Here is a 72089-nt window from a genome sequence, read left to right as displayed (position 1 = left end):
GATGGTGTTAGTTTAATTGGATCAGGGTTCATTTTGTGAAGCTCCAATGGAGCGTTCAGTTCACTTTGTGAACTCCACGTTCACTTTGCTTGCATGCTTCCTCACGTGCCAATTGCCTCCTAGTAGCGTTCACTTAGTGAACGTTAAGTTCACTTGTTGAGCGCTCTCTTTGTTGTGCGCCTTGGTTCCTTGGCCCATTTTCCCAAAAATATTCACTTAGTGAACGGCACGTTCACTTGTTGAACGTTGCTTGGTGCATGGCCTCTTAGTGCGTTGCATTAGTGAACTCCAAGTTCACTCTTTGAACGTTGCTTAGCGCTTCCTTGGTTGAGCGCTACGTTCATTATTTGAACTCTAGCCAAGTGTGTTTTTTAGGCTTTAAATATGCTTATCACTTGTGCTTCAATTTCATGCCAAATATAGACTGTTATATATTGTTGGAAAGCTCTGAATGTCAGATTTCCAACACAACTGGAAGCGCATTAATTGGACATCTGTAGCCCAAGTTATGGTCCTTTAAAGAAGGCATGGTCATGCTGTTTTGGAGGCCGAAAACGTTCAATTAGTGAACGTGGCGTTCACTTAGTGAACGTTGTTTGGAGGCCAAAGTTATCACCAGCTTCTGAGGCCTAAACTTAATGTTCACCCATACTATTATATATCGTTGGAAAGCTCTGGATGTCTACTTTCCAATGCATTTGAGAGCGCATCATTTAAAGCTCTACATCTCAAGTTATCCCCCTTGGAAGGTGAAGAGGTCAGCTGGCCTTACTGCATGTTCATACTATATTCATCTTTGTACTTTCGGGGTAAGTTTTCTCCCTCAGATTTAGTGTCTACCATGTAGTGCCATATATTCTTGGAAAGCTCTAGATCCCTACTTTTCAATTCCACTAAAATCACCTCATTTGGAGTTTTGTAGCTCGAGTTATTCTTGTTGGAGCGTGAAGAGGTCAGGGTTGCAAATCCTATTTGCTCCTTTTGAGCTTAATTGAGCTTAATTTGTGCTTCTTTGCTTCTTTTTCTACTTATTTCCTACAAAGTTTATCAAATCAAAGATCAAAGAAATATACCATTTAAGTACAAAAGCATTCAATATTTAAGCACTAATCATCAATTTCTTGTATGAAAAAGCATAGAAAAACATGACATGATGACATGTCATCAGTACCTACTCATGTGAGAGTAGGAAAAAAATGTTAAAAATCCATGTGCATTGATATGTTATGTTTGCTCTCAAAAAAAATAAAAATAAAAATAATAAAAATAATAAAAATAATAAATTACAATATAAGTGAATAGATAAATAAGGGGACAAAATTACCCCAATGCTAAGTTTAATAAAAGATCAATGCATATGTGGTGAAATTAAGGAAAATTTGGTATATGAGTATGTGAAATATATAAAAGTGGAAATTATGGGTAGCTAGGCATGATCTTAGAATTACATAGAGTGTGTGTGTGTGTTAGGTGAGAGCTTAGGTTAGTCAAAGATTCATATTATAGCTCACTTGTCCATACATATATCCTCACCTTTACCTTAGCCCCATTACCACCTTGAAAAGACCTCATGATGTTTGCATTGGTATACTAAATATTTGTTGATTTGTTAGATGAAGAACAAAGTTTTAGAAAGCATGACTAGAGAAGAGTAGAGTGAATTAACCCTAGACACCTGAGTGATTAGAGTACATATACACTACTAGTGTGGGTTCAATACTTGATTCTATGTTCCCTGCTTTCATGAGCTGTCTTCTCACAAGTTTACTTGCCTTTTATTGTGTGATTTGAATTAGTAGAATCTGATTTATGTTTGTCTTGAAGAACTTATTTACTTTTGACCAAGTAGACAGAAACATCTTAGCATATAGTTGCATACATAGGTTGCATCTCATGAGTCTTACTTTCTCCCATTCATTCCTTTTGTCTCCTTGAACTTAGCATGAGGACATGCTAATGTTTAAGTGTGGGGAGATTGATAAACCACTATTTTATGGTTTATCTTGTGCTAATTTGAGTGGTTTTTATCAACTCTCTGCTCACTTATTCATATAATTTGCATGATTTTACAAATCCTTCCTAATTCTGTGATATAGTTGAAAACATATTTCCTGGGCCTTTAAACTGTCAAATTTTATTATTCTTTATTACCATTCGATGCCGTGATCTATGCGTTAAGTGTTTTCAGGCTTTATAGGGCATGAATGGCTTAGAGGATGGAAAGGAAATATGCAAAAATGGAAGGAGCACAAGAAACAAAAGGAGATAACTAGCGAAAAGCGACACGTACGCCAGGCTCATGCGTGCACGTGAATTGGAGTTTGCCCGGCAACGCGTACGCGTACGCGTACCTGACACGTACGCGTGACACGCGAAGATGATCAGCGACGTGCACGCGTGACTGACATGTACGTGTGACATGCGCAACCTGCAGAAATCGCAGAAAACGCTGGAGGCGGTTTATGGGCTGTTTTTGGCCCAGTTTCAAGCCCGAAAATTACAGATTAGAGGCTGCAGAGTGGGGGAATCAAAAAAATTTATTCAGACAACATTCATTCACATAATTTTAGGTTTATATGTAGTTTTCTAGAGAGAGGCTCTCTCCTCTCTCTAGGTTTTAGGATTTTTTAGGTTTAGTTTTTCTCAAATTCTGAATTTTACCTTATTACAAATTGGTTTCTCTTCTACTTTTATTTGTTCTAGTACTTTAGTTTATCTATTTCTCTTGTTGATCTCTTTATGTTGCTATTTTAGTTTATGAATTCTCATGTTAGATTTGATTTTCTATTTCATGTAATTTGAGGTATTTCATGTTTATTGCTTCTTCCTTTATTTGTCATCATTAATGTTTGCAATTGGTAGTTTGGATTTAATATTCCTTGCTAGTTTTCTATGCTTTTATGTTATGCCTTCCAAGTGTTTGATAAAATGCTTGGGAGGATTTTAAGTTAGATTTTTATGTTCTTGGCTTTGGTTGAGTAATTGGAGACTCTTGAGTTATTAAACTCCTTTGTTGGTTGATACTTGAGAAGTTGCTAGTTGATTTGGATCCCTCTAAGGCTAGTCTTTCCTAAGGAGTTGACTAGGACTTGAGAAATCAAATTGATTCATCCACTTGACTTTCCTTCTTAGTTAGAGGTTAACTAAGTGGGAGCAATGGACAATTCTCATCACAATTGATAAGGATAACTAGGATAGGACTTCTAGTTCTCATACCTTGCCAAGAGTTTTCTTATTTATTAGTTTATTTTCTTATCATTTACATTCCTTGTTCAACCTTTCAAAACCCAAAAAAGATACAATCTCATAACCAATTATAAGTAACACACCTCCCTGTAATTCCTTGAGAGACGACCTGAGGTTTAAATACTTCGGTTTAATTTTATTGGGTTTGTTTTAGTGACAACCAATTTTTTGTATGAAAGGATTATTGTTGGTTTAGAAACTATACTTGCAACGGAAATTTATTGTGAATTTTTTACTAGCAAAAATCCTCTCATCAGAGAGGTTCCGGAGATTATAGAGATTTCTAATGACAATTATGAGGATTCAGAGGAGGATATGGAGGTGATAGAGATTTTGTCTTCTGATAGTGATGATTGACCATGGATAGTTATGATGGGCAGCATGTTTTGGATGATGCCTCCAACTTAGCATAGACTTTTATGTTTAGTCTCTCACTTTTGGTTAGATCCGTCGAGAGATTAGGGATTGTATAGCTTTGCTAGGCTTCTTCGGGTACTGGTTTAGGGGTTTCCTAAATGGACCAGGGCCTAGAGTTTTATATATGTATATATATAAGTAAACCTAAGCTGTATAAGATGGTACGCTGAATGGTTTCCTTTTGTATGACTTTTCTGTATATAATGTATATTATTATGTTTATTCTACTTGTTATGCATTTACTGACATATTGTTGTTGGTATAGGCTGAATCAGTGATATGCACTTTTTGTTTATATATATGCACTAACTCGGTTACAGGTTAATATTAAGTAATAGTTATTTATGGAGCAATTCGGTTTTCGGTATGATCTTGACGTGTTAGGAATTGGATCGTTACAATTGGAGACGTTCGATTGACGTGTACTGGTGCTTAATTTTCAGACTTGCTACTAAGCTTCTGAAGGCTGAGTTGGTGAACTGCGTGCCATTGTCAGTGGTGATTGAGAATGGTACTCCAAATCTCATCACAATATTCATGTAGAGAAACTTCTGACTTCTTTGTGATGTGATGGATGCTAGGGGTTTAGTAAAGGTGTAAATACCCCCTTTTATAGAGGAAATTATGAACTATTGTCTGGTGCTAAGCTTTCCTGATTAGCCTCCTTGCCATCTTTTCTTTCTTTGGGAATATATCGAATTTGAGGTATTCGATGATTGGGGTCATCCATCCCAAGTTCATGCAAGAGACCGTCAAAGTATCCAACTTGTCAACTTCCTTTGCTATCGATGGTGATTGTTGGGTTAGCTAGATTAGGATTTTATCATTGCATCCTGGTTTAGTGCTGGCCAATTTGGAGAGGGCATCAGCTCGACCATTTAATTCCCAAGCTATGTGTTTGAGCTCGGCTTCCTGGAATTTCACGAGTTGGGCTTGCGTCTTCTCCAAGAACCTCTTCATGTTGGGGTCTTTGGCCTGGTAATCACCATTAACCTTGAGGTTATTACTTATGAGTCACCGTAGGTGACGACCTTTAAATCTCCAACCTTTTTGGCCATCCGGAGTTCAGCGAGCACGGCTTTGTCCTTGGCCTGATTATTGGAGGCCGAGAAGTCAAATTTTAATGAGAGCTCTACCCAAATTCCTTCTTCATTCTCAAGGATGACTCCAATCCGCTTTTAGTTTTGTTTGATGATTCATCCACGTATAAGTTACAAGTTGTGGGGCTTCCTTGTTCCTTTCTAGTGTATTCGGCTAGGAAGTCGGCCATGTATTGTAACTTAATTGTTTTCCAAGCCTCATACCTTAGGTCGAACTCTGGTAATTTCATAGCCAACTGTAGCATTTGTCCTGTAATATCTATTTTTTGCAGGATATATTTCATGGCTTGATTAGTTCGATGGTGTGGCCTTGAAAGTAGGGCCGCAATCTTCAGGAGGCCAAGAACAAGGCGTCGAAGAATTTTTTTATCCTTTGATAGTTCAATTCTGCCCTTGCAGTGCCTTACTTGTAAAGTAGATGGATTTTCGTCCTTCCTTGTCTAAGAAGACAAGGCCTGAAGCTACGGCTTTGTTAGTAGTAGCTAAGTACAACACTAGCTCTTCCCTTATTTCAGGTCAGGTCAACACAGGAGGTCGGCTGATAAACCCTAATTTTAGGGTTTATCTTGTGTTAATTTTGGTGGGTTTTATCAATTCTTTTCACATTTATTCATGTAAATTGCATGTTTTTATTATTCCTTCCTAATTATGCTTCATAGTTCAAAACATGCTTCTTAGACCTTAAAAATGCTAAATTTTAATCCTCTCCTATTATCATTCGATACCGTGATATGTTTGTTAAGTGATTTCAAGATCTATAGGGAAAGAATGGCTTAGAGGATGGAAAAGAAGCATACAAAAGTTGAAAGAACATGAAGAATAGAAGTTGTGAGAGGCTGGTTCCCACGCGCACGCGTGACATTCCGCATACGTGTGACTTGTGAAGAGTTCAGCCAACGCGCACGCATGACCTATGCATACGCGTGACGTTCAGGACGTGACTCATTTATGAAAAACGTTGCTGGCGATTTCTGAGCTGCTCCAGGCCCAATCCAACCCATTTTTGATGCTATTGAACCCAAGGATTGGAGGGGAATGAGACAAGTAGTCATAGAATAGGTTTTTATCATGTTTTAGGAGAGAATTCTAGAGGGAGAAGCTCTCTCTTCTCTTTAGAATTTAGGATTTCTTACTTCAATTTCCCTTTAGATTTAGGTTTTAATCTTGTTTTAATTTAGTTTTCTTTACTTTTTATTGTTCTAGTACCTTAGTTTATCTAACTTTTTTGGTTAATTCCTTTATGTTGCCAATTTAGTTTATGAACTATCTTGTTAATTTCAATTCCCTTTTAATGCGATTTTATGTTTTCATGTCTTTTGATGTTTGCTTTAGTTGCTATTATTGATCCCTTGTTTGGGTTTGTTATGGTTTTTATTAATTCTTACAGTGTATGATGTTTGCTTTTATTGCCTACCAAGTGTTTGAAAAAATATTTTCACTGGTAATGTAGTAGTTTTCTACACTCTTGGCCTAGGCTAAGGAAATCGAGTGACCTTGAGTCATTGGGTCTAATTGGATTGGTGATTTGGGAACCCTTGTTGGTCAATTTGATACCCATTAACACTAACCCACTACTAAGTTAATTAGTAGATAGGTTGGGACTTATGGGTTGATGTTGATCAAGCCTATTTAACATACTTCAAGCATAGAAGTAGACTTAATGGGATTGGTCCCTCATAATTGTCAATACATGGTTTGTAGACAAGGATGGAGATCTCAATTCCTATACCTTAGCTAAGAGTTCTTTTGCAATTCATATTTGAAAATCCAAATTCTACTTACTTGCTTCTCGCTTTAGTTAATTTTAGTTGTTTAGTTAGTTCTAGAATAGAATTAGATTCATATATTGTCTTGTTAGGTTGTTATTCACTTTCTTGTTATTTACATTTCTTGTCAATTGCTACCTGACCCCCGATTTCCTTTATTGCCAACAATTGAGCACCTGATTGCAATTCCTAGGGAGAACGACCCGGGATTAATACTCCCAGTTATTTTGATTTGTATTGTGACAACCTTTTAAACTTTCATTGATGGTTAATTGTTGGTTTAGACTATGCTTGCAATGAAATTCCTTTGAGAAATTCTAAACCGACAATTCCCTTCTCATAAGGTTTTTGGCGTCGTTGCTGGGAAATTGCAATGGTGTTATATTATTGGCTATTGTGAATATGTGAATATTGTGAATAACTTTTTTTTTTGTTATTTCTTGGTTTTTCTAGTAGTTAAGAGTTTGCTTTTTCTCTGCTTTTTGATATTCTTTGTTTTGATTTTCTCTTCCCCATATGAATTCTCATCTTTGTGGTTTTGGATATGATCATGACTATGCTGTAGGTAATGAAAACTTCAATGATGGCTCACATTATGGGAGGGAAGAAATGTTGAGAAATGAGCCGCATCCATATGGGCAACCATCATGGCAATCTCTTCATTCGAGCTACCATGATTATAACCCCTCCTATAATGCATATCAACCCAATGGATATGGTGGTTCTTGTCATGACTATGCCACTCAGCCACCATCATTCCATGTATCATACTCTCAACATAGTCCTCAATCACCACACTCTCAATCCACATCCTATTTCCACCAATTACCTCCACACAATCCAAATTCATATTCCCCTATGCATGTAAGAACCGGAATAACCGTTTTAACAAAATAATTTTATATTGTCCGGAAATGGTTTGAAAATATAAAAATGATATTTTGAAAATAAAAAGGTGAATTTTTAATTCAATGGATTTTTTTGAGTGGGAAAATGTATCTTTTTGCGAAAAATTCTTATAAAAATGCGTACCGGTGCATAAGCCGGCAGTACAGCCTCTATTCTGTCCGGTACCGCGTATTTTGGAAAATAAGATTTCAAAAATTGAATTTATTATTTTGAAATGACAAAAATAATTTATAATTGAAAATCGGACACTAATATTAAAGGTTTTGGGCCAAAGTGGGCCAAACGGACCTAAAACACTAACAAGTTGGACCGGGTCCAAACCGGGCCCAAGGCCCAACATATATATGCATTTTTAATGAGCTTTCAGCTCATTTTAATCCTAAAAACAAGAATGGGGGCGCAGCTTTGAGAGAGAAGAGAGCAAAGAGTTTGGTCACTATTCATCCTCCACTTCCGGTGACCATAACTTGAGCTACGGAGCTCCGATTGACGAGCTGTTTTTGGCCACGCGTCGCTCTCACTGAGCCCATCATTTCTATCAAAGTTTTGTTGGTAAGAAACTCATTCTCTAGCTCCAGCTTTCTGCCCTAGCCCAAAACTAAAAATAGCTTTGGATTTTTGAGTTTCTTTGTGTTTTGGTTGTTTAGGGGTGATCTAGTATTGGAGTATTGTTGGATTTTGCCCTTAATATCGATGGGTAAAGTAAGGTTTCACTAAATTCTTGTGTTTAGTTATTTTATGAATCCTAGGTTTGATGTTTTGTATGTTATATGATGTTGATTGAGATTTGATGTTTGTTGGAGTGAGCTTGATGGTTTTGGAGCCTTGAGTTTGAGCTTGGTGTTTTAAGTTACGTGGAAATCGGCAAAGATATGGTTTCGATTTTCTCTATGTAATATGTAATATTTCTGGACACTTAGGCTAGTGGACCATAAAATAGGATTAAAATTGATTATTTTAATTGTGATGTATGATGATTTTGATGATTGTGATGATATTCATGAATGATGTTGTTGAATTATGTGTTGAGTTGTATAATGATGATTGTGTGGAATGATAATGAATTATGATGTTTGTGATGTTGAGGATGGTGGATTGATATTAAGTTGTTAATTCTTGAGGAGTAAAGGTGTATGAGTAGGAATTTTGGAGAAAAATGATGGAATATGTATTTGGTAGGTTGTGGAATATGTTGGATGATATTTGGACATAAATTAGGTGCATTGGAACTGTTTTGGGTGTAGGATAATTGATTTTGATTGTGAATTATGGAAGTTGGGAACCTAGTAAACTTTTGGTAAAAACCACTTTTTGGTGAAATTTGACGGATCATATCTTGAGCTACAGTTTTTGAAATTGAATGAATTTTATATCAAATTAAAGATAATTTAAAGAGCTTTAAAATGGTATAGATTTTGTAGAAATATGAATTTTGTAGAGAAAGATATGATCGTTAGAATTTGGGATGAAAAATCTGATTTCTATGAGCAGAAATTGTGAGTTTTGGTTTGTGTGCGCATTCACACTGTTGTGCGCGTGCTCTGAACAGGGGCCGTGTTTTGAATTGTGCGTACGCACACTGGTGCACGAAACTGGATCTGCAGAATTTGCCTGAGGTGAGTCAGGGTCGATCCCACGAGAATTATTGTTTTAAGCAAGCATTGGACACCTTGCATATCTTAGTTAGGCAGATAGGAAATATAGTTTGTCACGGAAAACGCATAAAATAAATAAAGATAGAAATACCAGATTGATTTGTGAAAATAATGATGGGTGAATAGTTAAGGCTTAGGATATGCTTTGCCTTTCCGGATTAACTTTTCTTACAGTCTATCTCAATAACTTTCAGATTTATTCAATGGCAGCCGTAAGTGATTAACTCATGTCCTCTCATCAAGTTAACCTCCGCTACTGCAGCAATCCACCATGTTGAAATGACTCATGTCCTCTCATCAAGCCACCTCTAGGTTTCTCACTGTAACAGAAGATGAAGCTCTAAGAACAAGAGTGATTGTCACGGGTCACCCTCATTCATGAGATGAAGAACGAGAATGCATAAGAGAATATAATCATAATTGTATTGAAAATAGAACAATAATATTATTAACCCATGAAACTCAGCAGAGCTCCTAATCTTAACTTAGGAGGTTAGTGACTCACACTGTACAAAAGTTATGAAATATTCGAATGGGGGAGGAAGAAGATCCTAAACATGGTTGATCTTCTCCTGTATATACTAAACTAATGACTAAGGATTATGGAAATATGATAAACTAAGTTGATAGTGCGAAAATCCACTTTTGGGGCCAACTTGGTGAGTGTTTGGGCTAAGCAAAGAGTGTCTCCACGTGCTAGGACTCCCTAGGAGCGTTGAACGCTAGCTAGGGGCACCGTTTTGAGCGTTGGATGCCAACCACCCCCTTGTGGGCGTTGAACGCCAGTTTTGGGCCTTCATTTCCGAAGCTAAGTATGGACTATTAAATATTTCTAGAAAGCCCTGGATGTTAGCTTTCCATAGCCGTTGAGAGCGCGCCATTTGGACTTCTGTAGCCCCCAAAAAGCTCTTTCGAGTGCATGGAGGTCAGATCCTGACAACATCTGCAGTGCTTTCTCTGTCTCTGAATCAGACTTTTTCTCAAGCTCTTCAATTTTAGCCAGAAAATACCTGAAATCATCAAAAAACACACAAACTCAAAGTAGAATCTAAAAATATGAATTTTGCACTAAAACCTATGAAAATATAATAAAACTTAAATAAAACTTAATAAAAACTATGTGAAAGTAATGCCAAAAAGCGTATAAAAAAAGCCGCTCATCAGAACACCAAACTTAAACTGTTGCTTGTCCCCAAGCAACAAAAAAAAAGTAGGATAAAAAAAAGAGAAGGATACAATAAATCTCAAAGTTCTCAATGAAGTTCAGTTTCAATTAGATGAGCGGGACTAGTAGCTTTTTGCTTCTGAATAGTTTTGGCATCTCACTATTCATTGAAGCTCAGAATGATTGGCATCTTTAAGAATTTATAATTCAGATGATATTATTGATTCTCCTAGTTAAATTCTTTTTTATTCTTGAACACAGCTTCTTTAGAGTCAGCTTTACCACCGGATACAAAAATGCCACAGACACTTTAACTGGATAAACCCCTTAGGATTGTGACTCAGCTTTGCTAGAGTCCCCAGCAAGTGGTGTCCAGAGTTCTTAAGCACACTCTTTGCTTGGACCACGATTTTAACTACTCAGTCTCAAGTTTTTCACTTGACATCTTTGCACCACAAGCATATAGTTAGGGAAGCAGCTCATTTGAACTGCCTAGGCTAAGATATTTCTTTTAGGCCCTCCTAACCATTGATGCTCAAAGTCTTGGATCCTTTTGCTCTTGCCTTTTGGTTTAAAGAGCTATTGGCTTTTTGATCTTGCCTTTTGGTTTTAAGAGCTATTGGCTTTTTCTACTTTTTATTTCTCCCCTCTTTTTTTTAATGCTTTTTGCTGTTTTTTCTTGCTTCAAGAATCAATTTTTGGATTTTTTAGATTACCAATAATACTTCACTTTTATCATCATTCTTTCAAGAGCCAACATTATTAAACTCCAATCATCAAATATGCACTATTTATTCATACATTCAGAAAACAAAAGCAATGCCACCACATCAAATAATTGAACTTTTCCTAATATAAAACTCGAAACTCATGCATCTTACTTTTCTTTTTTTAATAAAATAATTTTTTTAAGCAAGGTGATAGATGCATGGAATATTTCATAGCTTTAAAACATAAAGACAGATGATCATGCACAAGAAACAGATAATAAAACAAAATACATGGAAAACAGAAAAAATAACATAAACAACAGGGGTGTAAAGGGAACGGATCCACTTTAATGAGCGCGGCCACCACTCCTTTTGGAGGATCCAATGGAGTGCTTGATTTCCTTTATATCACGCCACTGCCTCTGTTGTTCTTCCCTCATAACTCTTTGATCTTCTCAATTTCATGGAGGATGATGGAGTGCTCTTAGTGTCCCATCCTCAACTGATCCATGTTGGAGCTCAATTCTCCTAGAGAAGTATGCCATTGCTCCCAAAAAATTTGGGGGGAGGGGGGAAGGGAATACATCCTTGAGGCATCTCAGGGATTTCTTGTTGAGGCAGCTCCACATGTTCTTGCTGTGGTCCATGTGCTGACTCTCTAACATGCTCCATCCTTCTTTTAGTGATGGGCTTGTCCTCTTCTATGACAATTCCAGCTGCATTGCATAGGTGACAAATGAGGTGAGGGAAGTGGAGGCAAGTGTCTTTCCCTTCCTCTTCCTTGAGGTTTCACCAGTCTTTGGTGCCATACTTAGGGACGGTAAAAGTCAGAAAGCAAAGCATTTGCAACACCGAACTTAAGAACTTTGCTCTTCCTCGAGCAAATAAAAACAAAAAAAAAGGAAGAATAATGTAGAAGAAGAAGAAAGAGGGAGAGATAGAGGGTGAGGTAGGTGGGGTAGGTGGACATTCTGTGGGACCCACTGGTCCTGAGAGGCTAGAGAATTCGACTTCCCTTCCCCCTTGTGGGCATTGAACACCCAGCTCTTGCTCCTGGCTGGTGTTCAACGCCAGCTTTATGCTCCTTACAGGGCATTGAACGCCCATTAGGGTGCTCCTTCCTGGCGTTCAATACCAGGTCTCTGTCCCCTGGCTGGCGTTCAACGCCAGCTTCATGCTCCCTGGCTGGCGTTCAACGCCAGCTATGTGCTCCCTGGCTAGTGTTCAACGCTAGCTTTGCTGCTCCTTATGGGCATTGAACGCCCACTCTGGCCCCTTTGTCTAGCGTTCAACGCCAGCAAGGTCTCTGCTCTAGGGTGTTCTTTTCCAGCTCCAACTATTTTTGTTTCTGTTCTAACTACTGCACATGTTCACAAACTTAAACACATGTAAAAATTAGACTGAGATAACTTAAATAAACTTAATGAAAGGTAGAAATAACTTTGATTATGGCTGGGTTGCCTCCCAACAAGCTCTTCTTTAACGTCACTAGCTTGACGGTAATACGCTTATATCAGCAACAGGGTGGATTTGTCTTGCTCAATCTCACCACCCAAGTAATGTTTCACTCTCTGGCCATTAATAGTAATTCGTTTATCAGAGTGATTGCACTGGAGTTCTATATGACCATAGGGTGAGACATTAGTGATCAGGAAAGGTCCTTCCAACGTGACTTAAGCTTTCCAGGGAAGACCTTTAGTCTAGAATTAAAAAGCATAACTTTCTGCCCAAGTTCAAAGACTCTGGAAGAGATCTTTCTGTCATGCCACTTCTTAGCCCTTTCCTTATAAATCTTTGCATTCTCAAATGAAGCCAGTCGGAATTCATGCAACTCATTTAGCTAGAGCAACCGTTTCTCTCCTGCTGCCTTTGCATCAAGGTTCAGGAGTTTGGTTGCCCAGTAGGCCTTGTGTTCCAGCTCTACTGGTAGGTGGCATGCCTTTCCATACACCAATTGATATGATGATGTTCCTATGGGGGTCTTGAAAGCTGTTCTGTATGCCCAGAGAGCATCATCAAGCTTTCTTGCCCAATCCTTTATAGAGGTATTCATCGTTCTTTTCAAAATTCTCTTTAGTTATCTATTTGAGACTTCAGCTTGCCCATTTGTTTGTGGATGATATGGGGTGGCCACTTTATGGCGAACTCCATATCGGCTTAGCACAGAGTCAAGCTATTTGTTGCAGAAATGAGTTCTTCCATCATTGATCAGTGTTCGAGGGACACCAAACCTGCTGAAGATGTTCTTCTAGAGGAATTTCATCACTACTCTAGTGTCATTTGTGGGTGATGCAACTGCCTCAATCCATTTAGACACATAATCTACTGCTACAAGAATATAGGTGTTTGAGTATAAAGGTGGGAATGGACCCATGAAGTCTATACCTCATACATCAAACAGCTCAATCTCTAGGATTCCTTGTTGAGGTATGTCGTGACCATGAGGGAGGTTACCAGCCCTTTGGAAACTGTCATAGCGACGGACAAACTCTCAGGAATCCTTAATGAGTGTGGGCCAGTAGAAACCACTTTAGAGGACTTTAATGGTTGTTCGCTCTCATCCAAAGTGTCCTAAAAAATCGGAGCCATGACAATGCCATAGGATTTTATGTGCCTCTTCTTCAGATACACAGCGTCGGATTATCCCATTCGAGCATCTTTTAAAGAGATATGGTTCATCAAAAAAAGTAATATTTAGCATCATGAATGAGCTTTCGGGCTTGCTGCCTACTGTATTCCTTGGGGATGAATCTTATAGCCTTGTAGTTTGCAATGTATGCAAACCATGGTGTCGTCCGAATGGCAAATAGTTGCTCATCCGAGAAGGTTTCAGACACCTCAGTAGAGGGAAGGAATATTCTTTCTACTGGTTCAATCCGAGACAAGTGGTCAGCCACTTGATTTTCTGACCCTTTTCTGTCTCTAATTTCTATATCAAACTCTTGCAAGAGTAATACCCATCTTATTAGCCTAGATTTAGAATGTTGCTTGGTTAGTAGATATTTTAGAGCTACATGGTCAGTGTAGATAATGACTTTAGATCCTATTAGATAGGACATAAACTTGTCAATGGCATAAACCACTGCCACTAATTCCTTTTTTGTGGTAGTGTAGTTCTTTTGCACGTCATTTAGAACATGACTGGCATAATAAATGATATATAGAAGCTTGTCATGCCTCTGCCACAGAACTGTGCCAATGGCATGGTCACTAGCATCACACATCAGCTCGAATGGCAAATTCCAGTTAGGTGCAGAGATTACAGGCGCAGTAATAAGCTTAGCTTTCAGAGTCTCAAAGGCCTGTAGACCCTCTTGGTCAAAGACAAATGGAGTGTCGGTAGTCAGTAAGTTGCACAGGGGTTTAGCGGTTTTAGAAAAATCCTTAATAAACCTCCTATAGAATCCTGCATGTCTAAGGAAACTTCTGATTCCCTTGACATTAGTGGGTGGTGGTAATTTCTCAATTACCTCCACCCTAGCTTGATCCACTTCTATTCCCTTGTTCGAAATCTGATGCCCAAGGACAATTCCTTCTGTCACCATGAAGTGAAATTTCTCCCAGTTTAAAATTAGGTTTGTCACTTGGCATCGTTTGAGAACTAGGGACAGATGGTCAAGGCAGGAATCAAATGAGTCTCCAAAGATGGAGAAGTCATCCATGAATACTTCAAGGAACTTCTCCACCATTTCAGAGAAGATGGAGAGCATACACCTCTGAAATGTGGCAGGTGCATTGCACAGGCCAAATGGCATCCACTTATAAGCAAACACACCATATGGAAGGTAAAGGAAAATGATCCTTTCTAGTGGCGTTATTGAGCCTTCTATAGTCAATGCACATACACCACCCTTTAACTGTCCTTGTAGGAATCAGTTCATTCTTTTCATTATGAACCACTGTCATGTCTTCCTTCTTGGGAACAACATGGACAGGGCCCACCTAGGGGCTATCAGAAATGGATAAATAATCCCAGCCTTCCATAATTTTGTAACTTCCTTTTGCACCACTTCCTTCATGGCTGGATTCAGTTGCCTTTGTGGTTGCACCACTGGTTTGGCATCATCCTCCAGCAAGATCTTGTGCATGCATCAGGTTGGGCTAATACCCTTAGGATCACTTATTGTCCACCCAAGAGCTGTCTTGTATGTCTTTAGCACTTAGATTAGTGCTTTTTCTTCCTGTGGTTTTAAAGAAATGCATAGGATAAGTATCCTCATCTCCAAGAAATGCATATTTCAAGGAGGATGGTAATAGCTTGAGCTCAAGTTTTGGAGTCTTGTCTTCCTCTTTAGGAGTTTTCAAAGGTTCCTTCATTTCCTCTGGCTCCTCTAAATCAGGCTGAGCATCATAAAGGATGTCATTCAGCTCTTCTTCGAGTCCCTTAGCCATATTCACTTCTTCCACTAGGGAATTAATGATATCAACACTCATGTATTCCTCAGGAGTGTTTAGATACTGCATGGCTTTTACAACATTTAGTACGAACTCATCCTCATTGACTCTGAGGGTCACTTCCCCTTTCTGAATGCCAATGAGGGTCCGTCTTGTAGCTAGGAAGGGTCTTCCCTAGAATGAGGGTGGCACTCTTGTGCTCCTCCATTTCCAGCACCACAAAGTCTGTGGGGAAGGCAAAGGGTCCAACCCTAACAATCATGTCCTCAATCACGCCTGATGGAAGCTTAACAGAGCCATTAGCAAGTTGGAGACATATGCGAGTAGGTTTAACTTCGTGAGTTAAACAGAGTTTCTTTATTAGTGATGCAAGTATTAAGTTAATACTTGCTCCAAGGTCACATAGGGCTGTCTTTGTGCAGGCATCCCCTAAGGTGCAGGGTACCATAAAGCTCCCAAGATCTTTGAGTTTCTCCAATAAGCTATTTTGAATTACTGCACTACATTCTTCTGTGAGGAGGACTATTTCTGCCTCTTTCCAATCCTTCTTATGACTTAAGATGTCTTTCATGAACTTCGAAAAAGAAGGTATTTGTTCAAGAGCCTCTGCAAAAGGGATCTTGATCTCAAGTGTCTTGAGATAATCCGTAAAGCGGGCAAACTTTTTATCCTTTTCCGCTTTGCGGAGCTTCTGAGGATATGGCATGCTAGCTCTATACTCATCAACCTTGGTTGATGTAGGTTATATGCCTATAGAATTGGAAGGGGGTTAGTAGCTTGTTTAGGAAGGGCCTTATCAGCACTTGCATGTGCCTGACCATTCCTAGTTGGGTGTTCAACACCCTTGCTACCCCCTTCTTGGTGTTCAATGCCAGGAACACTGTTCCCTTGTGGGCATTCAACGCCAAGGGTGGGTATCCCTTCTTGGCATTAAACGCCAAGTGTATTGCCACCCTTTGGGCATTCAATGCCAGGAGTGGACATCCTTTCTTGGCGTTGAACACTAATGTCATTCCCTCTTGGACGTGCAACGTCCTCAGAGGTGTCTTGAATAATAGTCTGGTTGTTTTCTATCAGCCTTTCTTCTTCTGGTCTCCTGTTGCTCTGAGATTGAGTGTTCAACGTTTTCCCACTCCTCAGTTAGATTGCCTGACATTAATCTTTTATTTGTTTAGATAATTGCTGTCTTGTTTGACTCAACTGGGCTTCTACATTCTTGTTGGAAGCCTGCGTTTCTCACAGAGCCTCTTGCACTTCCAGCAACTGTTGTGCAAAGGCGTGTAGCTGCTGAGTTAATACGTCATTTTGTTCTGGAGGGTTAGACTCAGTAGATATTTCCTTAACCTCTCCTTTTACGAAAGTCTCATCGACTGAGTATAGATGCTGATTCATGGTAACTGTCTCAATGAATTCGTGAGCCTCTTCAACTATTTTCCTCATATGTATAGAACCACCAGCAGAGTGGTCTAGAGACATCCTGGCCATGTCTGTAAGGCCAAAATAAAAGATGTCTAACAGTACCTATTCTGAAAATATTTCAGTGGGGCATTTCTCAGCATTCTTTTATACCTCTTCCAAGCATCATGAAGAGATTCATTATTCTATTGCTTGAAGCTTTGGATGTCCAGCCTTAACTAGGTCAACTTTCTTGGGGGAAAGTATTGATTCAGAAACTTGTCTACTAGTTGTTTCCATGTTTTCAAGCTAGATTTAGGTTGGTTATCCAACCACCTCTTTTCTTGATATCTTACAGTAAAGGAAAAGAGTAGCAGTCTGTAGACATCCTGATCTACTCCCTCAGTGTATACTGTGTCAGTAATTTGTAAAAAGTTTGCCAGAAACTCAGAAGGTTCTTCATGTAGAAGTCTAGAGTACTGGCAATTTTGCTGCACCAGAATAATGAGGTGAGGATTGAGCTCAAAGTTACTTGCTCCAATGGAAGGTATACTAATACTTCTCCCATAGAAGTCAGGACTGGGGGCCATGTAGGACCCCAAAGTTCTTCTGAACTGTTCATTCCCATTTGGGTTCATGGTGGAAAAAAGGTAGGAGAAAGAAGTAAAAAGAAACTAGAATTGAATTATTTTTGTTTTTATTTTTATTTATTAATTAAATTCGAAAATAAAAGCTTAATTAATTAAAAAGATTTGAAAATTAGAAGGTAGTATTCAAAAAAAAAAGAGAGAGAAAGAAGTATGAGATTTTCGAAAATAGAAGAGAAGAATTAGTTAGGAAATTTTGAAAAAGAAGAAAGAAAAAACAAGTAACTAATTAAGAAAGATTTGAAAATAAGATAAGATAGAAGATTAGAAAAAGATTTGATTTTGAATTTTTGAAATTTGAATTTTTGAAGTTTTCGTTTTAAAATTTGAATTTTGAAAATTGAAATTGAATTAAGATAAGAAAAGATTTTGAAAATTGAATTTTAAATTTTAAAATTGAGTTTTTAAAATTTGAATTTGAAATAAGATAAGATAAGATTTTTGAATTTTAAAGAAAGATAAAAAGATAAGATAGTGATTTGAAAAAGATATGACTTTTGAAAAGATTTGAAATTAAGATAATTTTGAAATTAAAATTTGAAATTTTTGTCAAAATTTTCGAAAATCTTTTTGAAATAAAGATAGAAAAGATATTTTTTTATCTTTTTTGAATTAATTAAAAAAGAGAAAAACAACCAAAAGACAACAAACTTAAAATTTTTAGATCTAAAACACTAAGTTTTCAAAAATTAAGAAAACAAACACCAAAAGATACCAAACTTAAAAATTTTAAGATCGAAGCAAGAAGAGAAACAAGAACAACTTGAATACCAAGAAAGAACACAAAGAACAAATTCGAAAATTCAAAGCAAATAAAGAACAACTAAAGGACACCAAACTTAAAAACTTTGAAATCAAAGACCTAATTTCGAAAATTTTAAAGGAAAATATTCAAAGACACTAAACTTAAGAATTTTGAAATCAAAGACTCTAATTTTAGAAAATAAAAGAAAAAAAACTTAAAGACTCAAGATAACTCAAAAAGGACACCAAAATTAAAGAATGACACAAGACTTAAACAAAAGATACTATTTTTTGGAAAGAAAGCAAGAAAATTCAAAACTTTAACAAGAACAAGAACAAAGAGTCAAACAAAAAGATAATTAGGAAGAAAAGTAAAGATTTTTGAAAATTTTTTTTATTTTTTTCGAAAAAGAAAAATAAAAGACTCAAACAAAATTAAAAAGTACCTAATCTAAGCAACAAGATAATCTGGTTGTTTGTCAAATTTGAACAATCCCCGGCAACAGCGCCAAAAACTTGGTGCACGAAAGTGGCTCCGCAGAATTCACACAGATAGACCGGCAAGTATACTGAGTCGTCCAAGTAATACCTGAGGTGAGTCAGGGTCGATCCCACGAGGATTGTTGTTTTGAGCAAGCAGTGGACACCTTGCAGATCTTAGTTAGGTGGATACAAAATATAGCTTATCATGAAAAATGCATAAAATAAATAAAGATAGAAATACCAGATTGATTTGTGAAAACAATGATGGATGAATAGTTAACGCTTCGAAGATGCTTTGTCTTTCCGGATTAACTTTTCTTACTGTCTATCTCAATATCTTTCTGATTTATTCAATGGCAGCCGTAAGTGATTAACTCACATCCTCTCATCAAGTTAACCTCCGCTACTGCAGTAATCCACCACGTTGAGATGACTCATGTCCTCTCATCAAGTCACCTCTAGGTTTCTCACTGTAGCAGAAGATGAAGCTCTAAGCACGCCACTCCCCTTCGCAATCCTACTCAAGGTGCCACATACAAGGCAGATCATTCGGATCAGAGAGGGTTGCTTCTCTGACTCTACCCTTAGCACCACAGAAATCTCACGCACCCATAGACAACGGGATTATATGTCACATATCCAAAGTTTCACAGATGCTCTATACGAATCCGCAATGTAAACTCTAGCTTTAGTTCAACGCTATCTGGGTCAGGAATCACACGGAACCCAAGTAGAACAAGAGTGAATGTCACGGGTCACCCTCATTCCATAGATGAAGAACGAGAATGCACAAGAGAATAGAATCAGAATTGTATTGAAAATAGAATAATAATATTATTAATCCATGAAACTCAGCAGAGCTCCTAACCCTAACTTAGGAGGTTAGTGACTCATACTGTACAAAATTAATGAAATATTCAAATGGGGGAGGAAGAAGATCTTAAACATGGTTGACTTCTTCTATATATACTAGTCTAATGACTAAGGATTACGGAAATAGGATAAACTAAGTTGATAGTGTGAAAATCCATTTCTGAGGCCCACTTGGTGAGTGTTTGGGCTGAGCAAAGAGTGTCTCCACGTGCTAGGACTCCCTAGGGGCGTTGAACGCTGGCTAGGGGCCCCGTTTTGGGCGTTGAACGCCAGCCACCCCCATGTGGGCGTTGAACGCCAGTTTTGGGCCTTCATTTCCGAAGCAAAGTATTGACTATTATATATTTCTGGAAAGCCCTAGATGTTAACTTTCCACAGCCATTGAGAGTGCGCCTGGGGCACGAATTGTAAATCACACTTTTCACAACTCGTACCACTAACCAGCAAGTGCACTTGGTCGTCCAAGTAATACCTTACGTGAGTAAGGGTCGAATCCCACGGAGATTGTTGGCCTGAAGCAATCTATGGTTATCTTGTAATTCTTAGTCAGGATATCAATTATAATTATCAGTTTGGATTGCAAAAAATAAAAGAGCATGAATTAAATACTTGTTATGCAGTAATGGAGAATATGTTGGAGTTTTGGAGATGCTTTGTCTTCTGAATCTCTGCTTTCCCCCTGTCTTCTTCTTCACGCACGCAAGGTTCCTCCTATGGCAAGCTGTGAGTTGGTAGATCACCGTTGTCAATGGCTATCATCCGTCCTCTCAGTGTAAATGGTCCAGGTGCACTGTCACCGCACGGCTAATCATCTATCGGTTCTCACTCATGCTGGAATAGGATCCATTGATCCTTTTGCGTCTATCACTACGCCCAATCCTTGTGAGTTTGAAGCTCGTCACAGTCATTCAATCCCTGAATCCTACTCGGAATACCACAGACAAGGTTTAGACCTTCCAGATTCTCAAGAATGGATTCTAGCTTATACCACGAAGATTCTGATTAAGGAATCCAAGTGATACTCATTCAATCGAAGGTAGATCAGAGGTGTCTGTCAGGCAGACGTTCATAGGTTGAGAATGGTGATGAGTGTCACCGATCATCACATCCATCATATTGAAGTGCGAATGAACATCTTAGATAGAAACAAGCGTGTTTGAATAGAAAACAGAAATAATTGCATTAATTCATCGAGACACAGCAGAGCTCCTCACCCCCAACAATGGAATTTAGAGACTCATGCCGTCAAAGAGTACAAAGTTCAGATTTAAAAATGTCATAACCTAGGTTTAGAGAAAATGAGTAAACTAAGATAGATAGTGCAAAAATCCACTTCTGGGGCCCACTTGGTGTGTGCTGGGGCTGAGACTTGAGCTTTACACGTGCCTAGGCTGTTTCTAGAGTTAAACGCCAGGTTGTAACCTGTTTCTGGCGTTTAACTCTAACTTGTAGCCTGTTTCTGGCGTTTAACGCCAGAATGCAACATGGAACTGGCGTTGAACGCCAGTTTACGTCATCTATCCTTGAGCAAAGTATGGACTATTATATATTTATGAAAAGCCCTGGATGTCTACTTTCCAACGTAATTGAGAGCGCGCCATTTGAACTCTTGTAGCTCCAAAAAATCTATTTTGAGTGCAGGGAGGTCATAATCCAACAGCATCTGCAGTCCTTTTTCAGCCTGAATCAGATTTTTGCTCAGCTCCCTCAATTTCAGCCAGAAAATACCTGAAATCATAGAAAAACACACAACCTCATAGTAAAGTCCAGAAATATGAATTTTTCCTAGAAATTAATAAAAATATACTAAAAACTAACTAAAACATACTAAAAACTACATGAAATTACCCTAAAAAGGCGTATAAAATATCCGCTCATCACAACACCAAACTTAAACTGTTGCTTGTCCGCAAGAAACTAGACAAATAAAATAGGATGAAGAGAAATCAAGAAGCAATAATATCTCAGAGTTTTAAGTGAAGCTCAGATTCTAATCAAATGAGCGGGACTAGTAGCTTTTTGCTTCCGAACAGTTTTGGCATCTCACTTTATCCTTTGAAATTCAGAATGATTAGCATCCATAGGAACTCAGAATTCAGATAGTATTATTGATTCTCCTAGTTTAGTATGTTGATTCTTGAACACAGCTATTTTATGAGTCTTGGCCGTGGGCCTAAGCACTTTGTCTTCCAGTATTACCACCGGATACATAAATACCACAGACACATAACTGGGTGAACCTTTTTTTATTGTGACTTAGCTTTGCTGAAGTCCCCAATTAGAGGTGTCCAGAGTTCTTAAGCACACTCTGTTTTTGCTTTGGGCCTTGACTTTAACCGCTCAGTCTCAAGTTTTCACTTGACACCTTCACGCCACAAGCACATGGTTAAGGACAGCTTAGTTTAGCCGCTTAGGCCAGAATTTTATTCCTTTTAGGCCCTCCTATCCATTAATGCTCAAAGCCTTGGATCCTTTTTACCCTTGCCTTTTGGTTTTAAGGTCTATTGGCTTTTTCTACTGCTCATTCTCTCTCTTTTTTTTTGCTGCTTTTTCTTGCTTCAAGAATCAATTTCATGATTTTTCAGATCATCAATAACATTTCTCTTGTTCATAATTCTTTCAGGAGCCAACAATTTTAACATTCATAAAATTCAATATAAAAAATATGCACTGTTCAGGCATTCATTCAGAAGACAAAAAGCATTGCCACCACATATAGATAATTAGAATTTTCCTTATTAAGAACTCGAAAAAATATTGCCTCCTTATAATAAAAATCTGCTATTTTATTCATGTTTGATGATGATGAGAAAAATAAATTATAGCTTAATTGGAGATAAAATCATAATAGAGATACTAATTACTACTACTCATATATAACTTCTAAAGTAAATTTCTAATAAGAACAATTATCACAGAGTTAAGGCTAAGATTAGAACTCAACAACCTTGAATTTGGGAGGTGGATGCCTCTTTAGTCTGTGGAGTGCTTGGCCCTTCAAGAGATAGCTTCTGGCACTTCAATTCCTTCAGTTCACGCCCTTGCTCTTCTTGTTCTCTAAGCAGTTTGCAGACATGCTATTTTGATTTTTCTGTTCTTCCTTCAGTTGATCCACAGCTTCTTGCAACTTGGTGATACATGCTTCTAGGCGCTCCCAGTGTTCAATTTGAGGGATTTCTGGGAGGAATTCCTGTGCTCTCCTCTTGATGGGTTCGTCCTGCACTTGTTGTCCTTCCATAGACTTTTTGGTGATTGGTAGCTCAACTGGGATATACTCATCCACTCCCATTTTTATACCAGCATCTTTACATAACAGAGAGACCAAGCTTGGATAAGCCAATCTGGCATCTTTGGAGTTCTTGTTTGCAATCTTGTAAAGCTCACAAGCAATCAGCTGATGAACTTCCACTTCTTTTTCCAGCATAATGCAATGAATCATCACTGCTCTTCTGATGGTGACCTCAGAGCGGTTGCTAGTGGGCAATATAGAGCACCCAATGAAGTTCAGCTAGCCTCTGGCGACTGGTTTGAGATCTCCTCTTTTGAGTTGGTTCGGGACACCCTTTGTGTTGGTTGTCCATTTAGCTCCAGGGAGACATATGTCCTCTAGGATCTTGTCCAAGTTCAGGTTTGATCTCATCATTCTCCTATTAAAGGAGTCTGGGTCATCTTGTAGTTGAGGTAGCTTGAAGATCTCCCTTGTTTTGTCAGGGTGGGTGTGAACAATCTTCCCTCTGACTAGAGTTCTATAGTTATAGAATGCGATTCCCGCTATTCTCTGCCTGTTCGTCTACCACAGATTTGCGTAGAATTCCTGAACCATGTTTCTTCCCACCTTTGTTTTAGGATTAGCTAGGACTTCCCAGCTCCTGTTTCAGATTTTCTCTTGGATCTCCGGATATTCGTCTTCTTTCAGATCGAATTTAACTTCCGGGATCACTGACCTTAGACCCATTATTTTGTAGTAATGGTCTGAATGTTCTTTGGTTAAGAACTTCCCTTGATTCCAAAGTGGTTTTGGAATATTCTCTTTCTTGCCTCTTGAGTTGGTTTGTTTTTCCTTAGGAGCCATGATTTTAGTGGGTATTGGCTTAGTGATCACGGATAAACACACCAAACTTAGAGGTTTGCTTGTCCTCAAGTAAAAGAAAAGAAAGGAGAAGGATATGAGGAGAGCCAAGTCCGGATTGTGGAGGTGGGGGGGGCCGAACCAACATTTAAAGGGAAGGGGGTGGGTTTCAAAAATTATTTGAAAAAGATATGATAGTAAAAGTGTTTTGGAAAAGATAACTATGATAGGAAAAGATGTAATTTAAAATTGAAAAGATATGAAAGATATTTGAAAAAGATAAATTTGAATTTTGAAAAAGATGTTGTGAAGATTTGAAAAAGATATTGATGAGTTGAAAAGATTTTAGACGAAAAAGAGATAGAATTGTTTTGAAAAGGACTTGAAAATAATTTGAAGAGGATAAAAAAAAGGGTTTATGAATTAAGATACATTTGATATATTTTGAAAAAGGATTTGAAAAATTAGGATTTGTAACATGTTTGTGCAAGAAATCATGAATTGAGACATAAAAAATGGAAAAAATTTGGATTGAAAATGAAATCACCTACTCCCCACAATCCTGGCGTTAAACGCCCAACTGCTGCATGTTTTGGGCGTTTAACGCCCACTTGGTGCTTGGTCTGGGCGTTTAACGCCCAGCTGTTGCTTCCAGCTGGCGTTAAACGCCAGAAACTCCTTTGTCACTGGGCATTTCTCTGAACGCCCAGGATGCTGTAAATCTGGCGTTAAACGCCCAGAAGCTGCTTCTTTCTGGCGTTTAACGCCCAGATGGCTATCTCTACTGGCGTTTTCTTGCCAGTGAGCTCCTTTTTTCTGTTTTGTGCTCTGAATCCTTCTGTAGCCCTGTGAACTTATGCAATTGATTCTTTACCTTGTTAATATTGAACTTATATGCTTTTAAAAATAAATAAAATAAAGAATAGAATAAAATAAAATAACAGAAAGAGTTTTGCTAATGGCTGGGTTGCCTCCCAGCAAGCGCTTCTTTATTGTCTTTAGTTGGACCTTGCTGAGCTTTTTAATCTAGCTTCAACCTTGAGCATTCCTGCTCAACATTGCCTTCAAGATAATGTTTGATTCTCTATCCATTAACAATGAACTTCTTATTAGAATCAATGTCTTGAAGCTCCACATAGCCATATGGTGACACACTTGTAATCACATATGGTCCCCTCCACTGGGATTTCAGTTTCCCGGGGAATAACCTGAGCCTAGAGTTAAACAGCAGAACCTTTTGTCCTGGTTCAAAGACTCTAGATGATAGCTTTCTGTCATGCCACCTTTTTTCTTTCTCTTTGTAAAGCTTGGCATTTTCGAAAGCAGTGAGTCTGAATTCCTCTAGCTTATTCAGCTGGAGCAATCTTTTTTCTCCAGCTAATTTGGCATCAAAGTTTAGGAATCTGGTTGCCCAGTAGGCTTTGTATTCCAGTTCCACGGGCAGATGACAGGCCTTACCATACACAAGCTGGTATGGAGAGGTCCCTATAGGAGTCTTGAATGCTGTTCTGTAGGCCCACAGAGCATCATCCAAGCTTCTTGCCCAATCCTTTCTACGGGTACTTACAGTCCGTTCCAGGATTCTTTTTAGTTCTCTATTAGAGACTTCAGCTTGCCCATTTATCTGTGGATGATATGGAGTTGCCACTTTGTGGCTAATTCCATACCGGACCATAGCAGAGTAAAGCTGTTTGTTGCAGAAGTGGGTGCCCCCATCACTGATTAGCACTCTAGGGACACCAAATCTGCTGAAGATATATTTTTGGAGGAACTTCAGCACTGTCTTAGTATCATTAGTGGGTGTGGCAACAGCCTCTACCCATTTGGATACATAGTCAACTGCCACCAGAATATAAGTGTTTGAGTATGATGGTGGGAAAGGCCCCATGAAGTCAATACCCCATACATCAAACAACTCAATCTCCAAGATCCCTTGTTGAGGCATGGCGTATCCATGAGGCAGATTACCAGCTCTCTGGCAAATGTCACAGTTACGTACAAACTCCCGGGAATCTTTATAAAGGGTGGGCCAATAGAAACCACATTAGAGGACCTTGGTGGCTGTTCGCTCACCTCCGAAATGACCTCTATATTGTGACCCATGGCAATGCCATAAGATCTTCTGTGCTTCTTCTCTAGGCACACACCTACGGATTATTCCGTCTGCACATCTCTTAAAGAGATAGGGTTCATCCTACAAGTAGTACTTTGCATCAGTAATTAATTTTTTCTTTTGTTGCCTGCTGTACTCCTTGGGTATGAACCTTGCAGCTTTATAGTTTGCTATGTCTGCAAACCATGGTATTTCCTGAATGGCGAACAAATGCTCATCCGGAAAAGTTTCAGAGATCTCAATAGGGGGGGGAAGAACGCCCCTTCTACTGGTTCTATTCGGGACAGGTGATCAGCCACTTGGTTTTCTGTCCCTTTTCTGTCTCTTATTTCTATATCAAACTCTTGCAGAAGCAACACCCATCTTATGAGCCTGGGTTTGAATCCTGCTTTGTAAGTAGATATTTAAAAGCAGCATGGTCAGTGTACACAATCACTTTTGATCCTACTAAGTATAATCTAAACTTGTCAATGGCATAAACCACTGCAAGCAATTCTTTTTCTGTGGTTGTGTAATTTTTCTGGGCGTCATTTAAAACACGACTAGCATAATAAATGACATGCAGAAGCTTGTCATGCCTCTGCCCCAATACTGCACCAATAGCATGATCACTGGCATCACACATCAATTCAAATGGTAGTGTCCAGTCTGGTGCAGAAATAACTAGTGTTGTGACCAGCTTAGCTTTCAGAGTTTCAAACGCCTGTAGACACTCTGTGTCAAACACAAATGGCGTGTCAGCATCTAGCAGATTGCTCAGAGGTTTTGCGATTTTTGAAAAATCCTTTATAAACCTCCTATAGAATCCTGCATGCCCCAGAAAGCTTCTGATTGCCTTAAGATTGGCAGGTGGTGGTAATTTTTCAATTACTTCCACTTTAGCTTGATCCACCTCTATCCCCTTATTTGAAATTTTATGCCCAAGGAGAATCCCTTCAGTCACCATAAAGTGACATTTTTCCCAGTTCAAAACCAGGTTAGTCTCTTGGCATCATTTCAGGATTAGTGTCAGGTGATCAAGACAGGAGCTGAATGAGTCTCCATATACTGAGAAGTCATCCATGAAGACTTCCAGAAATTTTTCCATCATATTAGAGAAAATAGAGAGCATGCATTTCTGAAAGGTTGCAGGTGCATTACACAGCCCGAATGGCATCCTTTTGTAGGAAAATACTCCAGATGGACATGTAAATGCAGTTTTCTCTTGATCCTGGGGATCTACTGCAATTTGGTTGTAACCTAAATAGCTATCCAAAAAGCAGTAAAAATCATGACCTGCTAGTCTCTTTAGCATCTGGTATATGAATGGTAAAGGAAAATGATCCTTTTTGGTGGCTGTATTGAGCCTTCTGTAGTCAATACACATGCGCCACCCTGTAAATGTTCTTGTAGGAACTAGTTCATTTTTTTCATTATGAACCATTGTCATGCCTCCCTTTTGGGGGACAACTTGAACAGGGCTCACCCAGGAGCTATCAGAAATAGGATAAATAATCCCAGCCTCCAGTAACTTGGTGACCTCTTTCTGCACTACTTCCTTCATGGCTGGATTTAATCGCCTTTGTGGTTGAACCACTGGCTTAGCATCATCCTCCAATAGGATCTTGTGCATGCATCTAGCTGGGCTTATGCCCTTAAGGTCACTTATGAACCACCCAAGAGCTGTCTTGTGTGTCCTTAGCACTTGAAGTAGTGTTTCCTCTTCCTGTGAATTCAAAGCAGAGCTTATGATCACTGGGAAAGTGTCACCTTCTCCCAGAAATGCATATTTCAGGGATGGTGGTAATGGTTTGAGCTCGGGTTTAGGAGGTTTTTCCTCTTCTTGAGGAATTTCCAGAGGCTCTTTCAATTCCTCTGAATCCCCCAGATCAGGCTGAACATCTTTAAAGATGTCTTTCAGCTCTGATTCGAGACTCGCAGCCATGTTGAACTCCTCTACTAAAGAGTCAATAAGATCAACCTTCATGCAGTCTTTTGGTGTGTCTGGATGCTGCATGGCTTTGACAGCATTCAACTTAAACTCATCCTCATTGACTCTGAGGGTTACTTCCCCCTTTTGGACATCAATGAGAGTTCGTCCAGTTGCTAGGAAGGGTCTTCCTAGAATGAGAGTAGCACTCTTGTGCTCCTCCATTTCCAGCACTACAAAGTCAGTGGGGAAGGCGAATGGCCCCACCCTGACAATCATGTATTCAATCACGCCTGATGGGTATTTAATGGAGCCATCAGCAAGTTGGAGACATATCCGGGTTGGTTTGACTTCTTCAGTTAAACCAAGATTTCTGATAGTGGATGCAGGTATTAGATTGATACTTGCCCCAAGATCACATAGAGCTGTCTTGGTGCAATTACCCTCTAATGTGCATGGTATCATAAAGCTCCCGGGATCTTTAAGCTTTTCTGGGAAGCTTTTCAGAATGACTGCACTGCATTCTTCAGTGAGGAGAACTCTTTCAGTTTCTCTCCAATCCTTCTTATGACTCAAGATCTCTTTCATGAACTTGGCATAAGAAGGTATTTGCTCAAGTGCCTCTGCAAACGGAATCTTTATTTCAAGAGTCCTGAGATAGTCTACAAAGCGAGCAGATTGCTTATCCTGATCCTCTTGGCGGAGTTTTTGAGGATAAGGCATCTTGGCTTTGTAGTCCTCAACCTTGGTTGCTGCAGGTTTATTTCCTACAGAGGTGGTTGGGAAAGCCTTTTTAGAGGGGTTGTTATCAGCACTTGTGTATGTCTGATCCCTCGCTGGCGTTTGAATGCCAGGGGTGGAAGCTGGATTGGCGTTGGACGCCAACTCCTTACCTGTTCCTGGCATTTGAACGCCAGAACTGAGCTTCCTTTGGGCGTTTAACGCTAACTCCTTGCTTGTTTGTGGCGTTTGAACGCCAGAACTGAGCATGGGTTGGGCGTTTAACGCCAGCTCTCCATCCTTTTCTTGCGTTTGAGCGCCATATCATTTCTCTCTGGGCTCTTACTGTCCTCAGAGGGATTCTGGATGATATTCTACTCATCCTCTGTCAGTTGTTCTTTTCTTGGCTTTCTGCTGTTCTGAAGCGAAGTATTTAATGTTTTCCCACTTCTTAATTGAACTGCCTGGCACTCTTCTGTTATCTGCCTTGATAGCTGCTGTTTTGTCTGATTCAATTGTGCCTCCATATTTTTATTAGCATTTTTAGTGTCTTGTAGCATCTCCTTGAATTCTGTTAGCTATTTTATTAGAAAGCACAATTGTTGATTGAGTTCAGCAACTTGTTCTGGAGGACCAAGTTCAGTAGACACTGCTTTGGCTTTTTCTTTTATGGAGGACTCACTGCTTATGTACAGATACTGATTTCTGACAACTATATCAATAAGCTCTTGAGCCTCTTCAATAGTTTTCCTCATATGTATAGATCCACCAGCTGAGTGATCTAGGGACATCTGAGCTCGTTCTGTAAGCCCATAGTAGAAGATGTCTAACTGCACCTACTCTGAAAACATTTCAGAGGGGCATTTCCTTAGCATCCCTCTGTACCTCTCCCAGGCATTATAAAGGGATTCATCATCCTCTTGTTTAAAGCCCTGGATGTCTAGCCTTAGCTGTGTAATCCTTTTTGGAGGGAAATATTGATTCAGGAATTTGTCTGATAACTGTTTCCATGTCCTTATGCTTGCTGTGGGTTGGTTGTTTAACCACCTTTTAGCTTGATCTTTTATAGCAAACAGAAACAGTAATAGTCTATATACATCCTGATCTACCTCCTTGTCACGTACTGTGTCAGCAATTTGCAAGAATTGTGCCAGAAACTCAGTAGGTTCTTCCTGTAGAAGACCGAAATACTGGCAATTTTGCTGCACCATGACAATGAGCTGAGGATTTAGCTCAAAACTGCCTGCTTTGATGGAGGGTATACAGATACTACTCCCATATGCAGCAGTAGTGGGGTTAGCATATGACCCCAGAGTCCTTTTGGACTGTTCATTTCCACTTAGATCCATGACGGAGAAAAGGAGATGATGTGAATTGCAAGTAAAATATATATATTATTTAATTAAAAATAACCAAAAAAATGAAATAAAATAAAGTAAAATAACTAGAAAATAAAATATAAATTTCTGGTGCGCAGAAATTGTGATTACACTTTTGATTATGTAAAATTTATCGCTCTTTCTTTCCCTGGTACTGGCGCCAAAAATATGATGCCAATACCATGGTTCACAATTTCGCTCAACTAACCAGCAAGTGCACTGGGTCGTCCAAGTAATACCTTACGTGAGTAAGGGTCGAATATCACGGAGATTGGTGGTATGAAGCAAGCTATGGTCACCTTGTAAATCTCAGTCAGGCGGATATAAAATAGTGATGGAGTTTTCGAAATTAAATAATAAAAGAGGGATAGAAATACTTATGTAATTCATTGGTGAGAATTTCAGATAAGCGAATAGAGATGCTTTTGTTCCTCTGAACCTCTGCTTTCCTGCTATCTTCATCCAATCAGTCTTACTCCTTTCCATGGCTGGCTTTATGTGATACATCACCATTGTCAATGGCTACTTTCGGTCTTCTCTCGGGAAAATGATCCAAATGCCCTGTCACGGCACGACTAATCGTCTGGAGGCATCACCCTTGTCAATGGCTTCACCTTATCCTCTCAGTGAAAATGGTCAACGCACCCTGTCACAGCACGGCTATTCATCTGTCGGTTCTCGATCATGCTGGAATAGGATTTACTATCCTTTTGCATCTGTCACTACGCCCAGCAATCGCGAGTTTGGAGCTCGTCACAGTCATTCATTCATTGAATCCTACTCGGAATACCACAGACAAGTTTTAGACCTTCCGGATTCTCTTGAATGCTGCCATCATTCTAGCTTACACCACGAAGATTCCGATTAAGAGATCTAAGAGATACTCATTCAGTCGAAGGTAGAACGAAAGTGGTTGTCAGGCACGCGTTCATAGGGAATGATGATGATTGTCACGTTCATCACATTCAGGTTGAAGAGCGAATGAATATCTTAGAAGCGAAACAAGATAAATTGAATAGAAAACAGTAGTACTTTGCATTAATCTTTGAGGAACAGCAGAGCTCCACACCTTAATCTATGGAGTGTAGAAACTCTACCGCTGAAAATACATAAGTGATAGGTCCAGGCATGGCCGAATGGCCAGCCCCTCTGATCTAAGAACCAGACGTCCAAAGATATCAAATACAATAGTGAAATGTCCTATTTATAATAAACTAGCTACTAGGATTTACAGAAGTAAGTAATTGATGCATAAATCCACTTCCGGGGCCCACTTGGTGGGTGCTTGGGCTGAGCTTTGAGTGTTCCACGTGTAGAGGTCCTCCTTGGAGTTGAACGCCAGTATTTGTGCCAGTTTGGGCGTTCAACTCTGGTTTTGGCTCCTTTTCTGGCGCTGGACGCCAGATTTGGGCAGAAAGCTGGCGTTGAATGCCAGTTTGCGTCATTTATTCTTGGCCAAAGTATGGACTATTAAACATTGTTGGAAAGCCCTGGATGTCTACGTTCCAACGCAATTGGAAGCGCGCCATTTCAAGTTCTGTAGCTCCAGAAAATCCACTTTGAGTGCAGGGAGGTCAGAATCCAACAACATCAGCAGTCCTTCTTCAATCTCTGAATCTGATTTTTGCTCAAGTCCCTCAATTTCAGCCAGAAAATACCTGAAATCACAGAAAAACACACAAACTCATAGTAAAGTCCAGAAATGTGAATTTAACATAAAAACTAATGAAAACATCCCTAAAAGTAACTAGATCCTACTAAAAACATACTAAAAACAGTGCCAAAAAGCGTATAAATTATCCGCTCATCAATTTCAAAAATTAAAAGAAAAATAAAATAAAAAGAAATTTGAATGTTAAATTGACTAATTAATTGAAGGGATTTGAAAATTTTTTGAATAAGATTTTGAATTTTGAAAAGATTTGATTTTTAAAATAAAAATCTGAATTTTTAAAGGTAATTTTCAAAAATCAGTTAAAATAAAAGGAAAGGATATTTTTGAATTCAATGAGGAAAGAGAAAAACAATAAAAGACACAAAACTTAAAATTTTTAGATCCAATGCTCCTTATTTTCGAAAATTTTGGAGGAAAAATATCAAGGAACACCAAACTTAAAAATTTTAAGATCAAAATACAAAGAAGACTCAAGAACACAAGAACATGAAGAAAGAACACCAAACTTAAAATTTTTAGAAAGCCAAAATAAAATTTTTGAAAACTAAAGAAAAGTTAACAGGAGAACACCAAACTTAAAGTTTGGCACAAGATTTATTCAAAGAAAAATTATTTTTGAAAAAGTTTTAAAAAGAAGATAGCCAATTACCAAGAACATAAGCACAACGCTCTAGCCAATTGATCTATAAAAATTTTTTTGAAAACTGATATTTTGAAAAAGCACAAGAAAAACAAGAAAAGATACAGAATAAGAAAAACTAAAGATCAAACAAGGAAAATAAACAAGAACAACTTGAAGATTAAAAAAGAACAATGAACACAAATTCAAAAATTTAAAAGAAAATAAAAACATGCAATTGACACCAAACTTAAAATATGAAACTAAACTCAAACAGAAAAACTTAATTATCAGTTTATAAAATTTTCGAAAAATTTAAAAAGAGAAAATAAGGATTTTAAAAAAAAAATCAACTAAAAACAATAATAGAAGACTCTAAACCCAAAAAGAAAAATTTTTCCTAATCTAAGCAACAAAATAAACCGTCAGTTGTCCAAACTCGAACAATCCCCAGCAACAGTGCCAAAAACTTGGTGCACGAATTGTAAATCACACTTTTCACAACTCGTACCACTAACCAGCAAGTGCGCTGGGTCGTCCAAGTAATACCTTACGTGAGTAAGGGTCGAATCCCACGGAGATTGTTGGCTTGAAGCAATCTATGGTTATCTTGTAATTCTTAGTCAAGATATCAATTATAATTATCAGTTTGGATTGCAAAAAATAAAAGAGCATGAATTAAATACTTGTTATGTAGTAATGGAGAATATGTTAGAGTTTTGGAGATGCTTTGTCTTCTGAATCTCTGCTTTCCCCCTGTCGTCCTCTTAAGAGAGGTGATGGATTCATAGGACATTCATAACTTTAAGACAGAGTTACTAACTACTAATGATCATGTAATGAAGACACAAACATAGATAAGAACTTAACATAGAAAACGAAAAACAGAGAAAGTAAGAACAAGGAATGAGTCCACCATAGTGATGGTGGCGTTTCCTTCTTGAGGAACCAATGATGTCCTTGAGCTCTTCTATGTCTCTTCCTTGTCTTTGTTGCTCCTCCCTCATTGCTTTTTGATCTTCTCTTATTTCATGAAGGATGATGGAGTGCTCTTGATGTTCCACCCTTAGTTGTCCCATGTTGGAACTTAATTCTCCTAGGGAGGTGTTGGTTTGCTCCCAAAAGTTCTGTGGAGGAAGGTGCATCCCTTGAGGTATCTCAGGGATCTCTTGATGGTGAGCTTCCTCATGTGTCTCTTGAGCTCCATGGGTGGGCTCTCTTGTTTGCTCCATCCTTTTCTTAGTGATGGATTTTAGAGATGAATCTTTCCATCTCCCATGGCTCAGAGGTGAAAGCACTTGCCTTCCCTTTCCTCTTTGAGGTTTCTCTGGCCTTAGGTGCCATTAATGGTTATGGAAAAACAAAAAGCTTATGCTTTTACCACACCAAACTTAGAATGTTGCTCGCCCTCGAGAAAAAGAAGAAAGAATAGAAGAAGAGGAAGAAGATATGGAGGAGATGGAGGGATGTGTGTATGGATGTGAGTGGTGAATGAAAAACAGAAGGGATGGTCATGAATGGAGAAAGAGAGGGTGAGGTGGGTAGGGATCCTGTGAGGTCCACAGATCCTGAGGTGATCCTATGGGGTCCACAGATCCTGAGGTGTCAAGGCATTTACATCCCTGCACCAAATTAGGCATGTAAAATTCCCTTGCACACAACTCTGGGCGTTCAGCGCCAGGTTGGTGCCCATTTTGGGCGTTCAACGCCCATTTCTTGCCATTTCTGGCATTGAACGCCAGAACCATGCTTGTTCTGGGCGTTCAGCGCCAGGATGCTGCCCATTTTGGGCGTTCAGCACCAGAACCATGCTCTGTTCTGGCGTTGAACGCCAGACAGGTGCTTCCTCCAGGGTGTGATTTTTCTTCTGCTGTTTTTGATTCCGTTTTCAATTTTTATTTTTATTTTGTAACTCCACATGATCATAAACCTACAAAGACATATAACTATGAAAAATATAGTTAAATAAAAATTGGGTTGCCTCCCAACAAGCGCTTCTTTAATGTCAATAGCTTGACAGTGGGCTCTCATGGAGCCTCACAGATGTGCAGAGCTTTGTTGAGACTCTCCAACACCAAACTTAGAGTTTGACTGTGGGGGCTTTGTTTGACTCTGCTTTGAGAGAAGCTCTTTCTGCTTCCTCTCCATGGATGCAGAGAGAGATCCTTGAGTTGTAAACACAAGGTTGTCCTTATTTAATTGAAGGATCAATTCTCCTCTATCCACATCAATCACAGCTCTTGTTGTAGCTAGGAAAGGTCTTCCTAGGATGATGGATTCATCCTCTTCCTTTCCAGTATCCAGGACTATGAAATCAGCAGGGATGTAAAGGCCTTCAACCTTTACTAGCACGTCCTCTACTTGTCCATAAGCCTGTTTTCTTGAATTATCTGCCATCTCTAATGAGATTCTAGCAGCTTGCACCCCATAAATTCCCAGTTTCTCTATTACAGAGAGGGGCATGAGGTTTATCCCTGAACCAAGGTCACACAGAGCCTTAAAGATCATGGTGCCTATGGTACAAGGTATTATGAACTTTCCAGGATCCTGTCTCTTCTGAGGCAATGTCAGTTGATCCAGATCACTTAGTTCATTGATGAACAAGGGAGGTTCAACCTCCCAAGTATCAATGCCAAATAATTTGGCATTCAGCTTCATGATTGCACCAAGAAACTTGGCAGTTTGCTCTTTAGTAACATCCTCATTCTCTTCAGAAGAGGAATACTCATCAGAGCTCATGAATGGAATAAGGAGGTTTAATGGGATCTCTATGGTCTCTAGATGAGCCTCAAAGTCCTTTGGTTCCTCAGAGGGAAGCTCCTTATTGATCACTGGACGTCCCAGGAGGTCTTCCTCCTTGGGATTCATGTCCTCCTCTCCCTCATTGGGTTCGGCCATTTTGGTTATGTCAATGGCCTTGCACTCTCCTTTTGGATTTTCTTCTGTATTGCTTGGGAGAGTACTAGGAGGGATTTCAGTGATCCTTTTACTCAGCTGGCCCACTTATGCTTCCAAATTTCTAATGGAAGACCTTGTTTCAATCATGAAACTCACAGTGGCCTTAGATAGATCAGAGACTAAGTTTGCTAAGCTAGATGGGTTCTGCTCAGAATTCTCTGTTTGTTGCTAAGTGGATGATGGAAAAGGCTTGCCATTGCTAAACCTGTTTCTTCCACCATTATTAAAGCCTTGTTGAGGCTTTTGATCCTTCCATGAGAAATTTGGATGATTTTTCCATGACGGATTATAGGTGTTTCCATAAGGTTCACCCATATAATTTACCTCTGCTATTGCAGGGTTCTCTGGATCATAAGCTTCTTCTTCAGAAGATGCCTCTTGAGTACTGTTGGATGCAGCTTGCATTCCATTCAGACTCTGAGAAATCATATTGACTTGCTGAGTCAATATTTTGTTCTGAGCCAGTATGGCATTCAAAGTATCAATTTCAAGAACTCCCTTCTTCATAGGTGTCCCATTATTCACAGGATTCCTTTCATAAGTGTACATCAACTGGTTATTTGCAACCATGTCAATGAGTTCTTGAGCTTCTGCAGGCATTTTTTTTAGGTGAATGGATCCACCTGCAGAGGTATCCAATGACATCTTAGATAACTCAGACAGACCATCATAGAATATATCCAGGATGGTCCATTCTGAAAGCATGTCAGAAGGACACTTTTTGGTCAGTCCTTTGTATCTCTCCCAAGCTTCATAGAGGGATTCACCTTCTTTCTGTCTGAAGGTTTGAACATCCACTCTAAGCTTGCTCAGCTTTTGAGGAGGAAAGAACTTGGCTAAGAAAGCCTTGACCAGCTTATCCCAAGAGTTCAGGCTATCCTTAGGTTGAGAGTCCAACCATATTCTAGCTCTGTCTCTTACAGCAAATGGGAAAAGCATGAGCCTGTAGATTTCAGGATCTACTCCATTAGTCTTAACAGTATCACAGATCTGCAAGAATTCAGTTAAGAACTGAAAAGGATCTTCAGATGGAAGTCCATGAAACTTGCAGTTCTGTTGCATTAGAGAAACTAATTGAGGTTTCAGCTCAAAGTTGTTTGCTCCAATGGCAGGAATAGAGATGCTTCTTCCATGTAAATTGGAATTAGGTGCAGTAAAGTCACCAAGCATTCTCCTTGCATTATTATTATTTTCGACTGCCATCTCCTCTTCCTGTTCGAAAATTTCTGAAAGGTTATCTCTGGATTGTTGTAATTTAGCTTCTCTTAGTTTTCTCTTCAGAGTCCTTTCAGGTTCTGAATCTGCTTCAACAAGAATATTCTTGTTCTTGCTCCTGCTCATATGACAAAGAAGAGGGCACAGAAAAAAATAATAATAATAATATGGATCCTTTATACCACAGTATAGGGATCCCTTTGTGAGTGGAAGCAAAGAGGGAGACAAAGAATGTGATGTAAAGAAAGAAACACAACTGTGAGGAGGGCAGAGATGTGAGATGAGATGTTAGTGAATGAATAAATAAATAGAAGGAGATGAGAGAGAAGGAATTTTCGAAAATAATCTTTGAAAAAGAGTTAGTGATTTTTGAAAATAGTTTTTGAAAAATGTTAGTAGTTTTTCGAAAATTAAGATTTAAAAATTAAAATAATAGTTAATTAAAAAGAAATTTTTGAAAAAGAGGGAAGATATTTTCGAAAATTAGAGAGAGAGAGTTAGTTAGGTAGTTTTGAAAAAGGTAAGAAGCAAACAAAAAGTTAGTTAGTTAGTTGAAGCAAATTTTGAAAAGATAAGAAGTTAGGAAGTTAGAAAAGATATTTTGAAATCAAAATTTGAAAAAGATAAGAAGATATTTTTTTAAAAAGATATGATTGAAATTAGTTTTGAAAAGATTTGATTTTTAAAATCACAATTAATGACTTGATTCACAAGAAATCACAAGATATGATTCTAGAATTCAAAGTTTGAATCTTTCTTAACAAGCAAGTAACAAACTTGAAATTTTTGAATCAAAACATTAATTGTTATTGTTATTTTCGAAAATTTGATATAAAATTAAGAAAAAGATTTTTGAAAAAATATTTTTGGAATTTTCGAAAATAACTAAGAAATTTGAAAAAGATTTGAGTTTTTGAAAAAGATTTTGAAAAAGATAAGATTTTCAAATTGAAAATTTGATTTGACTCATAAGAAACAACTTGATTTTAAAATCTTTGAAAAAGTCAATCCAAATTTTCGAATTTGATGAGAGAGAAAAAGGGAAAGATATTTTTTTGATTTTTGAAATTTTTTTTATGAAGAGAGAGAAAAACAAGAAAAATGATGCAATGCATGAGAATTTTAGATCAAAACATGTGATGCATGCAAGAATGCTATGAATGTCAAGATGAACACCAAGAACACTTTGAATGTCATGATGAACATCAAGAACATATTTTTGAAAAATTTTTAATGTAAGGAAAACATGCAAGACACCAAACTTAGAATTCTTTAATACTTAGACACTAAGAATTCAAGAATGCATATGAAAAACAAGACAAGACACAAATCATGAAATCATCAAGATCAAACAAGAAGACTTACTAAGAACAACTTGAAGATAATGATGAACACTATGAATGCATGAAAATTTTCAAAAAAAATGCACGATGCACATGCAATTGACACCAAACTTATAACATGACACATGACTCAAACAAGAAACACAAAAAATATTTTTGATTTTTATGATTTTCTAATTTTTTTTGGATTTTTATTTTATATTTTTCGAAAATTATTTAGAAAAGAGAAAAATAAGGATTCAAAATTTTTAATATGAATTCCAGGAATCTTATGCTCTAAAGCTCCAATCAAAGGCTCAGGCATGGCTTAATAGCCAGCCAAGCTTTAGTATGTAACTCAGACATGACACGTCTAACATGCCCGATAGTCGTATTAGACATGGCTTTACAGCCAGCCATGCTTCATGAAACACTAGAATTCATTCTTAAAAATTCTGAAGAAAAATTATATTTTTGAAAACGTTTTTATAACAAAATTTTTTTTTTTCGAAAACAAAGGAGAAAATTTTGAAAGGTTTTTGAAAAAATTTTGAAAATAAAACAAAAGGAAGATTACCTAATCTGAGCAACAAGATGAACCGTCAGTTGTCCAAACTCAAACAATCCCCGGCAACGGCGCCAAAAACTTGGTGCGCAGAAATTGTGATTACACTTTTGATTATGTAAAATTTATCGCTCTTTCTTTCCCTGGTACTGGCGCCAAAAACATGATGCCAATACCATGGTTCACAATTTCGCACAACTAACCAGCAAGTGCACTGGGTCGTCCAAGTAATACCTTACGTGAGTAAGGGTCGAATCCCACGGAGATTGTTGGTATGAAGCAAGCTATGGTCACCTTGTAAATCTCAGTCAGGCGGATATAAAATAGTGATGGAGTTTTCGAAATTAAATAATAAAAGAGGGATAGAAATACTTATGTAATTCATTGGTGAGAATTTCAGATAAGCGAATAGAGATGCTTTTGTTCCTCTGAACCTCTGCTTTCCTGCTATCTTCATCCAATCAGTCTTACTCCTTTCCATGGCTGGCTTTATGTGATACATCACCATTGTCAACGGCTACTTTCGGTCTTCTCTCGGGAAAATGATCCAAATGCCCTGTCACGGCGCAGCTAATCGTCTGGAGGCATCACCCTTGTCAATGGCTTCACCTTATCCTCTCAGTGAAAATGGTCAACGCACCCTGTCACGGCACGACTATTCAACTGTCGGTTCTCGATCATGCTGGAATAGGATTTACTATCCTTTTGCATCTGTCACTACGCCCAGCAATCGCGAGTTTGGAGCTCGTCACAGTCATTCATTCATTGAATCCTACTCGGAATACCACAGGCAAGGTTTAGACCTTCCGGATTCTCTTGAATGCCGCCATCATTCTAGCTTACACCACGAAGATTCCGATTAAGAGATCTAAGAGATACTCATTCAGTCGAAGGTAGAACGGAAGTGGTTGTCAAGCACGCGTTCATAGGGAATGATGATGATTGTCACGTTCATCATATTTAGGTTGAAGAGCGAATGAATATCTTAGAAGCAAAACAAGATGAATTGAATAGAATACAGTAGTACTTTGCATTAATCTTTGAGGAACAGCAGAGCTCCACACCTTAATCTATGGAGTGTAGAAACTCTACCGTTGAAAATACATAAGTGATAGGTCCAGGCATGGCCGAATGGCCAGCCTCTCTGATCTAAGAACCAGGCGTCCAAAGATATCAAATACAATAGTGAAATGTCCTATTTATAATAAACTAGCTACTAGGGTTTACAGAAGTAAGTAATTGATGCATAAATCCACTTCCGGGGCCCACTTGGTGTGTGCTTGGGCTGAGCCTTGAGTGTTGCACGTGTAGAGGTCCTCCTTGGAGTTGAACGCCAGTATTTGTGCCAGTTTGGGCGTTCAACTCTGGTTTTGGCTCCTTTTCTGGCGCTGGACGCCAGATTTGGGCAGAAAGCTGGCGTTGAATGCCAGTTTGCATCATTTATTCTTGGCCAAAGTATGGACTATTATACATTGTTGGAAAGCCCTGGATGTATACTTTCCAACGCAATTATAAGCGTGCCATTTCAAGTTCTGTAGCTCCAGAAAATCTACTTTGAGTGCAGGGAGGTCAGAATCCAACAGCATCAGCAGTCCTTCTTCAATCTCTGAATCTGATTTTTGCTCAAGTCCCTCAATTTCAGCCAGAAAATATCTGAAATCACAGAAAAACACACAAACTCATAGTAAAGTCCAGAAATGTGAATTTAACATAAAACTAATGAAAACATCCCTAAAAGTAACTAGATCCTACTAAAAACATACTAAAAACAGTGCCAAAAAGCGTATAAATTATCCGCTCATCAATTTTAAAAATTAAAAGAAAAATAAAATAAAAAGAAATTTGAATGTTGAATTGACTAATTAATTGAAGAGATTTGAAAATTTTTTGAATAAGATTTTGAATTTTGAAAAGATTTGATTTTTAAAATAAAAATCTGAATTTTTAAAGGTAATTTTCGAAAATCAGTTAAAATAAAAGGAAAGGATATTTTTGAATTCAATGAGGAAAGAGAAAAACCATAAAAAGACACAAAACTTAAAATTTTTAGATCCAATGCTCCTTATTTTCGAAAATTTTGGAGGAAAAATACCAAGGAACACCAAACTTAAAAATTTTAAGATCAAAATACAAAGAAGACTCAAGAACACAAGAACATGAAGAAAGAACACCAAACTTAAAATTTTTAGAAAGCCAAAATAAAATTTTTGAAAACTAAAGAAAAGTTAACAGGAGAACACCAAACTTAAAGTTTGGCACAAGATTTATTCAAAGAAAAATTATTTTTGAAAAAGTTTTAAAAAGAAGATAGCCAATTACCAAGAACATAAGCACAACGCTCTAGCCAATTGATCTATAAAAATTTTTTTGAAAACTGATATTTTGAAAAAGCACAAGAAAAACAAGAAAAGATACAGAATAAGAAAAACTAAAGATCAAACAAGGAAAATAAACAAGAACAACTTGAAGATTAAGAAAGAACAATGAACACAAATTCGAAAATTTAAAAGAAAATAAAAACATGCAATTGACACCAAACTTAAAATATGAAACTAAACTCAAACAGAAAAACTCAATTATCAGTTTATAAAATTTTCGAAAAATTTAAAAAGAGAAAATAAGGATTTTAAAAAAAATTTCAACTAAAAACAATAATAGAAGACTCTAAACCAAAAAAGAAAAATTTTTCCTAATCTAAGCAACAAAATAAACCGTCAGTTGTCCAAACTCGAACAATCCCCAGCAACAGTGCCAAAAACTTGGTGCACGAATTGTAAATCACGCTTTTCACAACTCGTACCACTAACCAGCAAGTGCACTAGGTCGTCCAAGTAATACCTTACGTGAGTAAGGGTCGAATCCCACGGAGATTGTTGGCTTGAAGCAATCTATGGTTATCTTGTAATTCTTAGTCAGGATATCAATTATAATTATCAGTTTGGATTGCGAAAAATAAAAGAGCATGAATTAAATACTTGTTATGTAGTAATGGATAATATGTTGGAGTTTTGGAGATGCTTTGTCTTCTGAATCTCTGCTTTCCCCCTGTCTTCTTCTTTACGCACGCAAGGTTCCTCCTATTGCAAGCTATGTGTTGGCGGATCACCGTTGTCAATGGCTACCATCCGTCCTCTCAGTGAAAATGGTCCAGGAGCGCTGTCACCGCACGGCTAATCATCTGTCGGTTCTCACTCATGCTGGAATAGGATCCATTGATCCTTTTGCGTCTGTCACTATGCCTAACCCTTGTGAGTTTGAAGCTCGTCACAGTCATTCAATCCCTGAATCCTACTCGGAATACCACAGACAAGGTTTAGACCTTCCGGATTCTTAGGAATGCTGCCAATGGATTCTAGCTTATACCACGAAGATTCTGATTAAGGAATCCAAGATATACTTATTCAATCGAAGGTAGAATGGAGGTGTTTGTCAGGCACACGTTCATAGGTTGAGAATGGTGATGAGTGTCACCGATCATCAAATCCATCATATTGAAGTGCGAATGAACATCTTAGATAGAAACAAGCGTGTTTGAATAGAAAACAGAAATAATTGCATTAATTCATCGAGACACAGCAGAGCTCCTCACCCCCAACAATGGAGTTTAGAGACTCATGCTGTCAAAGAGTACAAAGTTCAGATCTAAAAATGTCATGAGATACAAAATGAATCTCTAAAAGTTGTTTAAATACTAAACTAGTAACCTAGGTTTACAGAAAATGAGTAAACTAAGATAGATAGTGCAGAAATGCACTTTTGGGGCCCACTTGGTGTGTGCTAGGGCTGAGACTTGAGCTTTACATGTGCCTAGGCTGTTTCTAGAGTTAAACGCCAGGTTGTAACCTGTTTCTGGCGTTTAACTCCAACTTGTAGCCTATTTCTGGCGTTTAACGCCAGAATGCAACATGGAACTGGCGTTGAACGCCAGTTTACGTCGTTTATCCTTGAGCAAAGTATAGACTATTATATATTGCTGGAAAGCTCTGGGTGTCTACTTTCCAACAAAATTGAGAGCGCACCATTTGGACTTTTGTAGCTCTAGAAAATCCATTTCGAGTGGAGGGAGGTCAGAATCCAACAACATCTGTAGTCTTTTTTCAGCCTGAATCAGATTTTTGCTCAGCTCCCTCAATTTCAGCTAGAAAATACCTGAAATCATAGAAAAACACACAAACTCATAGTAAAGTCTAGAAATATGAATTCTGCCTAGAAATTAAAAAAAATATACTAAAAACTAACTAAAACATACTAAAAACTACATGAAATTACCCTCAAAAAGCGTATAAAATATCCGCTCATCAGCGCCAATTGAATTTCTAAAGCTCCTAAAAAGCTCTTTCGAGTGCATGGAGGTCAGATCCTGACAGCATATGCAGTGCTTTCAGAAAAACTATATGAAAGTAATGCCAAAAAGCATATAAAATATCTGCTCATCACACACCCTGTGATTTTCAGAAAACGTGCGTACGCACATTCTGGTGCGCACACACATAGGGAGATGCCTACTATTGAAAGCGCTAGCACAGTCTGGTGTGCACACACACCCTGCAAATTTTGCAAGATGTGCATACGCACAACATCGTGCGCACACACACGCTGGAGAGTGGCTTCTGTTGAGGGCGTTCACACGTATCTATGCGTGCACTCAAAAAGGAAAATTTTACCTTCTGTGCGTATACACACTTTGAGAAAACTCTTTTGGGAGTGCGTACGCATAACCCTATGCGTACGCACACTGCCTTGTTTTTCAATGAAAACCTTGTTTTTAACCGTTTTACCTTCCCGGCAAGCTTGTAAACTTCCGTAATGCTTATCTAGGATGTCTTAACTTGTTTTTAGGCTTTGAAACATATATCATACTATAAGTGAGTTTAAATTAAAGATATTTTTTGTTATGAGTCTAGAAGACAATGATTTAGGATTGGGAAGTTCTGTGGATGGAATAGTTGGAGTGTTTGCGCAGAGTGTTGAGGTGATCCTGGCTTGAGAAACATGAATGATTATGGTTAATAGAATGAGTATGAACGGAAGTTTGCTATGGGCAGTGGCCTCTGAAATGGATTATGTGATTGTGATATGCTTTGTTCTCTGTCGTAAGGACTGTGGCAGTCTCCTGCATACGTTCAGATGTGAGGGTTGAACCTGGGCTTCCCACTCACATTTTTCACTCATAGAGAAGGTGGTAGGGCATTCATCCCTTGGAATTATTCCTCCTGAGTCTGCATTTTCTCTCTGGTTGCAAGGTGGTAGGGCACTAATGCACGAAATCATGCAGCATTCAGAAGAATGTGGTAGGGCACTCTCCCTCGGAACATTTTCCTCTGAAAGGAGAAGGTGGTAGGGCACTCATCCCTCGAAATTATTCCTCCTTAGTATGCGTAACAGAGAGACTAATCCGGGAGTTACCGACTGGATTTTGTGTCGGGTTTGGCATTATAATTGACATGTGACATCACAGCCAATAGAACAGACATTCATCATATGCATCTCTTATGTGCTTGTTTGCTTTAATTACTTGTAGTTTGTCTAAATGTATAATATGACTACTTGCTTCTTGAATTACTTGCTATATATGAATATTACCTGTGTATTACTTGCTTGCATTATCTGTGATTGTCTAGTGCTGAGGAGGTTAGGTAGGCGGTGGCGATGGGATCGCCCAGAGGGTAGGTTGGTGAAGGCTGTGGGGCAGCAGTGACTAGTTTTAGTTAGAAATCCCCTACGTTTAGAAAACCTTGTTATTGTTTACGGTTTAAGTTATTTATTTATTCTAAGCTTGAATATCTCTATCGGTGTGAAGTTCTAGGATTACCTTTGGCGTCCCAGAATCTTACATTTTATATACTGGGCACTGTTACCATACTGAGAACCTCCGGTTCTCATACTATATATTGTTGTTGTTTTTTTCAGATGTAGGTCGTAATCCACCTCGGTGAGTTGCGAGATGGTGACAGAGCGGAGTATGATTTCATCTTTGTTTTATTCTGCTTTATTTTGATATAGTCACTCTCTCATCCTTTGTATTTATTTAACTTTGTTACCTTAGAGGCTTTATTCCTAAAAACTTTGAGAGATACGTTGTTGCTATTTTAAACTTTAAAACTCTATTGTATACAGTTTGACTAGCAGGCCTAAACTCCGTAGGCTGTGACTAGTCCTCTTTTTGTATATCATACTTATATATATATATATATATATATATATATATATATATATATATATATATATATCTTGTTTATTTTAACTATTATCTTGTGTATCCTGGAGCTATCTACAAGGTTCTACATATATTATGTCTTGTTCTGTTTGTACCTATACGTTTAGTTATCGTGTGTGAACGCTTCGCGATTTGTAATTCTGCTTTAGGCAATTTGAGCTTCTATTTCTTCATCGGGCTTCTAGTATTACTGTTTCTTTCTATATATATAATATTATATGAGCCTTAAAACTATCGTGACACTTTGTTATCCTTCGCTTTACGGCGCAAGGTAACGCTTAGGGTAACGGGGTGTTACAATGCACACCCTTTTGACCATTATGAACGAGCACTCGTTGAACCACCACCACTCCAACATGATTACCCCCATAACCCTTTTGGACCACCACCTCCCATATATGAGAAATTTCAACCGCATGATGAATTCTCCTTCCCACCACAACCCTCCATGGAAGAATACCCATATCCATTGATCCAAGAGTAACATGATCCTAATTATGTTAGCCAAGTAGAACAAGATCCAAGGGATCGTCTCAAAGAATGGATCGGTTTCAAGCAATCATATTTCAAAAGGAGCAAGAGGAAGCCCAAAAGAGGCACAAAGCTATCATGGCTAACCTTGCCAAAATTAAAACCAACTTGGACTAATGGGATTCATTTCACAAACAAAGCATCTCTACGAATGAATGTGGAAAATCAACCGAAGAGAGGAGCATGAAGGAAATTTTAGAATCTCAACTTGAGAACAAGGAGATGAAGTATATCTTGCAACAAGTGAAGGAGGTAGAAATCCCTGAAGATGAAAAAATAATTGAAGATTTAGGAGAGGTTGAGCAAGAGGCAAGTTCCATCATTAAAGACAACTCTACACCAAGTGACATTGGTGATCTTGTTGAAGCTTCTTCCATTGAATGTGAAACCGATGTTGAGGTGCAATGTGCACAATCCCCAATACATATTTTGATCAATGAAGAAGAGTTGGAAGAAGACAAACAAGTGAAAATTGAGGAAAGTTGTCAAGAGGTAGAAGTTATCAAGGAGGAGTCAAAAGGAGTGAAGTTTACATTGTCAAAGCCATCAGATATCTTCCTTGCTAAATCACCATCCATATTACAAATTGAGTGGGTAATTATTTTATCCTTTAATTTCCTTGGCCTATATCAATATGTTTTATTAGAAACGGATGGTAAACTTAGAGCTCTTTATGGGTTAGAAAGTAAGAAAGAGTTGGATATTAGTTGGCAACTAGAATCAAGGTGCATAGTGGACAGAAACTCAAACTTTGGAGTCCGAAGGTGGAGTGAAGCTCAATTCATTGGATTTAGGATGAGGATTAAGAGTTCTAAGGAGAATTCAAAAATTTTGTCCCCCGAATGGAAGCATGAAGATCAAGAAGAAAGGGTGTTAACAAACAAGGTATGTGACCCCAGAATACACATCAACAATCATCAATCTTGGGGTCTTATTACTTGCTTTAGATTTCTTGGAAGCGTGGTGTGCATAATTTAGGATCCCGGAGGCTATTAGAAATGCAAACATTGGTGGGGATTCAAGGAAGAATTCAAGTATAAGCCACCATAGCAAGGGCATCCCCAATTGTCCAACTTAAGGACTTTAAATAAAAGTACTAGGTGGGAGACACCCCACCATGGTATGATCTTCCTTGTCTATAATTTCTTTTACTTAGTTTTAGAATCTTTGATTGATTTTCTTAAGTAGCTTAGTTGGGTTTGAATTGTAATTGTTTTATGAGACTCTCTTTGTCGATAGCTTGGTTAGTTTAGCTATTTTGGTTGATACCATTATGTTCTAGGTGTTTTATGCTATAATTGCTTTTACTTTTGTTTCAAAAAAAAAGGTTTGTCACGCATACGCCTGACCCACGCGTACGTGTGCCCTCGAAAATTCATCATGCGAGAATGGTGCGTGGATGATGCTACCGCATGGTCCACACAGTGAGTTGTGATGGGGCCATGCAGGAGGGGTGCTACGGGCATGGGCACTGGTCACGCGTACCCGTGCCCCACGCATACGCGTCAACGCCCAAATTCTAATGATGCCCAATCCATGCTGAAACCATACTACAGCACAGCCTGGACAGTGAGTTGTACCAGGACCGTGCTACTGTGATGCGAGGCGCAGAAGCCCTCACGCGTACGCGTGACTGGCACATTCACATGACACTCTTTTTTCTGCTTCCCATGCGTATGCGTGGACGACGCGCACGCATCACTTTGCGGATTCAACTTACAGGAGCGCGCTGCCCTGATCCTTTCCTTCTCTTCTTCTTTCCTTCTTTTCTTTCTTTCTTCTTCTCCTTTTGTCTCATCACATTTCATCTCCCTATCCAATCTAGTGGACCACCACCGGTGACCACTACCTCCGGCGGTCTCACCTCCTCTCTTATTTTTCTTCTTTCCGTTTTTCTTACCCTTTTCTTTCTTTCATTTACCTTCATCTTCTTCTCCTTCTTCCCAAGGTTCCACTTCTCAATGTCTTTTTTCTTTTTAATTTCCTTTTGTTTGTTGCATTTAAATACTTTAATTGTTCTTAATTGCATTTTAGTTTTGTTATTTGTAGCTTACTCATAGTTATTTTTCTTCCTCTTATGTTCTTGCATTGGTGTTGAAGTTTCAAATTAAATTTTTATAAATTGGTGGAATATTTTGGTATTTCTTGATTTGTTTTATATTGTTTTGTGTTGCTGTGGTAGTTGGCATTTTACTTTGGGTACACTACACACTTGGATTTTGTCAAGTTGCTTGTTGTTTATAGTATGCACACCGAGTGTTTGTGAAAAAGAATCAATAACACACTTGAATTAATGCTTCTTTTTCATAACACTTGCAGTCTATGTGCATTGATCTCATTTTCTATTATTTTTCATGATCAAATTTCATAACACTTGCATTTCTTGTGGCATCATGCAAGAATTAGTGGTTTAATCCTCTCTCATATCTTCCAATTTTTATGCTTCACTATCTTGGAGTTAGTTTGAGCTAATAATTTTCTCATGATTCTCACCATTCTTGCATATGTTCATCATTGTTGATACCAATACTTGAGATTACTCTTTTCATGATTTATACTTATATACTTCTTTCACTCTTGCATCTAGTGCTAGTGATTTGCCTTAATGCTCTTGTTGATGTCTCACTTAAATGTTGTAGCTACCATGTATTTAAGACACTTTACTCATTTTTGGCATTAATTCTCGCTTGCACTTTCTTAATTCCGGTGTTTATCTGTCTGAGATTAATATTTCTTCTTTTTCTTCTTTTTCCGGATGGCCACCAAGAAAGGAAAGGAAAAGGCTTCCAAGAAGATACCTACAAAAGGGGCAACTCAAAAAATGGTCACTAAAGTACAGGCTTCAAAGTCAAGCACTAATTTGCCACCTTCTAAGCGGCCAAAGATGGATAACTGCATCGATGAGGCAAAGAAAGAAGATCCCGCATGGGAAATAGATTAAGCCTCACCTTGCAACCAAGTGGAAAGATAAAAACCCACATGCAGATACTGCCGACCCATCAGCTCTACTATAAGCTCATCGGTTGTACCAACCCACCTATTGAGGAACCCGACACTCCGGAGTCTACTTCGGATCATGGCAAGGAAAGCAATCAAGAGGTAGACATGGAGGCTCCCTTGTCTCACCATCCTATGGCCATTGGAAATGGCAATTCTGGACCCACTTTGCTCATCATTGATGGCACAGGAGACCGTGCAAATTTTTAAGTGTGGGGAGGTCGGTGACTGACTTCCGTAGGTAATGACCACTCTCTTCAACACCTAAATCTCAATTTTCTTTTGTTAATTAGGATAATTTGTATTTTATAGTTAGTTTTTGCATTTAAGTACTTTTTGCATAGTAGTTGTTTGTAAATATATCTAGAGTTTGTATATATCTTACCTATGCTTGTCAAGTGATTGGATGCACATGAACTAGATGAATTATTTGTCATCCAACCACTTTTTACTAGAATCACTTGGTTGAACTAATGATTTCTTTTCCAAGAAAACTATTTTAGGGCACCCCACTAATTGGAGCTAAATTTTTTTGGTTGAACTTGTTTGAGAAAATTAATTTTGGAACATGGTTTTAGAGTTAGAACACACAAACCCATTAATTGTGACTTTTAAAAAATCAAATCTTTTTCAAAACTAATTTCTATCATATCTTTTCAAAAATTTGATTTCAATATATCTTTTCTAACTTCCTAACTTCTTATCTTTAAAAAAATTGATTTTCAAAATTTGTTTCAACTAACTAACTAACTTTTTGTTTGTTTCTTATCTTTTTCAAAACCACCTAATTAACTCTCTCTCTAATTTTCGAAAATATCTTCCCTCTTTTTCAAAATTTCTTTTTAATTAACTAATTTTTTAATCTTTGATTTAAAAAAAAATTTCGAAAATTACTAACATTTTTCAAAAACCATTTTCAAAAATCACTAACTCCTTTTCAAAAATTATTTTCGAAAATTTTCTTTTCTCTCATCTCCTTCTATTTGTTTATTCATCTACTAACATCTCTCCCTCTATTCAAAAAAAAAAGGATCTCTATTATTATTATTATTTTTCTGTGCCCTCTTCTTTGTCATATAAGCAAGAGCAAGGACAAGAATATTCTTGTTGAAGCAGATCCAGATCCTGAAAGGACTCTGAAAAGGAAACTAAGAGAAGCTAAAATACAACAATCCAGAGATAACCTTTGAGAAATTTTCGAAAAGGAAGAGGAGATGGCAGCCGAAAATAATAATAATATAAGGAAGATGCTTGGTGACTTTACTGCACCTAATTCCAATTTACATGGAAGAAGCATCTCCATTCCTGCCATTGGAGCAAACAACTTTGAGCTGAAACCTCAATTAGTTTCTCTGATGCAGCAGAACTGTAAGTTTCATGGACTTCCATCTGAAGATCCTTTTCAGTTCTTAACTGAATTCTTGCAGATATGTGATACTGTTAAGACTAATGGAGTAGATCCTGAAGTCTACAGGCTCATGCTTTTCCCTTTTGCTGTAAGAGACAGAGCTAGATTATGGTTGGATTCTCAACCCAAAGACAGCCTGAACTCTTGGGATAAGCTGGTCACGGCTTTCTTAGCCAAGTACTTTCCCCATCAAAAGCTGAGCAAGCTTAGAGCTGATGTTCAAACCTTCAGACAGAAAGAAGGTGAATCCCTCTATGAAGCTTGGGAAAGATACAAACAATTGACCAAAAAGTGTCCTTCTGACATGCTTTCAGAATGGACCATCCTGGATATATTCTATGATGGTTTATCTGAGCTATCAAAGATGTCACTGGACACTTCTGCAGGTGGATCCATTCACCTAAAGAAAATGCCTGCAGAAGCTCAAGAACTCATTGACATGGTTGCTAATAACCAGTTCATGTACACTTCTGAAAGGAATCCTGTGAGTAATCGGACGCCTATGAAGAAGGGAGTTCTTGAAGTTGATACTCTGAATGCCATATTGGCTCAGAACAAAATATTGACTCAGCAAGTCAATATGATTTCTCAGAGTCTGAATGGAATGCAAGCTGCATCCAACAGTACTCAAGAGGCTTCTCCTGAAGAAGAAGCTTATGATCCTGAGAACCCTGCAATAGCAGAGGTGAATTACTTAGGTGAACCTTATGGAAACACCTATAACTCATCATGGAGAAATCATCCAAATTTCTCATGGAAGGATCAAAAGCCTCAACAAGGCTTTAATAATGGTGGAAGAAACAGGTTTAACAATAATAAACCTTTTCCATCATCCACTCAGCAACAGACAGAGAACTCTGAACAAAATACTTCTAATTTAGCAAACTTAGTCTCTGATCTATCCAAGGCCACTGTAAGTTTCATGAATGAAACAAGGTCTTCCATTAGAAATTTGGAAGCACAAGTGGGCCAGCTGAGTAAAAGGATCACTGAAATCCCTCCTAGTACTCTCCCAAGCAATACAGAAGAGAATCCAAAAGAAGAGTGCAAGGCCATTGACATAAGCACCATGGCCGAACCTGTAAGGGAAGGAGAGGACGTGAATCCCAAGGAGGAAGACCTCCTAGGACGTTTAGTGACCAATAAGGAGCTTCCCTCTGAGGAACCAAAGGACTCTGAGTCTCATCTAGAGACCATAGAGATTCCATTGAACCTCCTTATGCCCTTCATGAGCTCTGATGAGTATTCCTCTTCTGAAGAGAATGAGGATGTTACTGAAGAGCAAACTGCCAAGTTTCTTGGTGCAATCATGAAGCTGAATGCCAAATTATTTGGCAATGATACTTGGGAAGTTGAACCTCCCTTGTTCATCAATGAACTAAGTGATCTGGATCAACTGACATTGCCTCAGAAGAGACAGGATCCTGAAAAGTTCATAATACCCTGCACCATAGGCACCATGATCTTTAAGGCTCTGTGTGACCTTGGTTCAGGAATAAACCTCATGCCCCTCTCTGTAATAGAGAAACTGGGAATCTATGGGGTGCAAGCTGCTAAAATCTCATTAGAGATGACAGACAATTCAAGAAAACAGGCATATGGACAAGTAGAGGACGTGTTAGTAAAGGTTGAAGGCCTTTACATCCCTGTTGATTTCATAGTCCTGGATACTGGAAAGGAAGAGGATGAATCCATCATCCTAGGAAGACCTTTCCTAGCCACAGCAAGAGCTGTGATTGATGTTGACAGAGGTGAACTAGTCCTTCAATGGAATGAGGACTCCCATGTGTTTAAAACTCAAGGATCTCCCTCTGCAACCATGGAGAGGAAGCATAAAAAGCTTCTCTCAAAGCAGAGTCAACCCAAGCCCCCAAAGTCAAACTCTAAGTTTGGTGTTGGGAGGCCACAACCAAACTCTAAGTTTGGTGTTGAACTCCCATATCCAAACTCTAAGTTTGGTGTTGGAGAGTTTCAACAATGCTCTGAACATCTGTGAGGCTCCATGAGAGCCCACTGTCAAGCTATTGACATTAAAGAAGCGCTTGTTGGGAGGCAACCCAATGTTTATTTATCTAATTTTTATTTTCATTGTTTTTCATGTCTTTATAGGTTCATGATCATGTGGAGTCACAAAATAAATAGAAAAATTGAAAACAGAATCAAAAACAGCAGAAGAAAAATCACACCCTGGAGGAGCATCTGTCTGGCGCTCAGCGCCAGAACAGAGCATGGTTCTGGCGCTGAACGCCCAAAATGGGCAGCTTCTGGGCGCTGAACGCCAGAACAGGCATGGTTCTGGCGTTCAACGCCAGAAATGGCACACAAATGGGCTTTGAACGCCCAAAATGGCCACCAACCTGGCGCTGAACGCCCAGAGTTGTGTGCAAAGGCATTTTTACATGCCTAATGGGTGCAGGGATGTAAATCCTTGAACACCTCAGGATCTGTGGACCCCACAGGATCCACTCAGGATCTGTGGACCCCACAGGATCCACTCAGGATCTGTGGACCCCACAGGATCCCCACCTACCTCCACTCACTTCTTCTCACCACTCTCTTTCACACAACCCCATCTACACTCTTCCCCAAAAACCCTTCACCAATCACCTCAAACTCTCTTCCCCATCACCTCTTCACCACTCACATCCATCCACTCTTCCCCATAAACCTACCTCATAAACTCCACCTACCTTCAAAAATTCAAAACCAATTTCCCACCCAAACCCACCCATATGGCCGAACCTTAACCCCCCCTCCCTTCCCTATATAAGGCCCTCCATTCTTCATCAAATTCACACAACACACCCCTCTACACCCTTCTTGGCCGAAAACACTTCCCACTCTCCCTCTCCTCTATTTCTTCTTCTTCTTCATCTATTCTTTCTTTTATTGCTCGAGGACGAGCAACATTCTAAGTTTGGTGTGGTAAAAGCATAAGCTTTTTGTTTTTCCATTACCATTGATGGCACCTAAGACCGGAGAATCCTCTAGAAAGGGGAAAGGGAAGACAAAAGCTTCCACATCCGAGTCATGGGAGATGGAAAGGTTCATCTCCAAAGCCCATCAAGACCACTTCTATGATGTTGTGGTCAAGAAGAAGGTGATCCCCGAGGTCCCTTTCAAACTCAAAAGAAATGAGTATCCGGAGATCCGACATGAAATTCAAAGAAGAGGTTGGGAAGTTCTAACAAATCCCATCCAACAAGTCGGCATCCTAATGGTTCAAGAGTCCTATGCTAATGCATGGATCACCAAGAACCATGATCAAAGTAAGAACCCGGATCCAAAGAACTATGTTACAATGGTTCGGGGGAAATACTTGGATTTTAGTCCGGAAAATGTGAGGTTGGCGTTCAACTTGCCAAACATGGAAGAGAATGCACGCCCCTATACAAGGAGAGTCAACTTTGATCAAAGGTTGGACCAAGTCCTTATGGACATATGTGTAGAAGGAGCTCAATGGAAGATTGACTCCAAAGGCAAGCCGGTTCAACTAAGAAGATTGGACCTCAAGCCTGTGGCTAGAGGATGGTTGGAGTTCATTAAATGCTCAATCATTCCCACTAGCAACCGGTCTGAAGTTACTATAGAATGGGCCATCATGATCCATAGCATCATGATTGGAGAAGAGGTGGAAGTTCATGAGATTATACCTCAAGAACTCTACAAGGTGGCTGACAAGTCCTCCACTATGGCAAGGTTAGCCTTTCCTCACCTCATCTGCCACCTATGCAATTCTGCTGGGATTGACATAGAGGGAGATATCCTTATTAAAGAGAACAAGCCCATCACTAAGAAGAAGATGGAGCAAGCAAGAGAGCCCATTCATGGAGCTCAAGAGACGTATGAAGCTCATCACCATGAGATCCCGGAGATGCCTCAAATGCACTTTCCTCCACAAAACTATTCGGAGCAAATCAACACCTCCCTAGAAGAATTAGGTTCCAACATGGGACAATTAAGGGTGGAACATCAAGAGCACTCCATCATGCTCCATGAAATAAGAGAAGATCAAAAAGCAATGAGGGAGGAGCAACAAAGACAAGGAAGAGACATAGAAGAGCTCAAGGACATCATTGGTTCCTCAAGAAGGAAACGCCACCATCACTAAGGTGGATTCATTCCTTGCTCTTATTTCTTCTGTTTTTTTCGTTTTCTATGTTGTGTGCTTATCTATGTTTGTGTCTTCATTACATGATCATTAGTAGTTAGTAAATGTGTCTTCAAGTTATCAATGTCCTATGAATCCATCACCTCTCTTAAATGAAAAATGTTTTAATTCAAAAGAACAAGAAGTACATGAGTTTCGAATTTATCCTTGAACTTAGTTTAATTATATTGATGTGGTGACAATGCTTCTTGTTTTCTGAATGTATGCTTGAACAGTGCATATGTCTTTTGAAGTTGTTGTTTAAGAATGTTAAATATGTTGGCTCTTGAAAGAATGATGACTAGGAGACATGTTATTTGATAATCTGAAAAATCATAAAAATGATTCTTGAAGCAAGAAAAAGCAGCAAAGAACAAAGCTTGCAGAAAAAAAAAATAGGCGAAAAAAAAAAGAAGAAAGAAAAAGCAAGCAGAAAAAGCCAAAAGCTCTTAAAACCAAGAGGCAAGAGCAAAAAGCCAATAACCCTTAAAACCAAAATGCAAGGGTAAATAAAGAGGATCCCAAGGCTTTGAGCATTAGTGGATAGGAGGGCCTAAAGGAATAAAATCCTGGTCTAAGCGGCTAAACCAAGCTGTCCCTAACCATGTGCTTGTGGCGTGTAGGTGTCAAGTGAAAACTTGAGACTGAGCGGTTAAAGTCAAGGTCCAAAGCAAAAGAAGAGTGTGCTTAAGAACCCTGGACACCTCTAATTGGGGACTTTAGCAAAGCTGAGTCACAATCTGAAAAGGTTCACCCAGTTATGTGTCTGTGGCATTTATGTATCTGGTGGTAATACTGGAAAACAAAGTGCTTAGGGCCACGGCCAAGACTCATAAAGAAGCTGTGTTCAAGAATCATCATACTGAACTAGGAGAATCAATAACACTATCTGAACTCTGAGTTCCTATAGAAGCCAATCATTCTGAACCTCAATGGATGGAGTGAGATGCCAAAACTATTCAAGAGGCAAAAAGCTATAAGTCCCGCTCATTTGATTGGAGCTATGTTTCATTGATAGTTTGGAATTTATAGTATATTCTCTTCTTTTATCCTATTTGATTTTTAGTTGCTTGGGGACAAGCAACAATTTAAGTTTGGTGTTGTGATGAGCGGATAATTTATACGCTTTTTGACATTGTTTTTAGTATATTTTTAGTAGTATCTAGTTACTTTTAGGGATGTTTTCATTAGTTTTTATGTTAAATTCACATTTCTAGACTTTACTATGAGTTTGTGTGTTTTTCTGTGATTTCAGGTATTTTCTGGCTGAAATTGAGGGACTTGAGCAAAAATCAGATTCGGAGGTTGAAGAAGGACTGCTGATGCTGTTGGATTCTGACCTCCCTGCACTCAAAGTAGATTTTCTGGAGCTACAGAACTCGAAATGGCGCGCTTCCAATTTCGTTGGAAAGTAGACATCCAGGGCTTTCCAGCAATATATAATTATCCATAATTTGGCCAAGAATAGACGACGTAAACTGGCGTTCAACGCCAGCTTTCTGCCCAAATCTGGCGTCCAGCGCCAGGAGCCAAAATCAGAGTTGAACGCCCAAACTGGCACAAAAGCTGGCGTTCAACTCCAAGGAGGACCTCTACACGTGCAACACTCAAAGCTCAGCCCAAGCACACACCAAGTGGGCCCCAGAAGTGGATTTATGCATCAATTACTTACTTTTGTAAACCCTAGTAGCTAGTTTATTATAAATAGGACATTTCACTATTGTATTCGACATCTTTGGACACCTGGTTCTTAGATCAGAGGGGCTGGCTATTCAGCCATGCCTGGACCTTTCACTTATGTAATTTTAACGGTAGAGTTTCTACACTCCATAGATTAAGGTGTGGAGCTCTGCTGTTCCTCAAGGATTAATACAAAGTACTACTGTTTTCTATTCAATTCATCTTATTTCGCTTCTAAGATATCCATTCGTACCCAAGAACATGATGAAGGTGATGATTATGTGACGCTCATCATCATTATCCCTTATGAACGCGTGCCTGACAAACACTTCCGTTCTACATGCAACAAGCTAGAATGAATATCTCTTAGATCTCTTAATCGGAATCTTCGTGGTGTAAGCTAGAATGATGGCGGCATTCAAGAGAATCCGGAAAGTCTAAACCTTGTCTGTGGTATTCCGAGTAGGATTCAATGATTGAATGACTGTGACGAGCTTCAAACTCGCGAGTGTTGGGCGTTAGTGACAAACGCAAAAGGAGGGTGAATCCTATTCCAGCATGATCGAGAACCGACAGATGATTAGCCGTGCTGTGACAGAGCACGTGAGCATATTTTTCACTGAGAGGAGGGGATGTAGCCACTGACAACGGTGATGCCCTTGCATAAAGCCAGCCATGGAAAGGAGTAAGACTGATTGGATGAAGATAGCAGGAAAGCAGAGATTCAGAGGAACAAACGCATCTCTATACGCTTATCTGAAATTCTCACCAATGAATTACATAAGTATCTCTATCTTTACTTTTTATTAATTAATATTCGAAAACCACATAACTGTTCTATATCCGCCTGACTGAGATTTACAAGGTGACCATAGCTTGCTTCATACCGACAATCTCCGTGGGATTCGACCCTTACTCACGTAAGGTATTACTTGGACGACCCAGTGCACTTGCTGGTTAGTTATGCGAAGTTGTGAAGATATGTTTAGACCATGGTCCTGTGCATCCGTTTTTGGTGCCATTGCCAGGGAATCAATTTCGAACAACAATTCACAACCTGAGTAGCAATTTCACATACCAATAGCCCGGTCTATAGTAACTTCAGACCGGTTGCTGGTGGGAATGATTGAGCGTTGGATGAACTTCAACCATCCCCTAGCCACGGGCTTGAGGTCATGCCTTCTTAGTTGAACCAGCTTTCCTCTTGAATCTCTCTTCCATTGAGCGCCCTCTTCACAAATGTCTATGAGGACTTGGTCCAACCTTTGATCAAAGTTGACCCTTTTAGTGTAGGGGTGTGCATCTCCTTGCATCATGGGCAAGTTGAATGCCAACCTTACATTTTCCATACTGAAATCTAAGTATTTTCCTCGGACCATTGTAAGCCAATTCTTAGGGTCCGGGTTCACACTTTGATCATGGTTCTTGGTGATCCATGCATTGGCATAGAACTCTTGAACCATTAAGATTCCGACTTGTTGAATGGGGTTGGTAAGAACTTCCCAACCTCTTCTTCGAATCTCATGTCGGATCTCCAAATATTCACCCTTTTTGAGCTTGAAAGGGACCTCGGGGATCACTTTCTTCTTGGCCACGACTTCATAGAAGTGGTCTTGATGCACCTTTGAGATGAATCTCTCCATCTCCCATGACTCGGAGGTGGAAGCTTTTGCCTTCCCTTTCCTCTTTCTAGAGGTTTTTCCGGCCTTAGGTGCCATAAATGGTTATGAAAAAACAAAAAGCTACGCTTTTACCACACCCAAACTTAGAAGGTTTGCTCGTCCTCGAGCAAAAGAAGAAAGAAAGGAGTAGAAGAAGAAGAAATGGAGGAGATGGAGGTGGGTTGGTGTTTCGGCCAAGGGGGAAAAGTAGTGTTTATGTTGTGTGAAAATGAGGGAGTGAAGATGGGTTTATATAGGAGTGGAGAGAGGGTTAGGGTTCGGCCATATAGGGTGGGTTTGGGAGGGAAAGTGGTTTAAATTTGAATGGTGAGGTAGGTGAGGTTTTATGATGGATGGATGTGGATTGGTGAAGGGTTTATGGAGAAGAGGGTAGGATTTGATAGGTGAGGGGTTTTTGGGTAAGAGGTATTGAGGTGATTTGTGAATGGGTGAAGAAGAGAGAGAGGTGGGGTAGGTGGGGATCCTGTGGGGTCCACAGATCCTGAGGTGTCAAGAATTTTTCATCCCTGCACCAAGTGGCGTACAAAATGCCCTTCTCTGCAAATCCTGGCGTTAAACGCCAGGTTGCTGCCCATTTCTAGCGTTTACGCCAGCTTCTTGCCCTTTTCTGGCGTTAAACACCAGCTCTGTGCCCCTTTCTGGCGTTAAACGCCCATAATGGTGCCAGACTGGGCGTTTAACGCCCATTCTGCTACCCTTACTGGCGTTTAAACGCCAGTAAGTTTCTCCTCCAGGGTGTTTTATTTTTAATACTGTTTTTCATTCTGTTTTTACTTTTTCAGTTGTTTTTGTGACTTCACATGATCATCAACCTACAGAAAACATAAAATAACAATAGAAAATAGAAATTTAACATAGATAAGTAAAAATTGGGTTGCCTCCCAACAAGCGCTTCTTTAATGTCAATAGCTTGACAGTGGGCTCTTATGGAGCCTCACGGATACTCAGAGCATGGCCTCCCAACACCAAACTTAGAGTTTGAATGTGGGGGCTCTGTTTGACTCTGTATTGAGAGAAGCTTTTCATGCTTCTTCTCCATGATTACAGAGGGAGATCCTTGAGCTTTAAACACAAGGGAGTCCTCATTCACTTGAAGGACCAATTCTCCTCTGTCAACATCAATCATAGCTTTTGCTGTGGCTAGGAAGGGTCTGCCAAGGATGATGGATTCATCCATACACTTCCCAGTCTCTAGGATTATAAAATCAGCAGGGATGTAATGGTCTTCAACCTTTACCAATATATCCTCTACAAGTCCATAAGCTTGTTTCCTTGAATTGTCTGCCATCTCTAATGAGATTCTTGCAGCTTGAACCTCAAAAATTCCTAGTTTCTCCATTACAGAGAGAGGCATGAGGTTTATACTTGACCCTAGGTCACACAGAGCCTTTTCAAAGGTCATGGTGCCTATGGTACAAGGTATTGAGAACTTTCCAGGATCTTGTCTCTTCAGAGGTAATCTTTGCCTAGTCAAGTCATCTAGTTCTTTGATAAGCAATGGGGGTTCATCCTCCCAAGTCTCATTACCAAATAACTTGGCATTTAGCTTCATGATTGCTCCAAGGTACTTAGCAACTTGTTCTTCAGTAATATCTTCATCCTCTTCAGAGGAAGAATACTCATCAGAGCTCATGAATGGTAGAAGTAGATTCAATGGAATCTCTATGGCCTCAGTGTGAGCCTCAGATTCCCCTGGTTCCTCATTAGGAAACTCCATGGAGGCCAGTGGACATCCATTGAGGTCTTCCTCAGTGGCGATCACTGCCTCTTCCCCCTCTCCAGGTTCGGCTGTGTGGGTTATGGTGATGGCCTTGCACTCTCCTTTTGGATTCTCTTCTGTATTGTTTGGAAGAGCACTAGGAGGGAGTTCAGTAACTTTTTTGCTCAGCTGACCTACTTATGCCTCTAAATTTCTAATGGAGGACCATGTTTCATGTTTTAATTAGATCAGAGACTACAGTTGCTAATTCAGAGTGGCTCTGCTTAGAATTCTCTGTCTGTTGCTGAGAAGATGATGGAAAAGGTTTGCCATTGCTAAACCTATTTCTTCCACCATTATTGTTGTTGAAGCCTTGTTGAGGCCTCTGTTGATCCTTCCATGAGAGGTTTAGATGATTCCTCCGTGAAGGATTATAGGTGTTTCCATAAGGTTCTCCCATGTAATTCACCTCTTCCATTGCTGGGTTCTCAGGATCATAAGCTTCTTCTTCAGATGAAGCTTCTTTGGTTCTGCCTGTTGCTGCTTGCATTCCAGAGGTGTACATGAATTGGTTATTTACAGGATTCCTTTCTTCTGATTTGTCCCATTATTCACAGGATTCCTTTCAGAGGTGTACATGAATTGGTTATTTACAACCATTTCAATGAGTTCCTGAGCTTCTGCAGGCGTCTTCTTCAGATGAAGAGATCCTCCAGCAGAGCTGTCCAATGACATTTTGAACAGTTCAAACAGACCATCATAGAAGATACCTATGATGCTCCATTTTGAAAGCATGTTAGAAGGACACCTTCTGATCAATTGCTTGTATCTTTTCCAAGCTTCATAGAGGGATTCACCTTCCTTCTGTCTGAAGGTTTGGACTTCCACTCTAAGCTTGCTCAATTTTTGAGGTGGAAAGAACTTTGCCAAGAAGGCATTAACTAGCTTTTCCCAAGAGTTCAGGCTTTCTTTAGGTTGTGAATCCAACCATGTTCTAGCTCTGTCTCTTACAGCAAAGGGAAAAAGCATAAGTCTATAGACCTCGGGATCAACCCCATTGGTCTTGACAGTGTCACAGATTTGCAAGAATTCAGCTAAGAACTTATGAGGATCTTCCAATGGATGTCCATGAAACTTGCAATTCTATTGCATCAGAGAAACTAATTGAGGCTTAAGCTCAAAGTTGTTTGCTCCAATGGCAGGGATTGAGATGCTTCTCCCATAGAAGTCAGGAGTAGGTGCAGTAAAGTTACCAAGCACCTTCCTTGCATTGTTGGCATTGTTGTTGTTTTTGGCTGCCATGTCTTCTTCTTGTTTGAAAAGTTCTGTTAGGTCCTCTATAGAGAGTTGTACTTTAGCTTCTCTTAGCTTTCTCTTCAAGGTCCTTTCAGGTTCAGGATCAGCTTTAACAAGAATGTCCTTGTTCTTGCTCCTGTCACAGTATAGAGATTCCTTGAGGTGTCAGAGGAAAAGAAGAATAGAAGGAGAAGGTAGAGAAGAGAGAATTTGAACTTATCAAGGGAGATAGAGTTCAAATTGCTCATTGAGGAGGGGTGTTAGTCCTTAAATAGAAGAGTGTGAAAAAAGGGGAAGAATTTTCGAAAATAAATTAAAAATATTTTGAAAAAAATTAAAAGAAATTTAAAAATTTGATTGATGATTTTCGAAAACTAAGATTGGGCAAGAAATTAAGTGATTTTTGAAAAAGATTTTGAAATTAGAAATAAAAAAGATATGATTGAGACTTAATTTTGAAAAAGATGTGATTGAAAAGTTATGATTGAGAAGATATGATTGAAAATCAAATAAAAAAAGGAAAGTTTTAAAATTAAAGTTGATTACTTGACTAACAAGAAATTAGAAGATATGATTCTAGAATTAAAACTTTTGATCCTTTCTTAATAGGCAAGTAATAACTTGAAAATTTTGAATTAAATTACTAATTGTAGCAAGGATTTTCAAAAATAATAATAAATAAAAAAAAGGAAAGAAATTGATTTTGAAAGGATATCATTGAAAAGATATGATTTGAAAAAGTTTTGATTTTGAAAAATTATGAATATTTGAAAAAGATTTGAATTAAAAACAAAATCTTCCTTCTAGTGTCATCCTGGCGTTAAACGCCCAGAATAGTATCCATTATGGCGTTTAACGCCCAAAATCCTACCTTTTTGGGCGTTTAACGCCCAGCCAGGTACCTTGGCTGGCGTTTAAACGCCAGTTTTCCTTCTTCATTGGGCGTTTTGAACACCCAGCTTTTTCTGTGTAATTCCTCTGTTGAATGTTTCTGAATCTTCAATTCTCTGTGTTATTGACTTGAAAAGACACAATTTTGAAAATTTTTTTTGAATTTTTAATGATGAGAAATAATAAAAATGCAACTAAGATCAAATAAACAATGCATGCAAGACACCAAACTTAGAAGTTTGTATACTAAGGACTATAACAATTTGAAAATGCATATAAGAAACAACAAAAGACACAAAATAAGAGAAATTAAAGATCAGAAAGCTGAAATCATCAAGAACAACTTGAAGATCAATGAAGAACATAATGCTTATATTCGAAAAATGCAAGGAGAATAAAGACATGCAATTGACACCAAACTTAAAAATTGATACTAGACTCAAACAAGAAACATAAAATATTTTTGATTTTTATGGTTTTATAAATTTTTTTTTCAAAAATTGAGTGGAAAAGAAAATAAAGGGATTCAAAATTTTTAATAAGAGTTCCAGGAATCATTGCAATGCTAGTCTAAGACTCCGGTCAAGGAATTAGACATGGCTTACTAGCCAGCCAAGCTTTCAGTGGAAGCTCCGGTCCAAAACACTAGAGATGGCCAATGGCCAGCCAAGCTTTAGCAGATCATTGCTCACAACAGCAAAATTGATAGAAATCAACAAGCTCATGTGATGATAAGTTGAAACCTCGGTCCAATAAGATTAGACATGGCTTCACAGCCAGCCAGACTTCAACAGATTATCATGAAACTCTAGAATTCATTCTTAAAAACTCTGAAGAATAGAATAGAAATTTTTTTTGTATTTTTTTTAAAAAAAAATTTTTCGAAAATAAAAAGTAAAATTACCTAATCTAAGCAACAAGATGAACCGTCAGTTGTCCAAACTCGAACAATCCTCGGCAACGGCACCAAAAACTTGGTGCACAAAATTGTGATCATCAACAATGGAGCCAAAGACTTGGAGCTCTCAAACGTGAATCACACTTTGTCACAATTCCGCACAACTAACTAGCAATTGCACTGGGTCATCCAAGTAATACCTTACGTGAGTAAGGGTCGATCCCACGGAGATTGTCGGCTTGAAGCAAGCTATGGTCATCTTGTAAATCTTAGTCAGGCAGATTCAAATGGTTATGGAGACTTGATAATTATAAAATAGAATAAAGGTAAAGATACTTATGTAATTCATTGATAGGAATTTCAGATAAGCGTATGAAGATGCTTTGTTCCTTTTGAACCTCTGCTTTCCTATTGCCTTCTTCCAACCATTCATACTCCCTTCCATGGCAAGCTTTATGTTGGGCATCACTGTTGTCAATGGCTACTTCCCGTCCTCTCAGTGAAAATGTTCCAAATGCACTGTCACCGCACGGCTAATCATCTGTCGGTTCTCGATCATGTTGGAATAGGATCCATTGATCCTTTTGCGTCTGTCACGCGCCCAACAATCGCGAGTTTGAAGCTCGTCACAGTCATCCCTTCCCGGATCCTACTCGGAATACCACAGACAAGGTTTAGACTTTCCGGATCTCAAGAATGACTGCCAATAATTCCAGCCTATACCACGAAGGTTCCAATCTTAGATTAGAAACCCAAGAGATACGCATTCAAGCCATTGCTAGTAGAACAGAGATGGTTGTTAGGAACATGTTCATAGGTGAGAATGATGATGAGTGTCATGGATCATCACATTCATCAAGTTGAAGAACGAATGAATATCTTAGAGAAGAAGCAGGCGTGAATTGAATAGAAGAACAATAGTAATTGTATTAATTCATGAAGAACAGCAGAGCTCCACACCTTAATCTATGGTGTGTAGAAACTCCACCGTTGAGAATACATAAGAACAAAATGTCCAGGCATGGCCATAAGGCCAGCCCCCAAACGTGAAAAGGTCTATGAAAGTATGATCAAGTGTAAAGCCTCCCAAATACAATAGCCAAAGGTCCTATTTATAGAGAACTAGTAGCCTAGGGTTACAGAAATAAGTAATTGATGCAGAAATCTTTTTCCGGGCCCACTTGGTGTGTGCTTGGGCTGAGCATTGAAGCTTCCATGTGTAGAGACTTTTCTTGGAGTTAAACGCCAGCTTTTGTGCCAGTTTGGGCGTTTAACTCCAGCTTTTATGCCAGTTCTGGCGTTTTGACGCCAGAATTTCTATGCTGACTTGAAACGCCGGTTTGGGCCATCAAATCTTGGACAAAGTATGGACTATTATATATTGCTGGAAAGCCCAGGATGTCTACTTTCCAATGCAATTAAGAGCGCGCCAATTAGGCTTCTGTAGCTCCAGAAAATCCACTTTGAGTGCAGGGAGGTCAGAATCCAACAGCATCTGCAGTCCTTTTTCAGCTTCTGAATCAGATTTTCTCTCAGGTCCCTCAATTTCAGCCAGAAAAATACCTGAAATCACAAAAAAACATACAAACTCACAGTAAAGTCCAAAAAAGTGAATTTTAAATAAAACTAATAAAAATATAATAAAAACTAACTAAAATATACTAAAAACATACTAAAAACAATGCCAAAAAGCGTATAAATTATCCGCTCATCACTTGCAAAGAGGTGGAAGTTGTCAAAGAAGAGCACAAGAGAGTGGAGCTTGAAATTACCTTGCCAAAGTTGTTGGAGACCTCCCCACCTAAGTCACCATCATCCTTCACAACATTCAAGTGGGTAAAATTCATATCCCTTAGCTTTCTCATTCCACTTGAATATGGTTTACTTGAGACAGATGGTCAACTTAGAGCTCTTTGTGGTGTTAAGAGTAAGAGGAAAATGGTTAGTGGTAGGAGTTGCCCTGCAAGGTTCAATACGGTTGCACACTCCAAGTTGAAGTGCAAGGATTGGTGTAGAGCTCGATTGAGTGGGTCTAAGAAGTCGTTTAGGTACTTCATTGAGATTTCAGATTGCTTGCCACCCGGTTAGAACAATGATGATCAACACAAAGACGGGTGCAAAAGCAAGGTTTGGGACCCCAGAATTCAGTTTAGCAATCAACATTGTTGGGGCCTTGTCACTTGCTTTAACTTTCTTGAAGGCTTTATGCGCCTAGTTTAGGACCCCGGAGGCTATTGGAAGTACAAACATTGGTGGGGATTCCTGGATGAGTTCAAGCACAAGCCACCATGACAAGGAGCTCACCAAATGTCCAACTTAAGAACTTAAACCAAAAGTGCTAGGTGGGAGACAACCCACCATGGTATGATCTTTCATTTTTATTCTTAGTTTTATTTTATTTTGTTCTTATCAGTGTTCATTCATAATTTCTGCATCATCACCTGCATTCTGCATATAAAAAAAAGAGGGGATCGACGCGCAAGCGTCTACGATGCGCACGCATCGTTTGTGTATGTGCAACTGAACAGAGAGTTGCGCGAGAGACGCGTGGAGGGGTGCGTGGCGCACAAGCCACCCCACGCGTACGCATACCTCATGTGTACGCGTCTCCTGCAGAAAGTTCAATCCACGCGTAAGCGTCTGTGACGCGTACGCGTGGGGATGAAAATCGGCGTAAAGAGCGAATTGAAAAGAGAGTTGTGTGGCCATGGTGCTGGACTTGCGCGAGTAAGCACGCGTACGCGTGACCGACGCGCACGTGTCAGAATACATTTTTACCACCCACGTGTACGCGTGGGCGACGCTTACGCGTCGGGTAGCTGTCTCTATTTTCTCGCGTACGCGTGATGCATGTGCGCGCGTCACGTCCCGTTTTTCATTCCTTTCTTCTTTCTTCTCTCTTTTCTCCTTTTTTCTTCCTCATTTCTTACTTATTTCTTCTTCATCTCTTTAACTTCTCATCCTTATTCTCTTTCATTCTATTTTCTTTATTAATTTAGATACTTTTGTTCATTGCATTTTCATCTTGTGCATGTTTTATTTTCTTTTCTAAGTTTATTATTTTACCATTGGTGTTAAATGTTCTTATCCAACTATTGTATCTTTTCTTGTATTATTTTGGTGCTTAGTAACTTATTTTACACTGTTGGATAATATTATCACTACAAGAAAAATACCCATTCAGCCACACTTTTTTTAAACTACATTTGAAAAGCGTAGCCTATTCATAGAATAGGCTACGCTTTTCTCCGTGTTGCCTTTTTATAAGAGAAAAGGATACACAATTGTGGCATCATTTAAAAAGTGTAGCCTTAGGTATTATAGAAATCACTTATAAAGCGTAGCCGTAGATTGATACCTATGGATTCACTTTTCGTATAAAAGGGAACGCTTTTAGAAAGTAGCCTATTTATTAAGTTTTGGGTGCATTTTAAAAGTGATGCCTAATGTATCTAGAACTAAAAACTTAATACTTGTCAAATTTTTTCCTCTTAACACTTGTAAATTTTTTCCCTCTTAACTTTTTATCCAGTTCACACTTAATGAAAAATTTCCCTCTAAGAGAAGAAAACCATTTCACCTTTCACAAAAAAAAAAAAAAATAAAATAAAACTCAGCTCACACTCAGCTCACAAAGAAAACCATTTCACACTCAGCTCACAAAGAGAAGAAAACCCTCATCGTCATCACCCTCAGCTCACTCATCATCACCCTCGCTCAGATCGCTCATCATCACCCTCAGAAAACCCTCACTCACCACTCACCACTGACTCATCATCGCGAATCGAAGCTAACCACTGACCCCCACTCACCACTCACCCTCAGCTCACTCATCATCACCCTCAGCTCACTCATCATGACCCTCAGATCGCTCATCATCACCCTCAGAAAACCCTCACTCACCACTGACTCATCATCGTGAATCGAAGCTAACCACTGACCCCCACTCACCACTCACCGCCACACACCACCCCCACTAACCACTGACTGTCAATCGAAGCTAAGTCGCCCTCTTGCACAGATCGTAGCGCGCCACCCAGACTGTTCATCTACCTTCGTAGTCTCTGCTCTCACCATCACTGGTCACCATCGTTGTATCTGCACTCACTGTCGCCGCTCAACCAAGTTGTCTCTGCTCTCACCGTTGCATCTCACTCTTGTTGTCTCTGTGCCGACCGTCGCCGCGCGCCTAGCATCATCGTTCTCTCTGCTCACCATCATCGAGAAGGTGTGTATAGATTTTCATTTGGTTCTGAAATTGGAGGTTTAGGGTTCCGATTTAGGGTTTTTAATTTGGGGGTTTTGTACACTAATTGCCTGTTATCCGTGAAATCTGAAGTTTGGTTTAGTTCAAGTGATTCAGTTGTTGTTTACTGAAATCTGAATTGAGTAGAGGTTGCTTGTTGTTCTAAACCATACTTGTTTGGGTAATAGAAAAATGAAATGCAGTCACTGCCATCACATGGAACTAATTGGTTATGATTCTTTATTGCTTCCTTAATTGCCTCCGGTAAGACAAGAAAATCGAGATTTCTTAATATATTTCTGTCATAAATAATTCTATGAATCAAAGTTTCTTCTGTACAGAAAAAATCATTGAATAGTTCTTCTGCATAGAAATTAAAAGTAGTATATGGTTCTTTAATTAGAGGTCACAAGAGAGCAAAGTATATGGTTCTACTTATATATGCATAGAGAGAAAGGGCTGAAACAGTTGATGGACAAAGATAGTGTGGTACACAAGAAGGTGAAATAGATGAAGAATATGGCTGGAAAAGCTGTCCTTAATGGTGTTCTTCTTTGAATTCTGTTGAAGAACTAATTGAGGATATCGTAGGTAGCAATTTATAACTATTCTGTTGTGTTTCATGAATATAGTTTTCCTTTCTTAGAATCAATGAATAAATTAGTGTGATAGAGAATTTTCTGACTAATATGATATAAGTTAGAAATTAAATTATTGTAGTTGGTATATCAATTTTTCTTGAACTGTTGCCAGATCTTTCTATTCCCATATGCTCTATTTTAATGTTGACTAAACCTCTATGATAGTGATGCTATTAGCTTTAGCACTAAGTCATACTTATTATCATTAGTGGAAAATTACAAATTACAATTTTTTCATCTTCGTGACCTACTTCCTTATATATACGCCTGCTAAATGGTGTTATCAAGTTTAAAAGCATTCAAACTACTTTAAACAGTTGAAAGAAAGATAAAAAAAACTATGATACGAAATGCAACATGGTTAAGAAGTTATTAGATCTCTGCTTATCTGAGACAGAATCCTACTTAGTTTATTGAAATTCAATTGTTTCTAGGTTTTTTTATACTACAATATCTAGGAATATTAATATGTATCATTTCTCCTTTTATTCATGGTTGGTTTTTTCATTAGCTTATTCATTGATACTGAATCCTTGCCAGAAATATCATTTAAATTTTTTTTCCTTTAATAAAAACTCTCAACTTCTAATTCTAGTATCTTTAACATGCAATAGTTAGTTGTTGTTAAATTACTAAAATTCTAGCAGGTAAGGATCAGGATTCCTAAGATCACAGCATGATCTTTTGCAGAAGAATTACTAACTAGATCCTAATTTTGAATGAGTTCAACCATGGTAAGACTTTGACCTATTGAAGCTTAGTCCATTGTAAGACATCAAGCCACAATTTTTTGTAGTTTCCTAAGGAATGCTTGAGCACAATGTTGGTGGGTTTCGATTTGACCAGAGAGAGGTAGTTCATAGTTGCAAGATTGATCCTTGTGTTCAGAGAGTTTTATCAGTATGTTAAACTTGTGATCCATGTGATTGTATTTGTATTTTTCTTACTTGTTTATTTTGAGTTTTTGACCTTAATTATGTGATGAATGTTGCAGGCAAGACGAGCTTTGAGGGCGTTGAGGGCAGTGGTGAGGCTGCAGGCTATATTTCGCGGAAGGCTAGCGAGGAAGCAAGCTGCTGTTACTCTAAGGTGCATGTAGGCTCTTGTTCGAGTTCAAGCTCGCGTCCGCGCTAGGAATGTGAGGAACTCTCCAGAAGGAAAAGCCGTGCAGACACTATTAGATCAGTACCGTAACCAAGCTGATCCTATCAAGGAGGCTGAGGTATTGTAAAAGCTTTTTAAATTCCTCCCCCCAAAAAAAATTGTAAAAGCTTTCCAATTTTAATCACTTAAATCACCTCAAGTGAAGATATTTCTGGTACTTTTTCCAATTTTAATCTGTACCCCGTACTGGGTATTTCAATTTGATTAATTTATTTATTTTTCTTATATATAATAATAATAGTTTTTTATTATGGTTATGAAATCTGGGTTCTGATTTTCTGGTCTCCTGAAGGATATGTGTGTGTGTGTGTGTGGCTTTTTTCTGAATTACTTAAAATGCACAAGTGTTAGCTTGGATCTATGTCTTTTGGTTGGTCATCCTAATAAATAGGGTTGCTTGGTGGTTTAGTATTGAGGGTTGTTCTACCTGCTCTGTTTAACTGTTTTGAGGGTACGGTTTATAATATTAGGAGTATGAGGGTGGTTGTTGTTCTATCTTTGCTGAGGTTGATGGTGCACCTGTGTCACTTAATTAGGACATGTTGCTACAACACTATGCCATTGCCCATGTAATTTATCACACATTTTATGAAAGATAACACAATTGATTACCTTGTTCTTGAAAGTTGGAGTCATCGATGCAAGAGTCCATGTCATCAAAACAAGATCCTTCAATTTTCACTCTTTATACTTGTCTGATTTTGTAGTTGATGGTTTTCCACCTTTTTTTAGCAAATTAAGATGAATTTTTTTCTTTTGAAAAATAATCTCCTAAAGATTGGCTCTGTACAGTGATGAGTATAGTTTTGTGCCATGTACTATCTAATTAAGATGCATGCCACATTATTATTGTGATAACAAATGATTATTGTTTGTCTACTTTAACTTTATTCTTTGTTGATTGAGATTTAAGAAACTGCATGTAATTAAACAGGATTAGATTAAAGAGAGGTGGCATTTATTTCTTTGGTCTCTTTAATTATAGTAATAAAAAAGTCAAAACCCAATGAAATTGAAAATGAATTGAATCTGAATTATTTGACTGAAAAAAGGAAACATTAAAATTCTCTCCGCTTAAAATTTCTTGATTCCTTCAAATTTGTGTGAAAAAATCAGCTTGCATAAAGTTAATTAGAACTATTTCCCTAAAAATTACTATTATTACAACTCTTTTCATTATTATTAAAGAACATTCTTTGCCAACTGGATATATAGTTACATTGCTTGGGTGCTCTGTTTTTCGAAAGAGCCATTCCCATTATGGAATAGCCAAACAAGGGTACACTAGTTATGAATATCATGAGCTATGTATATATATAATATTGATATAACATGCTAGAGTGGATCACAGAGCAGAAGAATATTAATTAATTAAAAAATTGGAGTGGTAAATATCATAGTTTTACACAATAATATTTTGTATTTTTACTTAATTAGATTGCCGTTATCTGTTGAATAATTTAATTGCTGCTGCTGCTGCTGGGTCCCAAATCTGTTTGATTGTATCAATTTAATTCTTTCTAAATGATGATTGTGCTGAATTCGTGGTTAAATGGTTGGATATGGCAATTACAATTTTTTTTGTCTGTAATTTTTACAGTTATTCGTGGTTAAGGTTGAAGGAGAAAGTTTTTGGTTAAGGTCTTCCAAGAAGATTTTGTCAAAACGTTGATCGTGTCATGGCAAGGTACAATGCATACTTTAATTCTTTTGATTTGTTAGTTTTGAAGTTGCAATTTAACTTATTATATTTGTACTATAAATTCTATGTTTCTCTTTATTTGTTTTACCTCAATAGGTTTCTAGAGAATTACTTCTAAGACTAGGAACTATTTCCCAACCTAGTTACAAGTCTTTGAATGTCCTTTTCATTGCCCATTCCCTTTGTAGCGAATAACTCCCTGCCTCCTCTATTCTTCTAATCTTCACTTTGCGACCCCTTATAAATTTTTCGCCTAAAAAATTTAATAATTATCGATTAGGTTTTGTGATATGCCAAAGGATTGGATGGATCTACCGAGGTATAGTGAAGAGTATATCAATGGTGTTATTAGTTTTTTAGACTTTGCATACTCTGAGGGAGAACCGGACGGACGACAAATTCAATGTCCTTGTAAGAGGTGTTGTAACATTAATTGGTATAGAAGAGATGTGGTATTCGACCATTTAGTAGCCGACGGATTTGTTAAGGGATATAGAACATGGATTAATCATGGCGAATGGGCAATCCCGATGGCGGTTGATGATGACACGGATGATGAAGAAGGTGCACGTGATGACATCGAAGGACTGCTTAATGATGCATTTGGAGATGTATCTCATGCTGAGGGTGTTACTGTAGGTCAAAATGAAGAGGCTAAAAAGTTTTACAATTTAATAGATGGGGCAAGTCAAGAGTTATACCCGGGTTGCAAGAAATTTTCTACATTATCTTTTACCATCCGTCTGTACTTGTTAAAGTGTTTACACGGTTGGAGCAATGCCTCCTTCACTTCACTTCTTGAGCTATTGAAAGAGGCAATGCCTGACATTAACATACCTTCATCTTTCCATAAGACAAAATCTATGATAAGAGATTTAGGTCTAGATTATAAAAAAATTGATGCTTGTCCTAATGATTGCCTCCTGTATAGAAAAGAACTAAAGGATGAAAAACACTGTAGTGTGTGTGGAACTTCTCGATATACTGAAAATTCCAGTGATAATAGCGAGAACTAACCTGACAAGAAAGGTCGTCTGATTCCTGCAAAGACTCTGAGATACTTTCCTATAATTCCAAGACTTCAGAGATTATTTATGTGCTCAAAGACGGCAGCTAGTCTGAGGTGGCATGATGAGGAGCGCGTAAAAGATGGGACGTTAAAGCATCCTGCTGATGGCTTGGCATGGAAGAACCTTGATGAAATGGATGAAGAATTTGCAAAAGAATCTCGCAACATTAGACTAGGCTTGTCAAGTGATGGGTTCAACCCATTTCGTAGCATGAACATTTCATGGAGCACGTGGCCCGTGATGCTGATGATATACAACTTGCCTCCGTGGATGTGCATGAAACCCGAATATTGTATGCTTTCTTTGCTTATTCCTGGGCCACAATCACCTGGTAAAGACATTGATGTGTATCTACAACCATTGATTGAAGACTTGAAGTTGTTGTGGGAAAAAGGGGTCGAAACCTATGATGCGTCAAAGAATGAGACCTTTCACATGCGGGCAGCTCTTTTGTGGACAATCAACGATTTTCCTGCTTATGCTATGTTGTCTGGGTGGAGTACAAAGGGAAAGTTGGCTTGCCCTTATTGCAACAAAAATACCAGTAGCTTACAATTAAAACACAGTCGGAAGACAGTTTATATGGACCATCGTGTCTTTTTACCCATGGATCATCCATGGAGAACCAATACAAGGTCTTTTAATGGGAAGCAGGAATTAAGACCCCCTCCACCTGTTATAGAAGGACCCGAAATTTTTGAGATGTTACTAAATGCTGAGAATGTCTTTGGAAAGAAGCAAAGTACATCAAATAGTTTCCCATGGAATTGGAAAAAAAGATCAATTTTCTTTGAATTGCCTTACTGGCACAAGAACCCACTGCGTCACAACTTAGATGTCATGCACATAGAGAAGAATATACTTGACAGTGTAATTGGAACTCTCTTAGATATCCCAGGCAAGACAAAGGACCATTTGAATGCTCGATATGACTTAAAAGAAATGGGTATCTGGAAAAATCTTCAACCAAAGGAGGTGAATAATGGCAAGAGAACAAAGTTGGCAAAGGCATGCTTTTCTATGACTGCTGCAGAGAAGTCAGTTTTTTGTGGTGTTTTGAAGACAACAAAGCTACCTGATGGCAGTGCTTCGAATATATCACGCTGTGTACATCTAGGAGAAAGAAAAGTTTCTGGGTATAAGACCCACGATGCTCACTTTATGCTTCACTATTTACTACCAATACCAATTAAAAGCATCCTTCCTGATCATGTGGCCATTCCGTTGATTCGACTAAGTTCCTTTTTTCGTCGCTTGTGCAAAAAGTTCATCACACTGGAAGAGATAGATTTACTGGAGTTAGAGATTGTGGAAACATTATGCCAGCTTGAGAGGATCTTTCCCCCTAGTTTTTTTGACATAATGGTTCATCTTCCCATTCATTTAGCAAATGAGGTGAGATTGGGAGGTCCGGTGCAGTTTCGTTGGATGTATCCTCCGGAAAGGTACATGTGTACATTAAAGTCATATGTTCGCAACAGAAGTCGGCCCGAAGGTTCTATTGCAGAGGCATATCTGGCTGAGGAGTGCTTAATTTTCTGCTCAAGATACTTGCATGGAGGTGTGCAAACAAGACTTAATAAGCGGCCTCGGAATGATGATGATCCTAACGAAGACGAAGTTGTGCCATCAAAGTTGTTTTCTAACAAAGGTCGTTCGTTAGGCGTGGGAAATGGAGAACCAATTAATCTAGATGACAGATCAATTGCTCAAGCCCATGTGTATGTATTACACAATTGTGAAGAAGTGGCAGATTATGTTAGGTAAC

At 38.7% G+C, this 72089-nt stretch overlaps 2 non-coding genes across 2 annotated transcripts; one reads left to right on the top strand and one right to left on the bottom strand.

The window, feature by feature from the left end:
• The first annotated feature begins 35646 nt into the window (after positions 1-35646).
• Positions 35647-35754, top strand: LOC112774738 (small nucleolar RNA R71). Its single transcript, XR_003189202.1, has one exon. It is a non-coding gene; the product is annotated as a small nucleolar RNA R71 (small nucleolar RNA).
• Positions 35755-49404: 13650 nt separating this feature from the next.
• LOC112773530 (small nucleolar RNA R71) lies at positions 49405-49512 on the bottom strand. The gene has a single exon (XR_003188077.1). It is a non-coding gene; the product is annotated as a small nucleolar RNA R71 (small nucleolar RNA).
• Between the last annotated feature and the right edge of the window lie 22577 nt (positions 49513-72089).

The sequence above is a fragment of the Arachis hypogaea genome, chromosome 18 (genome assembly GCF_003086295.3).
Source record: "Arachis hypogaea cultivar Tifrunner chromosome 18, arahy.Tifrunner.gnm2.J5K5, whole genome shotgun sequence".
In the NCBI taxonomy this organism is placed as follows: Eukaryota; Viridiplantae; Streptophyta; class Magnoliopsida; order Fabales; family Fabaceae; genus Arachis; species Arachis hypogaea.
Note: the sequence above shows the minus strand (reverse complement) of the source record. Positions and strands in the feature narration are given on the sequence as shown.